The 69928-nt window shown below is 52.2% G+C and overlaps 1 protein-coding gene across 31 annotated transcripts; it reads left to right on the plus strand.

Moving 5' to 3' along the window:
* Positions 1 to 5124: 5124 nt before the first annotated feature.
* On the plus strand, positions 5125 to 45614 carry TNK2 (tyrosine kinase non receptor 2). Of its 31 annotated transcripts, XM_049710365.1 has the most exons (18): positions 19767 to 20415; positions 26195 to 26375; positions 27413 to 27483; positions 28898 to 29031; positions 29342 to 29563; positions 30682 to 30850; positions 31354 to 31631; positions 33089 to 33215; positions 33620 to 33766; positions 33848 to 33942; positions 38914 to 39108; positions 40505 to 40596; positions 41158 to 41202; positions 41932 to 42347; positions 42879 to 43277; positions 43379 to 43474; positions 43644 to 43771; positions 44810 to 45614. In XM_049710365.1, the coding sequence occupies exons 1-18, from the start codon at positions 20242 to 20244 to the stop codon at positions 44814 to 44816; spliced, it is 2976 nt and encodes a 991-aa protein (XP_049566322.1). In that variant the 5' UTR covers positions 19767 to 20241; the 3' UTR covers positions 44817 to 45614. The 31 variants fall into 31 exon arrangements, with proteins under 31 accessions (XP_049566313.1, XP_033259700.2, XP_033259698.2 ...); XM_049710356.1 differs by lacking the exon at positions 19767 to 20415 and adding an exon at positions 5125 to 5504 and having other exon boundaries at positions 41932 to 43277; XM_033403809.2 differs by lacking the exon at positions 19767 to 20415 and adding an exon at positions 6437 to 7170 and having other exon boundaries at positions 41932 to 43277.
* Positions 45615 to 69928: the final 24314 nt, after the last annotated feature.

The following is a 69928-nucleotide window of genomic DNA, read 5'->3' on the forward strand; positions in this document are numbered from 1 at the left end:
CACTTATATGTGGAATCTAAAAAATACAAAAAACGAATGAATAAAACAAAAAAGCAGACTTGCAGATGTAGAGAACAAACTAATACCAGTGAGGGGGAGGGTGTAGGGGTGGGGGAATGGGAGGTACAAACTACTGGCTGTAAGATAGGTTCAACGGTGTATTGTACAACATGGGGAATACAACCAATATTTTGTAATGACTGTAAATGGAAAGTAACCTTTAAAAACTGTATTAAAAGTTTAAAAAATAAATAAATAAAAGAGTACCTGGACACGGTAGTCTGTTGGTTACCAACTTCAACTCTAGGTGTCCACCAGAGGGCGTCAGAACCCAGGACTATGGCGTTTCATCCTCAATAGCCCATGTTGATCCAGGGCTTGTAATCTCTGGACTCATCTGGCTCTTTCTCTAGCAGGGCAGAGGGGGCAGGGTGTGGGAGCAGCTGGCAGCACCTCCTCCCACTGCCCTAGTAAGGTTTTGAAAATGTTTGAACTGCCTGGGGGCATGTGAGCCCAGCCCCCGGAGCAGCTCTGGGGAGCTCTGACTTGCTTGATAAGGTGAAGGCACAGGTCTGTTCTTGGTCCTGGGAGGATGTGACCTGGGTTAGCAGGTAGCCCCATGCCAAAGAATTCCTTCAGAAATCCCTCCCTTCACCTCCACTAAGGGGCAAATGGTCCATTGCTGACTAAGAAATCTCTTGCCCTTTGTCATACTGGATCGTTTGCTCAGACACCGGACCTGACCCCACACCTCACTTCCCTCCCACCTCAGCTCAGGCACTGGGGGTACTCCAGGGAACCAGCACCCACTGTTTCTGGTTGCACACTGGAATCACCAGGGGAGCTTTTAAAACCTATGGATGTGAGCCCCACCCCAGAGATTCCAACTGAATTGTTCTGGGGGGGGGACCTGGGCAGCAGTGTTTTGAAAAGCCTCCCATGTGATTCTTATGTACAGCATTATTGAGAATCTCTGGGTTCAAGGCCTTGCTAACCAAGTGTAGGAGCTTGACAGGAATGTAGCATCGCAGCATCCCCTTCCCAGCTTGCTGAATCAGAACCTGCCTTTCAACCAGATGCCTGGGTCATTCAGTGGCACACTGCAGTTTGAGAAGCACTGGTCTAGTCAGCACACTATTCTACTTCGTCCATGCTCATTCCCCGGACCTGAACCACAGCCTCCACAGCTTTCTCAAGTTGGAGCACTGGCCTTCAGAAGTCTTTGCCTCTGATCTGCAGAAAGAAACACATTTTATATCAAGATGTAGAGCACACCTGTGTATATATAACGAAACCATACCTTTACTATTGTTACCAAGCCAAACTTCAGTCCATTCACTCGGGCACAGTAAAGCCAATCTGCTGACACAGGGGTGTGGTGACGGAAAGCGCAGCGTTTATTGCAGGGCACCAAGCAAGGAGTCCAGGCTGCTAGTCCTCCAAAGACCCAACTCCCTGATGGCTTTCAGGGAAAGGTTGTTAAAGACAGGGTGAGAGAAAAGGGTGGATGATCAGCTCGTGGACATTCTTCTGATTGGTTGTTGGTGAGTAATTGGGAATCAGCATCATCAACCTCCTGATTCCAACTGGTCTGGGGTCTACGTGCTTGTGGGCAGCATGCAGTTAACTTCTTCCACTTCGTGGGGGTTTTAGTAGCTGTCAAACAGCTCAAAGGATATGATCCAGTATATTATCTATAGCCCTTGAGGAGGAACTAACAGTCCTTGACTTTGTTTAATGACTAAACTATTATTATTCTATCTTGCTTGGCTGTTTTCCTTTCTTTCTGCATTTTCTTACTTCTCTGATTAAATTTATTCTTTGGAAGTTGGGGAAGGCCTAGGAGGCTGAAGTTTTTCTACAGACAAGAGGGAGGCAGAGGACTTGGTGGGGGGTAGGGTCTGTCCTGGGAAGGCCCCATAGGGTCCTGCTTGGTTACACTATCTGTGATGCAATCTCACCCATTCAATAGATATTGCTGGCACCTACTGTATACTTGGCATTGTTCTAGGTGCCTGTGCCAGTCTTATCCCCAGACAAAACTTCCTGTTATTGTGGAATTTATGTTGGTGGGCGGAGGCCAGGGAGGGTTGTCAGAAAGGTAAAAGTAAATCATAAATATGAAGGACATGCTTGAAGATTATAGTTTCTTTTACAACTTACATTTGGGGGGACTTCCGGATCCTGATTATGGTGTTTCTTGATCTCGGTGCTGGGTGTATTCACTTTGTAAAATGCCCAAGTCTTTGCACTTCTCTGGATGCATGTTATACTTCAATGAAAAGTTCAGAAAATTATATTCTGATATTTTCTATTACTGTCCTCTTTCATTAAAAAAAAAAAAGCCAGGGCTTCCCTGATGGCGCAGTAGCTGAGTGTCCGCCTGCCAATGCAGGGGACATGGGTTCGTGCCCCGGTCTGGGAAGATCCCACATGCCGTGGAGTGGCTAGGCCCGTGAGCCATGGCCGCTGAGCCTGCGCGTCCGGAGCCTGTGCTCCACAGTGGAAGGGGCCACAGCAGTGACAGGCACGTGTACCGCAAAAAAAAAAAAAAAAAAGTCAGTTAAGGGACTTCCCTGGTGGCGCAGTGATAAAGAATCCACCTGCTAATGCAGGGGACATGGGTTAAAGCCCAGTCTGGGAAGATCCCACATGCCGCGGAGCAACTAAGCCCATGTGCCACAACTACTGAGCCTGTGCTCTAGAGCCCACAAGCCCATGTGCCACAACTACTGAAGCCCACGTGCCTAGAGCCCATGCTCTGCAACAAGAGAAGCCACCGCAAAGAGAAGCCCATTCACTGCAACTAGAGAAAGCCCGCATGCAGCAATGAAGACCCAACACAGCAAAAAAAAAAGCCAGTTAAAACTCACTAAATTCAGTGCACCTCCAGCTAATAGTTTGCAAGAGTAGTTTAAAAAACATTGCTCTATTTTAAAAAACAAAACAGAACCCAAAAAACCTTCAGCCCAACCACTCCACAGCATCAACACTCTTGGCCGAGCACCTGCTTACAGGTATGAGCCAGGCTGTCTTCATCACCTGCTGCGGCCTTCCTTGCTCTCCTGCTTACCCCAAACATGCAACCATTTCACAGTGGAGATTCTTCAAGGCACTGCCACAAGCCTCCCTCAAGCAGCTTGGGCTGCCTCTGCTTAGAACTAGACCTGACAAGCCCTTCTCCCTGCAGAATCACTCTCCTGTGGGCAGCTCTTTTCAAGTTTCAGATCTGGGAAGAGACTGGCACAGGCACATTGGAGGGTTGGGGTTATCCCCCCAGCCTCCTAAATCTCCTAAGCCTTGTGTTTCTAGCCTGTGTCTCATTTCCTCCATTGTGCTGTCAGTCCCCTTGGGAGAGAGCAGTCTCCTCAGCTACCAGTACCAGAGTCAAACACAATGAAGAGGAGGAGACATGCTCCAAGACAACTTCCATCACAGCCCCAGTGCTCAATGTGGTGGTGGGGACAGTCCAGGAGCTGAGATGGCAGGATGGGGGAAGGGAGCAGGAGACCTCTTTTCTGTGAGCCTAAAGCTCCAGATAACGCTGCACTAGGGATGTTGGAGGCATGGGTCTGGCTCTTGAGAGCAACTGGAAGGGAGACGGGAGAATGGGGAGCTGGGCTTCCCTAAGAGAATCACCCAGCAGAACAATCCAGCATGTAGGTGCTTTGACCCTTTGCCTTGTTTGATTTAGAGCTTGATTTACCAGCAGAGAAACTTGCTCCAAATCAGCTGTTTGCATCTATTGATCCCCAAAATCTGGTCAGACTGATGCCAAAAATCTCAGCTCTCTGTGCACCAATGCCAAACAGAAATACAGAGTTTTGGAGGAACAAGAAAAATGGCTTTAATCTTTGTCTGGCAAAGGGGAAAACACAGCAGGCTAGCACCTCAAGAACTGTACCCCCCCTTCCCGGGGAATCAGACAAGATCTTATAGGTGGGGCTCACAGTCCAGGGTATATGATAAGGATCAAAATTGTGAAGGTCTTGCATTCTTCTTGCATAATTTCAAAACAGTCACAGCTGGTGTCAGGCAGCTGGGTAACTGGGTCCAGCAGCCCAGTACTTGAGCCTGTTTGTCTCTGGTTTATCTTTTTTTCTGAAATGCAAAAGGCTACAAGGGGTGATTTGTTATAAGGGAGTGCAGGGTAGTAGGGCATGATGTAATTTACATAGAGTTAGGGGGTATTACCATGCAGGATGTAATTCACATAGTGTCAGGGAGTAATAGGTTAGCTTTGTGAAGGACAAATCTAGTTACAGACACTACAGATTAGCAACAGTTAAAATAAAGCTAGGAGTGATTAACCCTTTCCATCCCATTTGTTTCTTCTCTAGCCTGTTCACTGTTCCCTTTACTTTCCTTGTTCTCAGGAGAGGAACAACTTCATTTCTATTTTTGTTGCAACAAATTCCCCAGTGCTAGTTCATTCCGTCCATATTAATGGAGGAAGGGAAATGGGCGTCATTCTTGTCTGGCTGAGGACAAAACTTCAGTTTTGCTCCACTTGACAATCACCAGCTGTCCAGCCCAGGGGCCCATCTACTACTTTAAAACCTGATGCTTCCCAAAGCTCCTGGGTATGGTGTTGCTTCGTTGCCCCTTATTGGTTCAGAGCAGACTTGGGAGTCAGAAAAGTGGATTTGAATTCTGGCTTCACTACTACCAGCTGTTACTTAATCGTGTAGAGCCTCAGTTCTATCACCTGTGGAGTATTGCCTGCCCTAGACCCTGTCTCGGCCCAGGTGGGGTGCATTCAACTTCCTGCTCAGTGGCCCTGGCTGCATGGTGAAGGGCAACCCCCTTACACACACTGTTATCGAATGATTTAGTAGAAAGTTGCCCTGCTCACCTCACAGGGAAAGACGCCATGACCCAAATCCACCCAGTCCAGCCCCCCCATAGCTGTCTAGAACCCGCGCCCTTCTCATTGTCCTACTGTCCTCAGGCCAGAGCCCTTGGGCCCAATGCTGGAAAATAAGAGTGCAGGAGTCACCCTTACACAGTTCTCTGATGTCTGATCCCTGGGACAATTCTGTCTGGAGTTGTTTTATTATTAAACGCATCTTATAGATGAGGTACAGTCAGAAACGGCCAACTTGCCCTAGCTTTTGGGTTCTAAGCTTGGCAGCCCAAGGCCGCCTCCAGCTGTGCTAGGATCTGGGTCTGCAGGTTGCACTATCACTGGGAGAAGGAGCTCTGAATTTTCTCCTCCTTTCGGGGTACAGACCCAAGAGGGAGCAGTGCAAGAGGGAGGAAGACTCCCTTTGCCTGGGACTCTTTCTGCTTGTATTCCCAGCAGGAAGTGTCACAGGCCTGAGCCCGGCTCTCCCTTGGCCCCAGGGTAAAGGTGGAGGCAGCCCAGGTTCATAGGTCTCTGGGCTGTTGCTGATTAGGACTAGAGTCCCTCTCTGCAGTCAAACACTCACTGGATTGGGACCTTGGAAACTTTCCGGTCCAATCTCCTCTTCATTTTAGAAACGAAGCAACTGAGGCCAAAGGTAAGTGTTTTTTTTACACTCATAAGTCAGGAGCAGCTGAACTGCTACTTAGAATTCGAGACTCCTACTTCAGCGCTCCTCCATTGGGCCCTGTTGACTACACCGTCTCAGTAGGCACTCCCTACCTTCTGGTTCACCTCTTCTCCCTCTGGCTCCACAGGAAGGCGCAAGCGGGGCTTCTGGTGGGAGGAAGAAGGGGGAGCAGTAGGGGCTCTGAAGGAAGGAGAAGTAAGTGGGACATGGCCCCTTAAGGCCCCGCCCGGCCCCCAACCCGGCCAGGCTCCGCCCCCCTCGGGCAGCGCAGGCGCAGGCTGGCTCCAGGAACCCCCGGCGGGAGGGCGGGCGCTCTTGGTTCTCGGGCCGGGGCGTGGGGCCGCAGCACCTGCGGGGTCCTGCGCAGGGCGCGGCGCCCGGCGGGCGGACGTCGACGCCCAGGAGCGAGGGCTGGGAGCCGGGACCGGGACGTGTGGGCGGAGCGGGAGGGGACGCGACCCCGCAGCCCCCTCCCCTGGGGGACGGGGCGGAAGGAACCGGGTAGGGGGGTGTGAGCGGGCGGCGAGGGCAGCACCATCTGGAGGGGCGGGACCGCGCGGCCTCTGGTGGGCAGGAGAGTGCGTTGGGCAGTGCCGGCTGGGGGCCCTAGGCCGGGAGCGCAGGAGGAGCGCGGCGGGCTCTGCCCAGCGCTGCAGGAGCAGCATCCGCAGCGGATCGGGGTTCTCAGCTGGGGCCCGCAGCAGCTCCGCGGGCTGAAGCTCGGCGTGGAGGAGCAGGGGGGCGTGGGTCCGGCCGTGCAGGAGGAGGGCGGGGTGGGTCCGGGGGTGCAGGAGCGGGGCGGCCGGGGCCGCGAGCCTAGCCTGGGGGTGGTGTGGGGGCCTGCGGACAGCGCGGACTGGAGGCGCCCGCCGCCGTGGACGGGCTCCGCGGGCTGGCCTGTGGTGCAGGAGGAGGGGCTGGGCCCCCGCAAGCAGTACCAGGAGAAAGGGGGAGGCAGCCCCGCAGTGCAGGAACGGGGGGAGGCTCGCACCGGGGTGCAGGAGCAGGGGGAGGGGAGCCCACGCAGGCTGCTACAGCAGCCCGAGCAGCTGTCCGAGCTCGGGGACGGCCTCTGGGAGAGCAGAGACGAGCTCGAAAGTTCCGAGGAGCGGGGGGAGCAGTACTGGGAGAGCTGCGGGCACCTCAGAGGGGAGGCAGAGGTCCTGGGAGTGGCCCCGGCACGCCGCAAGAGACTCGAAGTGGTGGGGAGGGCCCGGCCAGTGGGGCCCCAGGGCCCTGAGGGAGAGGGGCGCCTGGGGGTGCAGGAAGCAAATTGGCTGCCCGGGGTGCAGGAAGGGCAGGTTGTGCGGGCTGTCCAGGAAACATACCTGGACGGGAAAGGGTCCCAGGAGGGAGACGGACCCCTGGAGGGACCCAGGATCCGGAGGCGCAGGCGGAGGAGGAGGTGGTAACTCACAGGCCGGCTGCTCAGCATCAGCATCGGGCCGAGCCAGGGCCGTGGTGAGAGCAGGATGTAGGGGTTTGGGGAGTGGGGGGCAGAAGAGCGCCGTGAACCTGGGAGCGTTGGAAACCACTGCCCAATAGCAGGCAGTGTCCTGCTGGGTCCTTTTCTGCCACCTCAGCCGGGACATCATAGAAGCTTTGTCAGCAGAGAGCCAGTGGAAGGCAGCAGGTAAGGAAGCCCAATTCTGTTCTCAGCTGGAATTGGTGTGTTTGGAAGGAGGGGGCTGCAGTTATCGCAGGAGAGCGTGGTCTCCAAACTGCCGTTTTTCATTCCCCTGTGTTTAAACCTGGAGAGGAATGAAGCAGTGCAGTGTTCAACAATGAGACAGGATCCCTCCCCCCAGTACTGTATATGCCAACTGGGGTGATGGGATATTTCCTTAGAGTCTAGACTGGCGGTGAGACTGTCTGGGTGGCTGCCAGGCCTGGGCAGAAGGGAGAGAGGGGTAGTCCCAGGCTGAGGTTGCAGAGGAAGTAGTCATCTCTCCACCCCTCCACCCCCGCTTCACCCGTTTACCGGTGGAGATAGGGGTGCCTCCATGCCATTGCTGGGTTGGTGCAATCAGCACACGCTGCTTCATGTCCTCAAAACACGTTCCAAAAAAGGGAAGGGGCAGCATTGCATTAACAGGACCTTATCTTGTAACCCTCTTGGCCACGTGAGCTGAGATGTCAGCGTGGCAGCCGGTAACTTGGGCACGAGCCTGGCCTGCTCCTGCCACACCTTCTTGTCACATTTGATTAATACTGAGGGCCCAGAGCCAAGGATAAATAGTGGGCAGAAGGGTGGAGAGCTGATGAGGACTTCTGTCTCCATGTGGGCTCTCAGGACCCCAACCTGAAAGTGTGGGATAGGAGAGGTTATCTGCACTGCTGGACTCCGGGCATCCTCGGTGGCCCAGATCTCAGCCCCACCCCATGGAGGTGGACAGATGGGCAGCTGTGGCATCATGGGTTCTGTACCAGCCAGGGCCAGCTCTCAGCCCAGCTTAGAGGTGGGGCTTGCAGAGGTGGGGGCTAGATTTGGCTTCCTGTTGACTTCCTCATGGCCTGGGTGCCAGGCCTATTCATTCCTGCCCCACAGGGGCTTGGTTGGCCACTTGTGGGCCTCATCTGCCTAGGGACGTTCACCTCTTACCTGGCGCTGTCTGGGTTCTTGCTTCTCTAGTCCTCGGGTTGGGGTGGGTACAGAGTTGCTGCCTGTCTCGGGGCCTTAGCCAAGACCCATCTCTGCCCTACCCCAAGGAGTGGCTCTGAGTCAGATGGCCCCCAGACCCCTGTCCCAACCGGACTGGGTGGAGATAGTCCTTTTCTGTTGGGGCAGGGGGAGTGGTGGTCACGTCCTAAGCAGGCAGCTGCTGGGACTCTGCTGGAGGAGCCAGTTAGCCTGCTCCCCATGCAGACCCAGACTTGACTGTCAACTTCGTCCCATGCCTGCCTGTCATCCTGCCACCCCAAACACTCATGCACCGGAAGTTCAGCTGCTGTGTCCAAGGTGTCTGGCTCCTCTGTGACGGCCAGACTGGTTCTTGCGCTCTGGCTTCAGTGGAGAGAACTGTTCTAAACACGCGCACGTAAGCATACACGTTCACCCTGTTTCAGGTTGATTCTTGAATTTGTGGTAGATGAAGAGAAAGAGGACTTTGGCAGATCTGGGTTTACTAGCTGTGTAACTAGTGTGTAACTAGGATAACATTTCTGGGCTTCAGTTCTTCGTCTGTGAGGCCGGCCCTGGTTTTCCCTACAGTGTCCTGAGTGCAGAGGGCTCAGACCCTTCTTTGCCAGCCTAGCATCCACCTTCCCAGGAGCCATGGCCAGTGGACATTAGGCAGGAGGGGTCAGTGCTACCAGACCTTTTCCTCTAGCCCCTGAGCTCACAATTATCCCCCTGCCCTGTGCTTTATCCTGGAAGATGAAGTGTTTGTTTTTAATAATAGCTTTATTGAGGTATAATGACGTATGGTAAATGACACGTATTTAAAACATAATTTAATAAGTTTTAACATATGTGTATACCTGTGAAACCACCACCACAATCAAGATAATGAACATACCCGTTATTCCCAGACTCCCGAAAGCTTTTTGTGCCCCTTTGTAATCCCTCCATCCCACCCCTCCTTTGCCATCCCCCTTCCCCAGGTAACAATAGTCTGCTTTCTGTCACTATACGTTAGTTCGCATTACCTAAAATTTATGTAAATAGAATCATACAGTATGTGCTCTTTTTTTTTTTTGCCTGGCTTTTTTCACTCAGCATAATTATTTTGAGATTCATCCATGTTTTTGTGGGTATCAATTGCTTATTCCTTTTTATTGCTGAGTAGTATACCACAGTCTGTTTATCCATTTATCTCCTGATGGGTTGTTTTCAGTTTTTGGTTATTACAAGTAAAACTGCTATGAACATATGTGTAAGTCTTTGTACGGACATATGCTTTTTTTTTTTCTTGGGTAAATCCTTAGGACTGGAATAGTTGGATCATATGGTAGGTATACATTTAATTTTTAACAAACCGCCAGACTGTTTTCCAAAGTGGTTGTACCATTTTATGTACCCACCAGCTGTGTATGAAAGTTCTAGTTTGTTCACTACTTTGTCAGCACTTGGTATGATCAGTCTCTTTAAATTTAGACATACTAATAGGTCTGTAATGGTATCTCATTTTGGTTTTAATTTACATTTCTCTAATGACGAATGTTGAGCATCTTTTCATATTATTTGCCATCTGTATATCTTTGGGGATGTGTCTGTTCAAATTGTTTACCCATTTATTAATTGTGTGGGGTTTTTTTTCGTACTAAGTTCTGGGAGTTTCTTTTATATTTCTGGATTCAAGCCTTTTATGGGATATGTGATTTGCAAGTATTTTCTTCCAGGCTCTAGCTTGCACTTTAATTCTCCTGCGGTTCGCGGGCCTCTCACTGCTGTGGCCTCTCCCGTTGCAGAGCACAGGCTCCGGACGCGCAGGCTCAGCGGCCATGGCTCACGGGCCTAGCCGCTCCGCGGCATGTGGGATCTTCCCAGACCGGGGCACGAACCCATGTCCCTTGTATCGGCAGGCGGACTCTCAACCACTGCGCCACCAGGGAAGCCCAGTTTTAACTTTTAATGAACTCCAGTTTACCAGCTTGTTCTTTTATGGATTGTGCTTTTGGTGTTTAAGAACTCTCTGCCTAACCCAAAACATGATGGTTTTCTCCTATAACTTTTATAGTTATGGGTTTTCCATTTAGGTCTACAATCTATTTGGGGTTAATTCTTAGGTTAGTATATGGTGCAAGGTATGAATGGAAGTTCAGTTTTTTGCATATGGGCATCCAATTGTTCAGCAAAATTTTTTTAATAGACTTGTTTCTCCATGGAGTTGCCTTTGAACCTTTATCAAAAATCAGTTGTTTGTATGTGTGTAGATCCAATTGTGGACTTTGTTTTGTTCCATTGATCTAACTTGTCTGTCTTTATCCCAGGACCACATTATCTTGATCACTGTAGATTTTATAGTAAGCCTTGAAACCAAGGAAAGATCTTAAACTTTGTTCTTCCTTTTCAAAATTGCTTTAGTTATTCTAGGTTTGTTGTACTTCCATATGCATTTTAGAACAATTTGTAAATTTCTACAAAATAGCCTGCTGGGATTGCATTGAATCTACAGATCAATTTGGGGAGAATTGCTGTCTTAGCAGTATTGAACCTGACTTATGAACAATGTGTATCTCTGTATTTATTTAGATTTTTAAGAATTTCACCAATGTTTTATAGTTTACAATGTACAGATCTTTTAAATCTTTTGTCAGATATATCCTTAAGTATTGCATATTTTTGATGCTATTGTAAATGGTATTTTTAATGGAATTCAGTTTTTTGTTAAAAAAATTTACCTACCTTAACTGTGGTAAAATATACACAACATAAAATTTACCATTTTAACCACTTTTAAGTGTATAGTTCAGTAGAGTTAGGTACTTCCACATTGTTGCACAACCATCACTATCATCCATCTCCAGAACTTTTCCTTATCTTGCAGAACTGAAACTCTTTTTTTTTTTTTTTTTTGCGGTACGCGGGCCTCTCACTGTTGTGGCCTCTTCCGCTGCGGAGCACAGGCTCCGGACGCGCAGGCTCAGCGGCCATGGCTCACAGGCCCAGCCGCTCCGTGGCACGTGGGATCTTCCCGGACCGGGGCACGAACCCGGGTCCCCTGCATCGGCAGGCGGACTCTCAACCACTGCGCCACCAGGGAAGCCTTTGGGTGGTTCTTTTCCCCAGCCTTGGGTAGTTCCCATACATTCATGTGACGATCAGTACTCAGCTTACTGCTCAAGGGGGACCTTTTGCAGACTTCTGTGGTGCTCTCTCTTCTCTGATGCTCTGTTCTGTGAATTCTGGCCACTTGAGTTTCCCCAGAGTCTCAGCTTCATCTCTTCAACTCAGAGAGTCCTTTGGGGTCCAACTGGTTCCCTTCCCTTTTCTGTAGCCTGGAAACCCAACCATAGGGCTGACCTCCTTTGTTTCCTATTTTCTAGGTATCACTGACCTTTGCATCTTGATGTCTGGTGTCTTCAAAACCATTTTGTATATTTTGTCCATTTTTCTGTGTTTCAGTCAGGAGGGTAAGTCTGATCCGTGTTATTCCATCTTGGCCAAAGATGAGGATTTTACTTTAATTCCCTCATTCCCACCCTCTACTCATCCCATCTTCCAGCCCATCCACTCTGGGCGTATCTCATGTTTTCTTCAATCTACTGTTCATTGTTTATATTGTTATGGTGTAATAAACTGTGACTTTTCCTTTCCTGGGCACCTTTTTGTTCTTCTTGGAGGTGCTTTTTTTGTTTGCTTAGTTTTCTATGTACTTTTCAATTAATTAAACTCTCCAGTAGCTGTATAAATTTCTCAGGGTGTCAATTCCATTAGGTATTCTATCAAATTCACCTCTCTAAAGAAGTCTCTTTCAGAGCCTTGTGCCCTAAAGCGGCATGGACTAATTGCTCTCTATCACTGATGCTTAGCTGTCCTCCTGGGATCTCCCTTTCAGCATCTTGGGCATTTCCTTCACTGCCTTTCTGTGCCTTTCTCTCCTGTTTCCTATCTTCCCCTTTGTTGGTTTATTCTCTAGTTTGGTAGAGTACATCCTTTAGTAGCTTCCTAAGAGAGGAGGGTGAAAGAGTGGTAGATTATTTTGAGACCCTGCCAGTCTGACACTCAGTCACTTAATTAGCTGAATATAGAGATCTAGGCTGGAAATTGCTTTCCTTTGGAAGCTTAAGGACATTGCTCTTAAGTTCCAGAGTTAACATTAATGTCTAAAATCATTCCCAATCCTTTTTGTGGAACTTGTGTTATACCATTGCCCAGGAGTTTATAGCATCTTTTCTTTATCTCCAGTATTCTTTAATTATGTAGCTTGGTGTGGGCTTTTGCTTTCCATTGTGGAAGATACTTTATCCTCCAACCCTTCTATTGTGATTTTAGCAATTTTAACAGCAGTAAATGTCTGCTGATATTATTTTATCCCATGGCATGGATGAGGTAGACACAAAACTACTAAATTCAAGTTAAGTTTTAACAGAAACATTGGAATAATGGATTAGGATTTTTGGCTAGGGAGATATCCACATTTCACTTTTAAAAATCCTTTATTTTTTTTAAAGGACTTGCTAAAGTTTTACGGTCCAGATTTTTTTTTAATTAGAAAAATTAAGATAAGTGTGTGAATCTAATAAGGAAAAAATTCTCTATGAATTTTTGGAAATTTAGTAGAATGATTTCTCCATCCACTGACATTAATGGGACTTAGCATTAAGAATTACCCTCTGGGGCTTCCCTGGTGGCGCAGTGGTTGAGAGTCCGCCTGCCGATGCAGGGGACACGGGTTCGTGCCCCGGTCCGGGAAGATCCCACATGCCGCGGAGCGGCTGGGCCCATGAGCCATGGCCGCTGAGCCTGCACGTCCGGAGCCTGTGCTCCGGCAACGGGAGAGGCCACAACAGTGAGAGGCCCACATACCACAAAAAAAAAAAAAAAAAAAAGAATTACCCTCTGTATAGTAAATAGTCCCATAAACTGATGCTCATGGCCGTGATGAGAAGGGCCTTCTGAAAGAGTGGTCAGTGTCAACAATGGGAAAGAATATTTGAAAACAGGACTGCTCTGGCTAGGACCAATGATTGGCACAGTTACAGGCTTTCTCCAGAGCAGCGGTTCTCGACCCCAGTATGGATTCATCTGCAGAGATTTCAAGATATGATGCCTGAGTCTCACCTAGACCAAGTTGATTAGAATCTCAGTGGGCGGGGCCCACACACCGTCACTTTCCTACCTCCCAGGTGATTTTAATGCACAGCCAGTGCAAAGAACCACTGCTCCAGGGTTTAGCAGAGACCCTTGCTTCTCAGAGTGTGGTCTAAGGACCAGCACATTATCACTGGGAGCTTGTTAGAAATGTAAAACTCAGGCCCACCCCCATATCTATGGAATCCGAATCTGCATTTTAACAAGATTCCCCCAGGTGATCTGCATGTGCATTAAAGTTCATGAAATACTGCCTCATTTATCCATTCAGCAGATATTTCTGAGCACCTGCTGTGGGCTAGACTTTGTTGGTTGGGGTGAGGATGGGTCTGTTGAATTTGTTATGTTTCCTGTCATATTTGTAATTTCTTATTCCCCCTATTAAAAAATAATAATATTCTCTTCTTGTTTTGTAGATACAACATCTTGTCTTTCTGAGGATATTAATGAGCATTTTCTGTGTGTTTTGCTCTTTCTTCCACGTTAGAGGCTTTCCTTGGGTGTCCAGTATTTCTTTGTCATCTACTCTTGACCACAAGCACTGGGTGGCCTTGTTGACCGAGCTTCTTTGTATGGTGACCTGGCTGCTCGGTTTGTGGAGAACTCCCAATGTTGGTTTCTTTATATCTTTCTTGGCCTGATCAGTTCCCAGAAAGGACACTCCTGTCTTCTGCCAGGAGGTGGAGGTCTGGCTCCATGTTCCTGGAGGGAGTCGAGAAGGGGACTGAGATCTCCACATGTATGTGTGCTTTCCTTGTTAGGTCCCTGGCACCCCGCTGTCAGCCAAGCCTGCTGCGCCAGTGCAGAGGCCTGCACTTTACCCCCGAAGGGAAATCCCGATCTTGCCGGGTGGTACCGGGGCAGCAACCCAGTGGCTTTGTACTGGAGAGGGAGTCCAGGGGGGTCTTACTGCTTCTCAAACAGCTTTTGACTAATCCTCTGTATTTTTAGCACCTGTTCTTCTTCTAGAGGTTTCTGGGGCTTCTAGTTCCCAGGGCTTTTGAGGATTCTGTGGGGTCAATCAGGTCCTTTTCACCTTGGGATTGGGGATTTTCTCAGGTCTGCTCTCCATAGTTACTGGCCATCTGCTTTCCAGCTTCCAAAGCTATGTTGTGGTTTTCTCTTCTACTATTCTTCCCGTCCTTAGGGACTTTTGCCATTCAGAAAATTTCTCTTTTGATCATTTTGGCTTTGGTGGGGTTTGGGGAAGGAGTGAAATTTTGTGCATTTGTGCAATCTGTCTTTTCCTGGAGCCTCTATTCCCTCCTTAAACTTCCTCGCAGAATCCATGAATTCATTCAGTATCTAGTATATATTTAACAAATAAGACTCCAGCTCTGCCCTCCATGAGCTCAAATCCTTGAACCAAGCAGTTTTGTGTCCAGTTGTATATGGACTGAATTCTGGTTCACCTGTGACTCTCCAGTAACAGGTGACCCTGGTCACCCCTCCAGAGCCTCAGTGTCCTCATCTGTAAAATGCGGATAATGTAGGGTAGTGGGGGGCAGGTTAATCAGGCAATGAAAGATAAAACTTTTAGTAAAGAACTTGCACACAGTGTCTTTCTGAGGATGTGAATCGTGACTTCTCCTCCTTCATAGTCCCCCAAACCTAGCACAGGGTGAGCACACAGTCAGTATGTGGTGAGTGACTAAAGAGGTGGGTGGGATGAGAGGTTTGGCCTGGGCCCTCCTTCAGCAGCTCTAGGTCCTGGGAGCCAAGGGCTTCTGCTGGATGTGAGAACTCTAGGTTCTTCCTGTCTCTGCCTGTCCCCTGGATGTTGTGTCTCCTCCTGAGGCAGGTTCTCCGCTCAGGCCCCTGACCTTTATTAGTCCCTGACCTTGGCAGGGCTGCCCCTCTATGGCCAGAGAGGAATCACCATTGCTCTGAACTGCTCCGCAGCTCCTAGGGATCCATTCCCTATGACAGCTTCTTAGGTGCCTCAGACCAGGCATGTCCCTTCCTTTTCAGGGTCTCAGTTTCTTTATCTCTAAAATGGGTGGGATTTAAGGTATCTTAAATATCTTGCAGTCCCTGACATCTCTCTCACTTCCAGGTTCAGACCCTTTCTCTCCCTGGCCCAGCAGCCCACCCTGCGCTGGATGTTCCTAGCTCCTGGGGTTCTGGTGTGGGCGCTGTCCCAAGGGAATGAGCAGTCCCTCTCACAGAGTAAATGCTCTCCAATTCACAGCTCTGGGCCCACCCCACCTCCAGGGCCCAACAATAGGCCCCTTCAGCTCTAGGCTCTTGCTGAGGGGGTTGGGGGAGTGGGGTGAGGCCTGAGCTGGTAGGCAGGGCGACCAGCTGGGCGGCCTCTGCCCAGCCCTGGAAGAGCCCTGGGAGTGGCTGGCTGCTGGGAGCCAGACTACATCCTTCCTCTCTTCCCGGGAGCCTCGGCTGCCGGGCCTTGGTGCCGGGAGGATGTTTGGGCCAGAGGATGGTGAGAGGCAGCTCTCTGCAGTACCCTGCATCCCAGCCCTGTCACTCGGGCGTGTGGGGTGCATGTGTGCAAGAGACCCAGGCAACTGCAGGAATTTACCCACTGTCACACTCGAGTGGTGTTTATGTGCGGGGGAGGGATGCTCCAGGAATGTATTAGGGCTCTCAGTGTCCTGTCTCTGGGTGTCAGGGTTGGCACACTGGTCTTTCGCTGGTGGAGCATGAAACAGCTAAAAAATACTTTCAAGGGCTTCCCTGGTGGGGCAGTGGTTGAGAGTCCGCCTGCCGATGCAGGGGACATGGGTTCGTGCCCCGGTCCGGGAAGATCCCACATGCCGCGGAGCGGCTGGGCCCATGAGCCATGGCCGCTGAGCCTGCACGTCCAGAGCCTGTGCTCTGCAACGGGAGAGGCTGCAACAGTGAGAGGCCTGTGTACCCCCCCCACAAAAAAAAAAAAAAAAACTTTCAAGACCAAGTTGGTAGATGTGCGGAGGTACTGGGTTCAGTGAGGGCCTGTGGTTGTGGTGTTTAGTCAGGTTCTTTCCTTTCCTCTCTGAAAGTTACACCTCCTTCTCTGTTGGAGTCAAAGGAGATGAGGCGTAGGAGGGTCCCTGTATCTGGTGTGTCTGCCCCTGCTTCTGTGCCCTGCCTTCCCACCCTCTGATCCCCCTGTCTCCCTCCTCTCTCTCTGCGAGGCTGGGATGCCTGACAAAAAAGACCTCCTGCCCATCGATCAACGCTGTGGTATCCCCAGCTCTCCCTCCGCAGTCTGATGAGAAGGCAGCCTTCAGTCAAAGCTGTCCCTCTGCCTTGAGGGACTGCTGTATTGTCCCCGGGGCTGAAATAGCTTTGTGGGAGCAAAGTGGTTCTGGGACAGGAGTAGCTGTAATGAGATTGGCTGCCCTCCTTCGCATGAAGGTGCTTGCTTTTCTGGTTTCGAAATAATGGGGGGAAGCAAAGCCAGGGCCAACAAGGGCAACCAGGCTTATTCCTGGTATTCACTGGACATAAGGTGGTACCAGCTCACTGGAAAAGAGACAGGCCTCCTTTCCCCAGTGTCTGTCACAAAGGCTTGAAGTCCCTTTCAGCAAACTCTTTTGACCAGGTGCCTTGCCAGATTCTTCTTTCAAGGTGACAGATATAAACAGATGGTTACAATGTACAAACCACAAGAGGTACGTACATAGGACTCCCTCAATAGAATTAGTACAGAGTGCTACAGAAATAGCACCCTTTAAGGATCAGAGCATGGTAGATAATTAAAATTTTTTTCATCCTTTTGGCTATTTTCCACGCGTAGTATTATGTGTTTATACCACTCTTGTTTTCAAACATACTTTAACAAAATAACATGGGAAGCAATGGCAAAAAGAACCGTTTGGGGATAGGAAATGGGAATTTACAAAGGAGATGACGTTTTATTTGGGTCTTCAGGGACCCAAATGTGTAGGAGTTCATCATGAAGAGAAAAGAGTATCACAAAGAATAGCTCAAAGACATTAAAATTAAAGAAGATGTTGTGTCTAGGGAAGGGCAAGTATTTGACTTGGTTGGAATATGGAGACGTTTTGAAGGAAATGATAAGAGTTGGAGGTGGACAGATAGGCGAGGGATGGATCCTGAAGGGCCTTGTATTTGGCTCAGTGAGGAATTACAGAGGACGTAAGCAGGGGAGGAACTTCGGATCCGTGTTCAGATGACAGTATAAGAATAGGCAACTACGTGCCAGATGCTGTGCTAAGTGTGCCGTTCGTGATCTCATTGAGTTTGCACTTTCTGAAGGATGTACTGTTTATTCCCATTTGCAGATAAGGAAATTGAGGCTTAGAGGTTAAGGCGTTTGCCCAGAAGTCGTCTGACTAGAGAGTGATACAGCCAAGATTTCAGCCCGGGTCTGTCTGACTCTTGTCCCAAAGGTATTGATGGGAGGAGTAATGAGGAGGCAGAAACAAGATTTTGTGGCCTGCCCAGTGGGGAAAGAAGGGAGTTATGGTTGGGGAGCCAGGGGTGAGGTGTCTAGCCTAGGTGGCTCGTGTTGGCTTGTGATGTTTTCAGTCAGGGTATGAGAGCACACATAAGCTAGGTTTAAGGCGGGGGTTGATGAGCTCAATTTGGACGTGGAGAATTTATGGTGCCTTGCGTCCTCCTGGTGGAGCTGGCTGTAAATGTCTAGAAGCATGGGTGTAGCGCTTCTAGAGCTCAGGAATGGAGACAGACAGCACATGGTGCTAATTGGAGCCCTGGGAGGAGAGGAGGTGACTCCCAGGGAGGGAAGAGAAGGAAGGGTGAGTTCCAAAGTCTTAGGAAATATCCACAGTTAAGGAGAAGGGTGAAGAGCCCTCAGGGTTAGACTCAGGGCCTGTGGGCTCAGCACTGCTGGCAAATATGCCTCAGGCTTGACTGTCCTCAGGGCCTCAGCTGCCAGGCTCCCCTGGAAGGGAGTGGGCCACTGTGGCCTGGAGATGGAGAGGGTGTGGACAGCCATGGTATGTGTCTGAATCACCCCCTTCTCTCCCTTGGCCTGTGGCCAGCCTCCTCCCCAGACCAGTGTGATTTCAGACCTGGGATGACCTGAAGGTGTGGGGTTACCTGGTACAGTTCTCTCTGGGATGAAGTCCCAAGGGGAACCAGCCTGGCCTTGGTCCAGAAGCTTGGGCGCTGCACACAGAGGGGTGAGTTGAGGTTGACTGGGCTTGGTGGGGCTGGCATGTGTAGGCAAGATAATCCTCTGGTTGGGAGAGGAGCCATAAGCCCCCCTCCTTCTCCTCCCCAATATGTTGTTTTCCCTCCAGGGCCTGGAGAAGAGGGAGGGCAGAGATACGAGAGAGCTGGCCTGGCATATATTCCTGAGAATACGGTAGATTGTTTTGGAAAAATCTTCTTGGCCGGAAATTACATGTCACGTCTGCTCCTCTGTGTGGATTTGTAACTTGACTGATGCTGTTGGAGAGCCTGGGGGAGGGGAGTGGACGGCAGAGGCAGGCTGGTTCCTGGGCCACTACCGGCTCCCTTTAGAGATAAGGGGGCAAGTTGTAGACCAGAGGGTATACATGTGGGGTGGATTCCCCAAATCCTAGAGGCAGTTTGGATCTTGTGGGTATCTTGTAATAGGATGGCTTTCGGAGGCAGGGGCCTTGTGGAGGGAGGAGGTAGGGAGAAAGCAGGATGGGGGAATGGTTTAGATCAGACTCTTTATCCAACCAGGAGAAGGAGGGATCTGTGGGCCTGGCATTTTCAGCCTCTCTTTCTCGACGGCCTCCTGAGTGTTCCTGCAGCTGCTCCCAAAACCAGTTTCTGCCATAGCTGCAGTAAGATGCAGAGGAGCTTCTGCCTAGAATAAACACCCTGCCTGGCAGGGTCATCCCCTATGCCAACGCGCTTCAGCTGGAGAAGGAGCTTTTGAAGAGAGTGAGCCTTATGGGAACTCACCTAGTGCCCACCCGGGGTCTCCTTCCTTAGTCTTGAGGTGGAGTGTGTGTGTGTGGGGAGGGGAGTGGGGAGTAGAGGTGTCTCAGCATTTCCCTCCTCCTCTGCCCCAAACACCCAAGGTGTGAGGGTGCCCTGAGCTCACCCCTAAATACCTGGTACTGAGGAGTCAGTGGATGCTTCAGGTGCCATTGGAATGAGAGGGTGTGCGTGTGGCACCTTGGGGCCTCTGCCGTGGGACTTCCTCCACTAGCAATGTCCTCATCCTGGCACTGGGTGACAGCCCTGCGTGGACACGTGTTGGAGCAGCTCCTGCGGGAGGGAGTGTGGGTACTCGCACTCTTCTGAGCCCAGAGAGGTCAGCCACAGTGCTCTGCCCGGGCCGAGCAGTCTTGGGGGCGGGGCGGGTGGAGGTGCAGGCGGGGAGAAGTCCAGGCTGGTGAGAAGAGGCGTGGGCTGCGGAGGGCTGAGGTCTCCCTCCCAGTGCGGATGCGGGGGGCGTGGCTTCCACTGCGGAGAGGAGTGGGCTGGGCAGGTTCCCCGGGCCTGAGTGGAGTGCGGAATGGCAGCGCACCAGGGAGCCTGGCAGGTGGGCGCATGCTTGGAGCTAGGTGGAAGCTGGGCTGGTGGAAGGAGAGGGGTCTAGAGGGAGGGGTCTCAGGTCGAGTTAGGATGGGGGCTTCTCTTCTGTGAGCTTCTTGGACGGACCCCCCCCTTGTCATGGAGTATGGGGGCCCTTGAGTCCCCAGGACCTGATCGGTGGCTGTGGCTCTCTGGGGTCCTGGAGGCGGCCAGGGGCCGAGGGGAGCTGTGGCTCCGTGGTCAGTGAAGGTGCAGCCTCGCACCTGGCTCTCTGGGGGGGCAGCCTACGCTGCGGAGAGGCGGCTCCTTGGAATGGAGCCTGTGCACGGGATTGGGGGAGGGGCAGCCGCAGGCCCAGCGGGAGAGACCGCTACCACCAGGCTCTGCTCCCTCGCTCTGGCTGCAGGTGGCAGATACGGGGCTGTGGGGTGCGTGCGGGCCCGGGGACTGGGCCTTCCCTTGGCTGAGGTGCTTTAGCGGCCCCGGCCCTCCTTGTTGAGGATGCTCGAGGCCCGGCCCCTCAGGACGCAGGGCAGTGACGCTGCCGGTGCGCTGGAGGGGCGGGGACTGCGGGAGGGCTCTGCTCCCCTCCCGGGCCCTAAAGCCCGGAGTTTGGGTTCCAAGGGTGAGAGATTTGCATATCTGCGCCTAACTGGGGCCGAGGAGGGACAGCAGGTAATAGGGGAAACCTGGGGGATAGCCAGGTAGCCGGGCCCTAGACCGCATCGTCTGCTGGTGAGCTGAGGGGAGCCTTTCAGGAGTGAGGGGTATCTGTGATCCTGGCCCCAGGACAGATCCTGGGGGCTGGGATGCTGGGTAAAGAAGGGTGATGTGTTTGTGTGTGGGGTGGGGCGGGGCGAGATGTTGCTGACATCTGCTTCAGTATCTCTGAGTCCTTGGGACTTAGGACCCAATTAAGCTGGGACCCAATTAAGCTGCCCTTTGGGCTTGTTTCATCGCTGCAGGGGAGCCCCGAAAGCACTGCCAGGATGTGGGTTTAGTCCTTTATGGACACTGAGTCCCTGTGCCCTGGACATTCCCTCTTATTGGCTTTATGAATCTGCGTATTAAGCCAAATGTCCCTGTTTGCTTTGGAAAACATGATCATGGTATTTATGGGTCGGCTTCCCTTCCCCTTGGAGATCAAGCACTTTCTCTCTTGACCAGTAGAGGGCAGTCACTGACAGGACGAAGCGGGGTGGGGGTGGCGGTGCAGAAAGGTGGCTGTTTTCTGGGGCTGGGAGAAGAGGTCTAGGAGCTGGCCTGACCTCTGACCCCTGACCATGCTTTGCTTTTCTCCACAGCCTCCCACAGCTGTATTGCTGAGCAAGCTACTGAGGCTTGTTCTTACCTGATGTGCAAGGGAACAGGCAGGCATGGGGTTCCGGTGGATTTGGGGCACATCTTTCAGGGGGTGGCTATAATTTTCAGTCTGGCCATTCCAATCCAGCAGTCCCCCAACTTGCGGTAGAGGGAATAATCCTGCTTAAATTGTCCCTTGAAGTCAGGTCCCTGGATCTCCTTCAGAATGGTGCTTTGTGGGAAATAAGCAATAGGCTTCTCTGTGCTGTGGGCATTGTGAGCCAGCGTTTGCGGGAAAGTCAGCTCCAGTGTGACCTTGACCCGACTTCATCTTGTCCATTAGCTCTGACTCCATTCTCAGGATGGTGATTCACTGGCACTGAAGGGAGGCTGCACCTGGCTGGCCTCACAAGCTTTGGGTGGTGGTGGATGACATGACAGGGGGATGGGAAAGAGGACTGATTGCTGGGGGTGTCCCATTTCCCCCCTCCCTGAGTCAGATCTGGAAACGGCTGCCCCTGCAGGCACCTCCCCGCCAGGGAGGTCAAGCACTGAGAGAGAGGCCCTGGAAAGAGCCTGGGATGCTGACTCCCCAAAACTCAACCCCAGCTGCCTACTCCACCAGCCAGCTGGGACTCCCAGAGCTGGTGGCCAGCTGGATAGGGACAAGAGAGCAGTGTGCAAGAAACAGGGGCTCCCTGGGCACGGCTGGGAGGGGGGTGCTGAGGGAGCCTGAGAGGACTTCCTGCAGCTGTCAGGTGTGTCTGGGGGCTGTAGCGAGGGGGGTGTAAGAGCAGCTGGCGCCCTTGAGGAGGGCCAGAGGGATCACTTGTCAGCTCTAGGAATGTGTAGGTTCCACGGGGGCTTCATGGGGTGACTGCAGTTCCCTCTAGCTGGGGCTGTTGTCTGTGTGTGTAGGTGCTATTCAGGAGACATCCTATGGCCCGGAATCCTCTAGCTTTGGCTGGGGGCATCGCAGGGTTTAGGGGCATATTTGTGTGTTTTGAGGGGGCTTTGGATCTTGGCCAGCTGGACTGGGAGATTCTTCCCCCCACCCCGGCTCTTGGCTGGACTGCCCCGCTCTGGCAGGCTGCCGGACTCCTATTTCCGTCGGGCACCAGGGTAACAGGGCCACATTAGGGCCTGAGCCAGGAGACGCCCAGCCAAGGCTGGGACTGGGAGATGGGGGAGGGTCTCCGAAGGGTCTGCCTGCAAGGTCCAGGACCGACTCTCTGGTGTCCAAGCCCCCAGCTCAGGCTGTGCACTAAGCCCTCACAGCCCCAGACAAGCGCGACGGGGGCCTCTTTGTATATTGCTGCCTGATTGACCTGGCCCCCACCCTAAAATCCCAGGGGTTGTCTGCAGCTCTGGGGGCTGGGGTGGAAGCCAGAGACAGGGGCCTTGTGTGCGGGGAGGAGGTGGGGGCAGCGCGGGTGGCTGGGAGGAAGAGTCCCCCCATTCCCGCCGCCCTCTTGGCAGTGATTCAGAAAGGTCCTTTTTCAGCCAGTGTCAGAGCTGCTCAGCTGCGGAGGGAGGGGGGAGGGAGGCGGGCTGTCGGGGGAGCCAGGGAGTAGGGCTGGAGCCGTGACCACTGCACTGGAGAGAAGACAGAGAAACAGGACCGAGGACCCAGGCTGCAGTCAACTGAGAGAAGAACTAACTCTCTCCTGCCAGGGTAGCCAGCTGTGGAAACAGCTGTAGAGCAGAGAAAAGGGGACCACCCTATTCTTCTGCTCCATTTCCCACCCCTGGTGTGGGATTTGGGGGGTCTCTGGGGCAGACCTCTGGCCACCTTCACTTCTGGGCAGAACCTGAAATTCAGGAGCTGAGACCACTGCCCACCCCACCTCCCTCGGGCCAGAGCCCCGGTGACCTGGTCAGGGGGTCCAGCTCCGTGGAGATGCCAGCAGCTCGTCGGTTCCCTGGCCTAGAGCTCTCCTTCCCTCTTCTGGCCAGACTCCGGCGGAGACTCTACACAGTGAGTGGGGGGTTGCGGGCGGGAGCTGGACAGACTGAGAGGCAGCCCTGCGCTGAGGGCCAGAGAGCAGGACCGGGCTGCTTGACAGGGGTCCAGGGCCTCCCTGCTCCAGCGGCTGCATTCTTGGTGGTGAGTGCGTCAGGAGAGCGTGTGTGGGAAGTGTGCGTGCCGGCCATGAGAGCCACACGTGTCAGACACAGGTGTGTGGACGGGGCTGTGCTGGGGGCAGCCGCAGCAGTGCTCTGTGCTTCACCGACAAAGACACGGGCTAGAGAGGGAGGGAGGGGAGGGAGGGGACATGTCCAGGGTCACCCTGGGTGGGGTGGTGGAGACCGGACAGGGACCCTGGCTGCTTTCTTCTCACCCAGATCCCAGTGTTCTCTCTAGTCTTCCCCCACACACACGCACACCCCCACCCCACGCAGAGCAGCCCTGTTCCTGGGGTTGGGGAGCAGGGAGAGGAGGACCCAGCTGAGCAGGGAGATTTGTTAGCTGGTGTTTCATGGGTAAAGGAACAGGGCAGACTGTGCTTTCTAAGCAGCTTCTTCAGGGGAGTGGCCTCTGGGTCTCTCCCAGCCCGGACCACACAGGGCAGGGCTTGGAGCTGTTCTCAGGAGTGGCTGCCTCCTACCCCCAGGAGGGTAGGAATGAGTGGCCTGGAGCCCTGGGATTCGGGGACTGGGGAGGAAGCAGTGGGGATCTTCAGACCACTTGCCCTGGTGGCCAGCCTCTTCTTGGGCTGAGCCGTGTAGGGGGTGGGATCCTTTTGCTCCAGGGATGGAATAGTGATGGCGGAAGTGCTGGCTGGCCTCTCCTGGTCACGCCACAGAGAGACGGGGCCTAGGTTAGTGATTTTCACAGGGCACCTTTGGGGCTTTCTTCTGGAAAGCAGTGGTGCCCTGCCCTCTTAAGTCCACACCCCCTTGTTTGTAACAGATGGCTTTGCTGTGGATAAGTGAGTTAATACAGCTAAGTGCTCAGAACTGTGCCCAGCATGTAGTTAACTGTAGTTGAAGTGTTAGAGTTTTTATTTTTCTTAACTAAAATTAAGAGAAATACAACCTGTTTACTCTGTGTGTGTGTGGTCAGTCAACTTAATGCCTCCTGTAATATAAAGGAGAACCAAAAGGAAATCGATTGTAGCATTTCGTGTATTCTAATACGTCAGTACAATCTGACATTACCAAGCAGTCAGATGCTAAGACCTCAGGTAGAACCAGCACGGCAACATCTACACAAGTGCTGACTGAGAGGAGAGTTTTGAAATAGTAGGATGGGCTGCCTTCAGTGATATTTTTCTGAACGGTGGACAACTTCTGCTAAGTTCCAAACAAAGCAAAAGGCCAGTTTTCCCTCAGTTTACACAGTAGCTCCATTCCAGGAAAATTCAGTCTGTATTAACACTGTAAAAATACTTTCTTGTTCATATGTAAAATGGGATTTGATTTATAATCAGATGATTGTAAACAAATTTCTCACCTGCATGAATTAAGTTGTATGGGATTTGGGACAGTGTGTGAGTCCCCCAGCCACCCACTCAGTGCCACTAATGGTCCCCCAACACTGTGACAGCCAAAAATGCCCCCTAGGGGGCTGTATGGCCCTCATGAGAACCATCTGAGTGAAGGGTTAGGGCTTAAAGTTTGGAAACCCCCTTCTGGCCCAGCCACTTTGGTAGAGGAGCCAGGGTTTGAACTGAGGGCTTCTCTTTCCCAGTGGTGGCTCTGAGCTGCCTGGGAGAGTCTGAGCTCCTGGCACTGGGTTGGCAGCACCGCTGGGAACTGTGAGAGCAGGAGGCTCATGCTGGTCCCAGGCTGTGAGCACCTGCTCTCTTAGTGCGACCTGTGATGAGCGCTGGGGGACAAGGCCACCTCCAAGTCGGGAGGAGGGGGTCTTGGGGCAGCTGGCCTTTTCCCTCATCCCTGTCTTCTCCCGTGGGGATTGAACACGGGTCAGGGGCTGGCCAAGCCCTCAGCTCTGACGGGCCTTACTCGGACAAGGATGGGTTTAGTGTAGGGCTGCCTAGCTTTGAGGGTGCCACTGGCTTCTTTCTCTGGGCCCCAGAGGGTGTAACAGGTCTGGTGGCCCCTTGGCTGATTGAGGCCTGCATGTAATTTTGTTTGACCAGCACAGCATACACGTGTGCTTGCGTGTGTGTATTTCAAACTTGAATTAGTTGACATAGTTCAAAAGTCAGGAGAAAGATCTAATGTCAAGTGTAAACAAGGAACAGAATGGTGTGGGTAATGGGTGAGTATTTGTGTGGGGAAAAAACAAGTCTGGAAGAATGCGTAAAAGTCATGAATGGCAGCCGACTTTGGGGGTGGGGCCGAGGTGGCCGTGCGGCAAGAGAGGGAGGAGACTTTACGGCTCTCGTGTGCCTTTTGAATATCTTACGTGTGCGTATAGTACCTTTTCAAAAACAATTTTAATAGCGAGATTTTACACGTCGATTCAGATTTCTGGTATTTCTTGAAAAAGTTGAAAGCTTTGACCACACTGGGCCAGAGTCTGTTGTGACAGCCGTTGACAGCAGTCTGAAAGCCCGCCCCAGCCTCTGCCGCTCCTTCCCTCTGACCCTCCTGTGGTCCTGGAGGTGTTTGTGTGCTGGCCTGCGGAGGGGTCTTTGGACCTGGGGGGAGGCTCATGCGATGTCAGGCACTGAGAGGAAAGTAGCTAGAGCTCATCTAGTCCCTGGGGGGTCCATCAGGTCTGGGGAGCTCATGGATGGGTCTCAAGGGGCACTGCACCCCCAAAAGTTTTGTAATTAAAACGTTATGAATAAGGATGCATCTGTTTTCCTGGAGACACACTCGATAGTTTTCATCAGATTCTCAAAGGCCTTGTGACAACAGGAGCGTTGAAGAGCCAGTGGGGAACCGGAGAACAGAGTTTGATCTCAGTTCACTCGGCCATGGATGGCAGATTTGGGGAGTAAGACCCTAACTCCAGGGCCTGGGCTGTGTCCCAACTGCCTTGATTCTACCCTTGTTGCCATAGGAGGAGAACAGGTGGCTACAGGCTCTTCTGTACAGCTGTTTTGGGGAGCAAGAAGGTGGTGTGAGTCCTTCCCCACAGCACATAGTAGGATGTGGGTGAGCCCAAGGCAGAGGCGGGGTCGCCGGTTACCTGCCTGCATCCCGTGGTCCCTGAGCCATTCTTCTCTCCCCGCAGAGGCTGGGGAGCAGCAGCATGCAGCCGGAGGAGGGCACAGGCTGGCTGCTGGAGCTGCTGTCCGAGGTGCAGCTGCAGCAGTATTTCCTGCGGCTCCGCGACGACCTCAACGTTACCCGCCTGTCCCACTTTGAGTATGTCAAGAATGAGGACCTGGAGAAGATTGGCATGGGCCGGCCTGGTAGGTGGGGGCATTGGCCTTGCCTGTCGTCGCCCCACTGACCATTTACCTCCTCTGTCCTCAGGATCGGCAACCGCATGGAAGAGCCCTCCCCCCTTTATTCCGTGGGGTGGCAGAGCTGAGAACTCTCACTGCCTGTCCAAGAGCCCCCGCGGTGGGGCAGAGGGGCATCAGTAGATGCTGCACACAGTGAGTGCATGAGAGCAGTTTGCAGTCGTGAAGGTGAATTGGAGTTTGAGGAATCTTACTTAAATTTCCGGCTACTCAGGATTAACTACACACTCTGTTTTGTTTGTGCAGACATTTCTAGGGTGTATTTCTTCCATCTCCTCCTCTTTTATAAATGTAGAATTGAGTCTGTTCTGAACACCAGGGGGGTTAGTGTCCAGAGGTCTGTGGAGAAGGGAAGATAAAATCCTTCAGATGTTGGTTTGCTGCTTTTCTCCCCATCTCTCCCTTTCTCTGTCTCTCCTACAAAGATCTATTCTATAAGTTGAACTCTTTTTTTTTTTCCTATGTGTTTATCCTGAAAGTAGTGACTGTAGCTTCTAGAAGTCACGGTGTTCCTTGTAGAACATTAGAAACTTTTGAGTGCATTCAGCCTGAAATAGCTAAATAAGTAATGGTGTGCTAATTTAGACACTGACTTACGCTGCTTTTAGCCTAGAGAGTTGATATCTGATGCCAGTAACATAATAAAATTTTATGGGAGAAAAACTCAAAATTGGGGAAATTCTGTCCGTTACCTTGATTTATTTATTTTTTCTTGAGAGTTGGCATAAGAGCACTACTGTTCAATTTTGGTGGTTAAATACCTCCATCCGGTTCGAGAAGAATTGCCTAGAAGTGGAATGCAGTGACCATCTGGTTAATGGCAGCCCCTGGTTGGTGGGGATGGCTTGTTTCCTTGGTGTCATCGTGCTGGGCAGTGTCTAGTGGTGGACTCCCCCCAGGGTGACCGAGGAAGCCTGCGATGGGCAGCAGCCTCTTGGGGGTGTGAGCGCCTTAACAGCACGGGTTCCCCTTCCTCCCCGCAGGCCAGCGGCGGCTGTGGGAGGCTGTGAAGAGGAGGAAGGCCATGTGCAAACGCAAGTCCTGGATGAGCAAGGTGGGTGGACAGGGAGGGACGTGGGAGGGGTAGCTCACTGGGGCCTCCTCTGGTGTCGTCCTGAGAGCCTTCCCCCACTCCCTGCAGTATAATCTCGCAGTTTGTACAGACCTTCCACCTCCGGGGTCTTATCGGGCAGGGTGCTTGTAGAGCTGCCTGGCTAAGCGTCTGTCTCCGCTGGAGACGGCACTGAGTGGCCTGTGTGTAGCCTTGGCTTCACGTCCCCTCCCGCCAGGCAGTGGTGCCGGGCATGGAACAGGCGCTTGTTGACAAGTGCGCTGTAACTTGAGCCCTCGCTTTGCCTAAGTGTTGGGGCCGGTGTCCAGTGTGGGGCGGTGGGACCGTCTGGACCCAGGACGTCTTTGCTTCCCTCATCCCGCACCTCCCTCGTCTGTGGAAGGTTTCTCTGGTCACCGGGCCCCACTGACAGCTTCCTTCCCTAAGGCCCGCCCCCACCCCGTTGCCCTAATTTGGGTCTCTGGAGTGGTGAGTCCCAGGTCTGACTCAGGGGAACTTTGCCCATTGTCTGGAAGACAATGTGAGAGGAAGTGAACCAGCCGGGCCTTCCCCCCACTTCTGGCCTCAGGGCTGGGGAGAGGGGCAGGCAGTGCAGAACAGCTGGATCTGGGATTGGGCCGCAGAGATTTCCTGGCTGTGATCTGGCAAGGGGCTGTCTCTTGGGATCCTGTGGCCTTTTCTGGGGACACTGTCCTGGTCCCTTGCCCAGGTTTTAGGGGAGGATGGGTGTGTTGGGGCGGGCGAAGGCAGGAGGGAAGAGCCACGCGGTGTGCAGGATGCAGGGGGCCTTGGAGCTACCACCGACTCACGGGATGTCCCCGGGCCAGTCGGTTGACCGCTCCAGACTTGAGGCATGTGGCCAGTAAGGCAGTGCCAGCCGCACTTGCCCAGCTCACCTCACGGGGCCTTGGGGAGGGTCCCTTGAGAAAAAGGCTGTGAAGGACCTTGTCAGCTGAACACTGCTTGCAAATGGAAGGGATGCCAGTTGCTGGGAGGAAGGACGGAGCAGCGGCCAGAAGAGGCCCTCAGACTGGAGACCCCTTCACCCCACACAGACAAGGCTCTGCCGACCTTGGGGGCAGGGACCAACTGGGCAGAGGGTACCGCCTGAAGCCGAGGCTTTGCATGCCCCGGTAGGGTGGCCAAGTCAAACTGACAGGGCCACTCTGACCCTCAGGGCTTCCCTCCTGTCCCCTGACCTTTGGCCCCTTCCCTCTCCAGCCCACGCTGCAGAGTCCTCTCCAACCTTCCTTCTTTCTGAGCCCTCAGCTCTAGGCCTCCCTCCAGAAGCCCAGCTGTCTTCCCAGGCCCTTCCCCGGCAAGGCCTTGCTTCATCTGCACCCCCATACACACTCACGGTCCAGCCTCAGGCTCAAATTATCCTCTCCCCAGGCAGGATGAAGAGCAGCCGACTCCCTGGGGAGGGTGGAGACAGACAGCGCCAAATGGGCAACCCAGAGACGGGGCCAGGGCTAAAAATGGACAGGAGGTGTTTGCAAGGGCCCCTAGGGCTCCTGCCCATCTGCTCGGGTGAGGGGCTGGAGTCTGTGCTGGGTAGGGGTACAGAGCAGGGAGGGGGCCAGAGGTGGTGCCGGGCTTTGGGCTATCCCTGACCCCACAGCTGGGGGTGGGACTGCAGCCCGAGGCCACACCGAGGCCGTGGGTGCCCGTTTGGAGGTGTGGGCAAGAGGGGGCGTGGGCCTCCAGCCAGGCCGCCCCCCAGAAGTTTGGCAAAGCCACGACCTGTCTGGCGGCCTCGCCAAGGACCCAGTGGGGCAGGGCTGAATGACTGGCTCTGGGGCCTCAGGGTTCCATCTGGCCCCTGGCTGCCTTCAAACAGGTGTTCAGTGGAAAGCGGCTGGAGGCTGAGTTCCCCCCTCATCACTCTCAGAGCACCTTCCGGAAGACCTCACCCACCCCCGGAGGCCCAGCAGCAGAGGGGTCCCTGCAGAGCCTCACCTGCCTCATTGGGGAGAAGGACCTGCATCTCTTTGAGAAGCTGGGAGATGGCTCCTTTGGCGTGGTGCGCAGGGGCGAGTGGGACGCCCCCTCGGGGAAGACGGTGAGCTCTCTGGGTCCTGTGGGGCGTGGCAGGCCCTGCTCTGCTCTCTGAGGCGGATCTGTCCCCTCTGCTGGGATGTGAAGGGGGCTGGGGACAGGTCCAAAGTGGCTCACCCTGGAGTCCGTGCTCAGGGTTAACTAGACACATGTTCCTTTTTTCAGTTATAAAACTAATGATCATAAAAGTTTGGAGACTTAAAAATAAGAAAAACAAAAAAAAGCCTGTAACCCACCACTCAGAGGAAGCAGAGTTAGCACTTACACCTTTTTTCCCCTTCAGACATTTTGTTGAATTTCTTTAAGATACAAATTTTAGATACAACTTTTTAACGCTTGCCCTTTCATCTTAGTATTGTATTTAAAAAATTTTCCCCGGAGGGAAAGATAGCGTGTGTGCAGTAAAGCATACAGTTCTTGAGTGTACGGCTCAGTGACTTTTCACATATGCATGGGCCCGTGTGACCACTGCCCAGATTGTGATGTAGAACAGGGGTCCCCAGCCCCCGGGCCGTGGACCGGGACCGGTCCACAGCCTGTTAGGAACCGGGCCGCACAGCAGGAGGTGAGTGGTGGGCAATTGAGCGAGCTTCATCTGCCGTTCCCCATCGCTCGCGTTAGCGCCTGAACCCTCATATCCAGCCCCGCCCCATCCCAGTCTGTGGAAAAACCGTCTTCCACGAACCCGTCCCTGGGGCCAAAAAGGTTGGAGACCACTGGTGTGGAACATCTCTGTCATCCGAGAAGGCTCCCTCATGCCTCTTCCACTGAGTATCACCTCCCTTCAAGGGAAGCCACTCTTTTGATTTCTGTCACCACAGATTAGTTTTATGGCATTATATTTAAAGCATTTTCCTTCTACACCAAAAACATTTCTTATCATAACATTTTAATATTCCGTCATTGCACCGGTCATCTCTTACCTTGCGGTTGCCACTTAACTTGGGCACTCCCGCAGGAAGGGGAGGCCCGGCTCATGGCTGTTGGGGTAAGCTGCCCTCCCCCTGCCAGGCCACAGGCCCCTGGGACACGCTCACTCACCCGATGAGCAGGTCTGAGGCTGGAGTGGGGAGCAGGCTAGCCCGGAGTGTGGAGGCTGGGGCCTGTCCTGACTCTCTGCAGTCCCCACTCTGGCCAGGTGAGTGTGGCTGTGAAGTGCCTGAAGCCTGATGTGCTGAGCCAGCCAGAGGCCATGGATGACTTCATCCGGGAGGTCAATGCCATGCACTCGCTTGACCACCGAAACCTCATTCGCCTCTATGGTGTGGTGCTCACGCCGCCCATGAAGATGGTGAGTGCTGTGGGCAGAAGGGGGATGGCGGCAGGGAAGACCCTGTGCCCCTCACCTCCTGCCTGTGCTGTGGTTACTCCCTCCATCCTGACGAAGGTCAGAGGTCCTCCAGATCCTGCTTTGGTCCCCCACCTGATGTGGCAAGGGGGCTCACAGGCCTGCCCCAGTACAGACCGACCCTGGTGTCCGCTGGAGCTCACTTCCGTCTCTCTGGGTTTGGCTTGTGTTCACTGGCAGAGCGTTGCACCCACGGGAGGGGCCGGTCCCAGAGTTTAGTGTTTGGCATTTGCTAACCTGAGCCTCTTTGGGTTGCTCTTCTGGGCCTCGGTTTCCCATGTTCCCTAGTGGGGAGAGGCTTGGGAAGCTGTAGGATTCCTAGAGGTCCCTGGAGGACAGGCCAGGGAGGAGCATGGAGCACGGCTCTGGCAGGCCTTGAGGGGAGGAGCTGAGGGAGGAGCAGGGCTCAGCCGTGCTTATTCCTCCTTCCTCCTCCGTGGCCTCAGGTGACAGAGCTGGCACCTCTGGGATCGTTGTTGGACCGGCTGCGCAAGCACCAGGGCCACTTCCTCCTGGGTACCCTGAGCCGCTACGCTGTGCAGGTGGCTGAGGGCATGGGCTACCTGGAGTCCAAGCGCTTTATTCACCGTGACCTGGCCGCCCGCAATCTGCTGTTGGCCACCCGTGACCTGGTCAAGATCGGGGACTTCGGGCTGATGCGAGCACTACCCCAGAATGACGACCACTACGTCATGCAGGAGCACCGCAAGGTGCCCTTTGCCTGGTGAGGGGCAGGCGCTGCCGGCTCGTGGGGCCTGGACCACCCCCCCACACCCGGTCCCTACACACCCAGGCTTCAGAGCTTCCAGGGCCTTCCATACACCCACCAGCCCTTGTCTCTTCTGGGCCTGGGGTGCCCTTGTTGTGTGCCCATCCATTCACTTATCCATCCAGTAATTCTCAGGGGCCCACGTGCCAGGTGCTAGGGTGCACAGGGATAAGTGCTGTGGGACACATTAAGGCTTCCTGGAAGACGCAGTTTTAAGCTCCTGAAATACCAGGAGAAGTTAGCCAGGCAGAGACTGGCTGCTAAGCGTGTCCCAGGTAGAGCTGGGGGCAGGCAGGGCCTTGTAGACTGACGAGGGATGTTCACCTGCACACTGGGGTGGTACCTGACCCTGCCCTGGCCCCTGTGTGAGCTTATCGTGTGCTGAGACCATCATGATCCTCTGCTGTCAGAGGCTCCTGAAGGAGTGTCATCTCCTTGCTTTGGGGTGGGAGGAGTCGGTCCAGTTCTGGTTGCCAGAAAACCCTCTAATCCAGGATGTACGGTCACCCCTAATTAATTACTAACTTAATATCTAGGATGATCACACATCCTGGATCATGCCTGATGTCCTGGAGTAATTAATAGCACCTCCTTTCATACTCAGGCGTCCTGGTTTGAATGGTAAATTATAAGGTCACCTTTTTTTATGCAGCCCTCTTAAAACAATCCTGTGAAGTGAGCAGATTATTGTTATTCCCATTTCACAGATGAGGAACGTGGGGCTTAGAGCTCTTGGGTAACTTTCCCTGGGTCCCACGCCCTTTGAGTGGCAGGGCCAGCTCTCCAGTCCCATGAGGTATCTCTGATTCTCCATCGAGGGCGGCTTCCTCCTCACTCCCCGTGCCTCAGTCCACCGTGGAATGAATACCCTTTGTTAGCTTCCCTGCAGTGCCATTTTTCTTCCTTACCCAAGAGGGAGCTCCAGAGAGTGTGTGGGATGAGGAAAGCGACTGTGACTGTTCCCACCCATTTTGGTTCTTCCCCAGGCCCTATCCAGATTTCCCACCCACACCTTCCTGCTGAAATGACCTAAATCCTAGGATCCTGCCCCAAATCTGGAAATTGTCATCCTCCCACCACAATTAGAAAACAGCCTGAGATCTTATCCCACCCCACTTTTTGCCCCTTCTGGAGCTGCTGACCTTCTTCCTTTCCCTGACATGGGAACATCCTCCTCTCCCCACCCCAGGCCGCGTGTGGAAAAAAGACCTGAGCAGAGACAATCTTGTCCAAGTCTGTGCACCCCGTAGTTAAGAAGTCCTTAACTTCATACTGCGCCCCCAGTACCTACTGTGAACCTGGGCACGCGGGGCAACGGCACACTTGTGCATGAGCATTTGGGGTCCACTGGCGCTGATGCAGGGGGTGGGGGTGCTCTGAGAGGCCTTCTGCTTGACCCCTGCCTCTGCCAGGTGTGCCCCTGAGAGCCTGAAGACTCGCACCTTCTCCCATGCCAGCGACACCTGGATGTTTGGGGTCACGCTGTGGGAGATGTTCACCTATGGCCAGGAGCCCTGGATTGGCCTCAATGGCAGTCAGGTGAGGGGGCTGGGGCTATGCTCCCCACAGCGTGGCTGGGGGTTGATTTAATCCTTGTCTCCCAACCTGGCCCTGTTGGAACTGGCTCCTACCTGTTGGAATCCCTGTCTCCCTTGCCCTGTGTCTGCCTGACACCCTCAGGTAAGCTGAGCAAAGAGCACGGCCCCCAGTGGTCAGGAACAGGCCGGCCTGGGCTTTTTCGCAGTCCTCCTTTGCCACGGCCCCCTGTTCAGAGGCCCCAGACCTAGGCGTAAGGGTCAGAGGCCCAGGGCACAGGCAGAGCTCTTCTTTGGGGTACAGGCATGGCGGCCAGCAGTTCCAGCTGTTCCGTGGGCTGGGGGGAAGATGAGCGGTGAAGAGCCGGGTGCTCTGCTTGTCCTCAAACTGCACCTCCCCACCACCAGATCCTGCATAAGATTGACAAGGAGGGGGAGCGTCTGCCCCGGCCCGAGGACTGCCCCCAGGACATCTACAATGTCATGGTTCAGTGCTGGGCTCACAAGCCAGAGGACAGACCCACCTTTGTGGCCCTGAGAGACTTCCTGCTGGAGGTGAGGGCAGATCTGCCGCCGGGGCAGGGGTATCGAGCAGGTGTCAGCCTGAGGTGGTTAGTGACCTGTCTCTGCTCCCAGGCCCAGCCCACTGACATGCGGGCCCTTCAGGACTTTGAGGAACCAGACAAGCTGCACATCCAGATGAACGATGTCATCACCGTCATTGAGGGGAGGTAGGGAGCGCGGGGGCTGTGCCTGCACCGCTGTGAAGGGCGCAGACTGGTTGGGCCTGGGGCCCAGAGCCGTTCTGCCTCTCAGGTCCCCATGGCAACAGCCCCTCTCAGGGCTCCTGCAGCAAGAGGGGAGGGCAGGCCTGGGTCCTCCTGAGTGCTTGGGGTTAAGTATGCAGGTGCGGTGGCTCGCAGGGGGGTTTCCCTGCCTAGCGTCTCCTCTGTCACCCTTTTCCCACCAGGCTCCAGTGCTGGCTCTGTGGGTTGGGGCCTCACTGCCGTAATGGTGGGGTATAGGAAGTGGAGCAGCCTGGCCTCGGGGCCCAGCTGGGACTCCTGGACATTCCTCCTCTTATCCTCCCCTGCCCCACCTCTTCCCTCTCCTCCCAGGATAAGGACTCTGGACTCCCACCTGGGTGCCCTTCAGTAGCCCCAAGCAGCCCTGCCTCTTCCTGGCAGCCTCTGCCTTCCCAGGGCTCTCCTCCGTCCTCTGCTGGGCCTCCCACCTGGCCATTTTGTCCCCGGGCTGCCCTCACAGGGTCTCTATTCCTGCCCCCTCAATCCCCCTCACACCTGGCAACAAGTGTCTGCCTGCAGGCAGCCTCTCCTGAGTCAGGTCTCCCACCTGGAGCCCCCAAAGTTCAAGCCTGCCTGCTGTGGAGGCCCCCCTACCGCTCAGGCCACCCTCTGTTATCTCATCCCCAGGGTGTCTGAGAAGCTGATTGCGGTGGGGCAGGCTAGAGGTGCCTTTGGGGTAGGGGGTGAGCACGGAGGACCCGGAAGAGGAGCGAGGCAGAGGAAATCCCCCGCACTCCCAGCCCCTCTGACTCAGAGCCAGGCAGGGACTTCCCACGGAGCCCTTCCTACCTGGACTTCAGGTTGGGGGGTCTGGGACCTTTGGATAAACCTTGTGCCTCATGGGGGGTTGTTGAGAGGGAGTGTTTCTGGGTCTGAGTCAGACTGACAGGGTAGGCCCTGGAGCCCGGGCTGGCTGTGGGGGAGCATGGCCTGCACGCGCTGTGGCCCCAGCATCTCCTCCTCAGGCTGGGGCTCCCCTCACGTTCGGGCCCAGTATCTGTGAATTAAGAATGACATCCTAGCAAGTTGGGTGGGGGGAGGTATGGTTGGGGAGTTAGTGGTGATGGACAGAAAGCTGGAAAGCTGCTAGGAGAGAAGCCTGGAGGACAGGAAGGAATACGTAGTCTGTGGTTTGGAGCTAAGGGGCCAGGGAAGGGAATGCAGGCGTGGCAGTCTGGGGAGCATTCTGGAAATAGAAAGATTAGGCTGGGGTCCCTTCTGGAGGTACATGGCAGGACCTTCAGCTAGAATCTGAGCCTACAGCCATTCCCACCTCCAGGAGCCAGAGGGCCCTGGACCTGAGCCCTCTTGTGCCCTGTAGTCCCCAGGTCTTTACTTCCCTCATCCCTTGCTCTCAGTAGGGGTGACTCAGGGGCTTTGTGTGTTTCTGGGGCGTTTGTCTCTGGAGCTGGCAACCTGGGTCACCACTGGGGTGAGGCGGGGAACAGGAGGGGAGAGGGGAGCCGCTCCTCCTGGGACGCCACCGTGGGCGGGCCCTGCCCCGCCCTTTCATCACAGGCTTGGGTTGGCCCATCTGCTGGCTCCACCGCCACTGCCTGCCAGTGTGGGCTTGCTGGGTTCTTCCTCCAGGGCCACCGGCCGACTTGGACCACAGTGCCTGCCGCAGGTCCCTGGAGCTACTCAGGAGGTGGGAGGTGAGGGGCAGGAGGCATGACAGCCGGTGGGGCTTTGGGAGTGGGCCTGTGTGTCGGTGGCACCAGAGCTTTAAATGCCCCCTTGTTTCCTTGGTGCCCCAAGTGTGTGTGTTTGTCTGGCTCTGTCTCCGTGTCTCCGGGTGGGTGGGCTCTGTTCGTGGGTGTCCCTTTGGGTCTGGGTTTGTACGTGTGGGTCTAGGTCTGTTTCTCCATCTTCCTTTAGCAGCCTGGCTCTCAGCTGTCTCGTATCTGTGCTCTTCTGTTAGACTGGGATTTCTTCTTGCAGAAGCTGTCTCCTAGCCAGAGTCTGGAGCACCCTTGCCCCTGGCTCTGACGGATTCTTTAGACTCAGGGCTTCTCAGGGTACCAGGCGGCGGGCAGAGAGAGGACACCAGATGTCCCGTGAGCCAAGCTTGCGAGGCTCTATCTAGACTGTGAGGGACAGGTGATGACCACTCTTTTCCAGGGGGTCTTCTTTGGAGGCTGGGATGGCTGACAGAACTTTGATGTTCTGTTTTCACAAACCAGAGAAGGGGGACAGAGAGTTTGAAATCCATGTGTAGGTCCTTGGCCTGGCCTGGTCCCTGGAGCCTTTGCTTCCTGTGGTGGGTGGGAGAGGGGGAAGCAAAGGGGGTGTGTTGTCCCTCAGGGCCAGGGGCTGCCGGGGACACCTGGAGAGAAGTGCGTGGGGTGGTGTTTTGAGCAGAATGTTTAAGCCACATTTGTCAGCCATTTCTGGGCTGCCTAAGCCAGAACTGGGCTAATGGGCTGAGGTTTCCAGAGGCTGGTCCCCAGGAGAGCTGGGGCAGCCTTCGGTGTTTCCCAGGTGCTGCTTCACATCTTGCCTGTCCCAGGATGCTGTCAGGCAGCCTGCTGGAGGTGCCTGTCTTTGCTGCGGGGACTGTGCCCTCCACTTGCCATGGAGACTCTGGGCTGTTCTTGGAAGGGGAAGGGAGGTGTGGCCAGAGCAGGCTGGGTGGGAAGGGCTGGTCTGGTCCTCTCTGGGCTGCTGGTATCTCCGCCCCACTGAGCCTTGGAGGGGGACCAGTGGGCAGCGTGACGTAACGTTGGCCATCTCGGAAGTTATAATTGACCCTCGTTGGGAGGAAGCTGCTTCCGTGCTTGGGATGTCATTCCCAAGGGGGTCTTTCTTATACACACTCTGCACTCCCCACTCTCCTTCCCCAGTAGCAAGGGCTGTCGTGCCTCCTGCCCCTCACCTCCCACCTCCTTTTTTGAGACTTGATGTGAGGACTCCCAGCAGTGATAAAGGGAGCCCTTCCTTCTGGGCCTGGCTCTAGCCTTGGCCATACCTGTAACAGAGAGGTAGGCTTGGCTCTGCTCTTGCTCTCAGAAGTGGGTCCAGAGGAGGCTTCCGAGTGAGGGTCTGTTAGCAAAAGGAAGGGAGCAGAGGGAGTGACCTCCTACCCATCTGGTCTTGCTCAGGATCCACTGGGAGGGTGTGGTCACGGCATAAACCTGGCCTTGGACGCGAGTCTGTTCCACTCTGCACTGCTTCTCCACCTCAGTTAACGAGCATCTCTGAAGAGGTGTGGAGAGCAGAGTCTAGCGTCCAGCCATGGGCTTGGTGTCTGAGCCTGTTCCGTGGAGGGGCATGTGGGACCCAGGGGGCCCCTGGGTGTTGGGTGAGAGCAGCATCGGGGTCTGGGGGCCAGGGGCTCCCCACCCTGCCTCCTTGGCCTCAGCCGGCCTGGGGGTGTGGGTGGGGGGAGACGTTTCTCTCTTTGGAATGGCCCTGCTATTTTTGGATGGGCTTTGTCCCTTCCGGGTGTTGTCCTCCCTTCTTCCTTCCTTTCCTGCCCTTCCCACCCAGGGGGGCTGGTGGTAATCACAGGGCTGCTGTGTCTGTGGTGGCTGGTCAGCAGCCTTGCTGACAAGGAGGCTAGGCACTCATCCCTCCCCCTCCACGCCTCTTGGCTCCCCAAGGATTGCAGTGTTTGTGGGGTTCGACGTTAGGTCTCTGGGACAGGCTCTTTGGGGGTCACACTGGCCCAGTGGCCACATCACCTCGCGGAGGGGGGTCCAGGTGTTCGGGCCTCACTGCCTCCTTCCAGCCTCCACCTCCCCCAACCCCTCTGGTCTGGCTGCAGCTTGGAGGAAGCCTTTCTTTGTGCTCCCGCTGTGGACAGGCGATGTACAGGTGGGGGGCTGACAGTGAGCGGACGCAGCTTGGCGCCACACACGTCGGCTGCAGCAGCAGCATGAGGCTGTCACCACCCCTGCCTTAGCCCAGCTTCTGTGCCTGTCCTCAGGTGTGCGTGATCCCAGCAGATGCAGGAGCCTCGTGGCCTGCTGGATTTGGGGCATTGGAAGCGTCCAGGAGGGCACTCTGTTCTTTCTTGCCCACCTGGCCCGGCTCCCACCCCCACCCCAGGCCTGGACTTAGGCTGTGCCAACAGATTCTGTGTCTGAGGTCAGAGCGAGGGGCTGGTGGTCCCATAGTCCAGCCACGCTGGGAGGCTGGGTTCCCTTCTGGACCCCTTGCTGAAGACAAGAGTGGAGCTCTCCTCCCAAGGAGGTGGATGGGGGCCAGAGTGGGGGTCCCACGGTCCTGGCAGGAGGTGGTGGAAGGCACTGGAGATGTGTAAACTGGTGATGTGATGGCGTGGGTTGCCCCAGGTGCTTCCAAAACTTGGAGGGCTGACTGCAGGAGATGGGATTGTGGTAGGAGGGCTTGGCCCCAAGCCCAGTCCTAAGGCCATGGTTCTCCCTTGGGCCGTTGTAGCTCAGAACTCCTGGAACTGGGTTGAAGAGTGAAATCGGGTGGCTAGGAGAGGACTAGGGCTTAGGCCTTGCCAGGGGAGGAGGGAGGCAAGGTGGTATTGTGAGAAGGGCGCTGGCTTCACGGATTAACAACTGGGTTTGAATCCTGGATCTGCTGTACTCTTTCTGGTAACTGTAGGCAAGTCATGTCACTTGTTTGAACCTGTTTCCGTATTTGTAAACTGTAGGAAAATCTGTCTGACCCACCTAGGGCACTTAGGGTAAGGCTGCGTGCAAATACCAGGCCCTGTACTGGGTGAGTGGCAGGTCCTGGGGGGCTGCTGGGAGGAGGTGGGCTGGTGGCAGGCTACTCTGATCCTGGGCCCTTAGCCCTTGTGCTCCCTTCTGCCAAGGTGGTCAGATACCACGGCTAAAGAGAGCTTGGTTTAAAAAGGGTCCCAGTCCTTGGGACTGTCCCACCACTCCTGGTGTTCACCATGTCACCTCTGTTGCACAGGGCTGAGAATTACTGGTGGCGTGGGCAGAACACACGGACGCTGTGCGTGGGGCCCTTCCCTCGCAATGTGGTAACCTCTGTGGCCGGCCTGTCAGCCCAGGACATCAGCCAGCCCCTGCAGAACAGCTTCATTCACACAGGGCATGGTGACAGTGACCCCCGGCACTGCTGGGGCTTCCCTGACAGGATCGATGAGTGAGTACTGGCAGGGTCCCGCCCGGGGGCTCCAGGGCCAGCAGCCCCTCTCTGGGCATGCAGGCTCTCCGGGCCTCCAAGGTCCCAGTTACAGCCGTGGGCCAAGGGTCTCTTGTTCAGCAGCTTTTCCTTGTCGGCAGAACTGGGGTTGGAGCTTCAAAGGATAAATGGCCTCCAGGGTGCACACCTTAAGCCCCCCTGGCAAACTGGCTTTAGGAGAATGGACTTGGGAACAGCCTTTGGAAGCAGTTCAGTAGGAAAGCTGCTCATGATCCCCAGCACGTGGGTGGCAGTTTCCCTTCTCCTGCTGGTAGGACCTGAGTCCTGGAGATGGGAGCTGCTGGCTCAGGCCCAGGGGTGCAAGGTGCAGAAAAAGCTCCCTACGGGGAAACTTCAGAGTGCCCACCTGCCTGCTCACTCTGTACCTGGGAGGGGGGTTCAGCCTCCTTTAAGTGAAAAGACGAGGTCATGGGGTGGGGGGCATCTGGGGAGGATACACAGGAGAATTAGTCACTTCCTGGGGGCCCCGCCCGAGGGTGCCACTTGGAGCTCCTCCTGCTGGGCCTCCGAGCCTCTGTGCTGGCAGCACGGGGCTTCCGGGCAGCGCTCTCCCCTCTGACTTCTGACAGGCTTCTGCCCCGGGGGCGTGGCGCAGCAGGCCCTTCACCCCCTGCCCTGCACACCAGAACGCTGAGCCCTGGGAGGGTGCCCGTCTCTTGCCTCACAGGAGCCAGGCGAGGGCCTGAGAGAGCTGGGGCCGGAGAAGGCAGACACCTTCCAGAAGGCGGCCCGGCACCCTCTGCCCTGCTCCTGGCGTGCCATGGCCAGCCCAGCCCCATTCCTCTGGGCTTTAATCAGCCCCAGTGACTACGTCCCAGATGCTGAGAGTTGGCACAGGGGTTGCAGGTGAATTGGGAGCGTGGCAGTAGCCCGGCCCATACCCTACCTCCTGGCAGTGGGGCAGAAGGATGCCTCCTGTCCACCCTGGCTGGGGCAGTGTGGCCCAGACGCCTCAGGGCCTGGCAGGAGAGAAGAGAGTGTGCCAGCAGGTGGCTGCTGGGCATGGGTTGGGGCGCCTTGGGGTTACAGAGGGCCAGCTCTGCCCTTTTGGGGTGTCCTTGGAGCTCCTACAGTCCTAGGTTTTTCAGCCTACAGTCAGGAGTTCTTTCTCTGCCCCCTCTCCACTGTACCCTCCCCTGGTTCCTGCTAGATCTACAGAAGGGAGCTACCAGGGTCAGAAGTCCTGGGCTCCAGGCCTGCGTCTGCAAGGGGCTTGGATGACGTGGTTCTGTCCTCTGCCTGACCCCAGGGGACAGGCCCAGCACCTCCTCCAGGGTGCCCTCACTGCCGCCGCCCCACACCCTTACCCATCTCTGACCTGCGTCTCTCCCCACAGACTGTATCTGGGAAACCCCATGGACCCTCCCGACCTGCTGAGTGTGGAACTGAGCACCTCCAGACCCACCCAGCATCTGGGCAGGGTGAAAAGTAAGGGCCCCCAAGCCCTGGTCCCCTAGTTCATCAGCGGCCCGGGAAGGGATGCTGTCTCCTCAGGCCACCCCGAGCTGGCTGGGTCAGGGCAGCATGGGGACAGCTGTGTCCCTGGCTCCGGCTGGGCGTGGGGCGGACGGCAAGAGGCAGCTGTATCCGCCGAGGTGGGCATCCTTGGTCTGGCGCGCACTGGCCTGCCTGCTCAGCTTCCCTCCTCCCTCCTCCTTCCCGCCGTGCTCAGATCCTGGCTCTCCTCACTCGCCCTAATCCTGCTCTCCTCTCCTGCCAAAACCACCCCATGGGCTCCATCTTGGCCAGGAGCCTCATCCATGTCCCGGATCCAGGGCCTGTCGCTCCGGAACATAGTTTTCCCATCCTGCCGCCCCATTGCTTCCCATTGCTGCTGGGTCTGTACATTCACTTGCCCCTTTTCACATCTCTCTCTCTCTCTCTCCCTCCCCCCCTCCCCCCTCCACACTCTGCCCTCTTGTCTGACTCTGTCTCCCCTCCCTTGTCCTTGCTCTGCCCCCTCTACTCTCCGCATGACCTTTCTCGCAGGGGAACCTCCACCTCGCCCTCCTCAGCCTGCCATCTTCACTCAGAGTAAGTGGGGCTGCTCTTGGTGCCTTGGCCCCCGCCCCCGCCCCCTCTCTCCTCTCATTTCTCTCCTCCTGGAAGGTACAGAGCCCCAGCTGGCTGGGGTGGGAGGGGAAGTGGGTGTGTGCTGTGAGCTTTTGCCGCTGACCTGGCCCGGTATGCCTGCCTCTCCCCCAACCCCCAAAAGCCTGGGCTTCGGGAACAAGAGTGTGGTCCTGGCACCCACTCTGCCACCGTCCGCCGTTGCCTGGCCCTGCCTCACTTCCTTTGGGACCTGCAGAGGCCGTGTCTGGGCTTTATGCCAGTTGATCAGAAGCTCTGTCCTCTCTAAGGATAGCTCCTATTGCCCTTGATGGTGGGAGATGGCCCATAGCCCCCTGCCTGCACTAATGGTGTGCTGTAATGGGGTAGGGATTACTAACCAGGGCTCAGGAGCCGGGGTATATGGGATCTTGTGTTGATGTAGGGGTGTCAGGCAGGCAGGTGTGGGGTGTTCTTGCTCTAGCTGAAATGGAGGGAGGGGCTCGCCAGGCCCCATAGAGGGCTGCCAACCACCGGCGCAGGTTCTGCCCTCCTGTTGAATGGGGTCTGGGTGTGCAGAGAATTCTGGCGGCTGAGGGCTGACCTCTGGGGGAATTGGGAGTGGGGAGTTGGTGGGCTGTCTTCCCCACACCCCACCTTTCCCATCGGCCTGCCTGACGCCGCCTCCCTGTTGGGGTCTACCTTCCATCGCAGAACCAACCTACGACCCTGTGAGTGAGGACCAAGACCCCCTGTCCAGCGACTTCAAGAGGCTGGGCCTGCGGAAGCCAGGACTGCCCCGTGGGCTGTGGCTCACGAAGCCCTCTGCCCGGGTGCCGGGCACCAAAGCGGGCCACGGGAGCAGTGAGGTCACACTCATCGACTTCGGTGAGGAGCCCGTGGTCCCGGCCCCACGGCCCTGTGCGCCCTCACTGGCGCAGCTGGCCATGGATGCCTGCTCCTTGCTGGACAAGACCCCGCCGCAGAGCCCCTCGCGGGCCCTGCCCCGGCCCCTGCATCCCACGCCGGTGGTGGACTGGGATGCGCGCCCGCTGCCCCCGCCTCCTGCCTACGATGATGTGGCCCAGGATGAGGATGACTTTGAGGTCTGCTCCATCAACAGCACCCTCGTGAGTGCAGGGCTCTCTGCTGGGCCCAGTCAGGGCGAGACCAATTATGCCTTTGTGCCTGAGCCGGTGCGGCTCTTCCCTGCCCTGGAGGACAACCTGTTCCTCCCGCCTCAGGGTGGGGGCAAGCCGCCCAACTCAGCCCAGACCGCAGAGATCTTCCAGGCGCTGCAGCAGGAGTGCATGCGACAGCTACAGGTCCCAGCCGGCTCTCTGGTCCCCTCGCCAAGCCCGGTGGGCGACGACAAGCCCCAGGTGCCCCCCCGTGTGCCCATCCCCCCGAGGCCCACACGCCCACGTGGGGAGCTGTCTCCAGCCCCCTCGGGCGAGGAGGAGATGGGGCGGTGGCCTGGACCTGCCTCCCCTCCCCGGGTACCACCCCGGGAGCCCCTGTCCCCACAAGGCTCCAGGACCCCCAGCCCCTTGGTGCCACGCGGCAGCTCCCCGCTGCCACCCCGGCTCTCCAGCTCACCTGGGAAGACCATGCCCACCACCCAGAGCTTCGCCTCAGACCCCAAGTATGCCACACCCCAGGTGATCCAGGCACCTGGCCCCCGGGCTGGCCCCTGCATCTTACCCATCGTCCGTGACGGCAAGAAGGTCAGCAGTACCCACTACTACCTGCTGCCTGAGTGCCCACCCTACCTGGAGCGCTACCAGCGCTTCCTGCGTGAGACCCGGAGCCCCGAAGAGCCGACCCCCATGCCTGTGCCCCTGCTGCTGCCCCCTCCCGGCATCTCAGCTCCTGCTGCCCCCACTGCCACCGTTCGACCAATGCCTCAGGCTGCCCCAGACCCCAAGGCTAACTTCTCCACCAACACCAGCAACTCAGGGGCCCAGCTGCCAGCCCTGAGGGCCACTGCTCGGCTGCCACAGAGGGGCTGCCCCGGGGACGGGCCAGAGGCTGGACGGCCAGCAGAGAAGATCCAGATGGTGAGTAGTGGGCCAGGCTAACAGGGTGAGGAGGGGCAGGGGCCCGAGGGACCCAGAGGAAGGGGCCCGAGTGGTGCTGACGGGTGGGTGGGTGTGCCCAGCTGCAGGCCATGGTGCATGGGGTGACCACAGAGGAGTGCCAGGCGGCCCTGCAGAGCCACAGCTGGAGCGTGCAGAGGGCTGCCCAGTATCTGAAGGTACCACCACCTCCTGCCCACTCTGGCTTTCAGGGACCCTGAAGACTGGTTCTGCGGCTCTCCTCCAACCCTCCCGCTCCCTGCCCCCACCCTCACTCTCCTCTGTCCCGCCCTGGTCCAGCACCCCTTGGCCCCAGTGTGTCCCACGGCACCACCCTCTGCTCCTCAGGTGGAGCAGCTCTTTGGTTTGGGTCTGCGGCCGCGAGGCGAGTGCCACAAAGTGCTGGAGATGTTCGACTGGAACTTGGAGCAGGCTGGCTGCCACCTGCTGGGCTCCTGCGGCCCAGCCCACCACAAGTGAGCAGACCTTGCCCCAGCCACCTTCCTGTCCCCGGGGTGTCCTGGAGCAGTCACTCTGGGAAAAGCCAACAGCTCACAGCCACACACGGCCAGACACAGGGCTCCAGGCGGGAGGAGGGAAAGGGATCCCGATCCCAGGACACAGCCAGTTCTCGGAGAAAACAGCTTCTCCTAAGCACGTTTATCTAGACTTCACAGGCGCTTTGTTCAAACGAGCTAATGAGTAAAAGGAATTGGAGCCTCTCTGGTTGCAGGGGGCTTGCTTCCTGACCGGGCTCCAGTGAGCAGCAGCTTAGGATCCAGTGGTTTAAACAAATCTCTCTCACCTCTTCATTTCCTATTTCAGTTTAAAGTAACAAAGATTTAATGCCTTTTTAAAGGAATGTCTAATCAAAAAAAAAATCCATTACTTTCCTATAAAAAATATGTACGTGTATATATAACACAATATATAGATATATAAATAACATACTTGATGTAGAGTATAAATACATACAAATGAAAGTTTTATCAAGTCAAAAAGTGAAATCCTTCCCTGGGGGGCGCTGGCGGGGTGGGTGTGTCGGATTCCTCTGGCGGCAGACAGCTGGAGCTGGAGCCCAGCCTTCTGATCCCACGTGGCGTCCGCTTATGCTCCTTCCCTGACCTCTCAGGGTCCTCATCTGTAAAACGTGTGTAAATGATAGTGCCTACCTCGTAGAACTGGTTAGGAGAATTAATGAGGGATGCACTGCACAGCAAGTGTCTGGCCCGTGGGACGCCATCGCTGAACGTTGGCCATTACCTCGTGGTTATTCTTACTGATTTGCATCAGTTACTCTAAAACACGATACTGCTGGTGTCTTATTCTTAGTTTATTAAAGAAGTCATCCCAGGATGCTAAATTCCAAAATTAGTGCCTAGAACCACCAGTTTTCAACCGATTTGGCTGACCCTGAGAGGCCCCTCTCGCACCCGCCCACACTGGACATTCCGTACTCTGTTGCAGCGACCCCTTTTGATGGAAGGGCTTTCTGGTGGTTTCCCATCCTTTAGGCGCTGAGATGTCTGGAGACCCAGAGGATCTGCCCCGAAGGAATCATTTGAGCCTGTCCATCTGACGAGGGTGGGGAGACGCCCTGCCGGGCCTGGAGGACCTGCTGCACCTGCTGCCCCCAGTGGCAGAGCGAGGCCAAGGCAGCAGGAGGCTGGGAGCCCCGCCTTGCCTGTCCCTCCCTCACCCAGCGCTGTCCCTGCAACTTCGGAGCTCTCAGTGCACCCAGCCGAGGTGCAGGAGGGAGCCTCTTGTAGGCAGGCCTGGGGGTGGCCTCAGAAGGCCCTGTGGCTGACCTGCCTCTGGCTTCAGTCCCTGGTGGGGCCTGTAGCTGAAATGTGTTGCCAGGCCCTGCCGGCGGGGAAGCCAGGCTTGACCCCGGGCAGGGAGGATGTGTTGGCCATGCAGAAAGGTGGACCAGCACCCAGGGCGGGGGGCGGGGGCCCTCCCCAGGGAGCCCCTGGCGGCAGTTGGGGTGTCGGACGGAATGTGACTTGTGGCCTCACCATGGACGTGTTATGGGACTTGGCTGGTGTTAGGATCTTGTGCCTGGAAATAGCCTGAGGTGGCTCAGGTAGCAGAGCTAGGGTGCCAGATCGTTCTCTGGCAGGGACCAGGGCCCAAGGCCCCAGGGTTGGAAGGAGACCAAGGGGGCAGCTGCCCTGGAGGGACACCAGTGCTTCCTCTGACCCAGCTCTTCCCCTGTGCTGTTCTTTGTTTTCCCACCAGCCTCTTGCCAAAGTTTCTGCCCCGGCTATGAATATCTGCTTCTTCCAGAGAAATAAAGTTAGTTTCTATTTTATGTTACTAATTTGTGTCTGCCTGCTTCTTTGCCTCTTGGTCAGCACCCCGAGGCTCCTGGGCTCCCCAAGCCACTGCCATCTGTCCCAGGCCACAGGCCCTGTAGCACCACCTGTTGACGGAGTGGGGGAAGTGCAGGCCTGGTTGACCCTAACAGGTCTCTCCCTTTCCGGGGCTGGCAGTGGGCAGAGCCCCACCTGACTCAGAGCCCCTAGGTTTTATCTCTGATGTTCCATGAGGCAGGATATACCGCAGGACAGAGTACAGTAACTCAATTAGTGGGAGCTAAGCCAGAAACTTTCATAACATGGAAGGACTCAATATGTATAAGTATTTTAAGTTTCTTTTTCTGAATAGCTAATAATTCACATGGTTCAAAATTCAGAAGGTACTAAAGAGTATACAGTGAAATTCCCCAGCCAGCTGCCACCTCTCCTCTCCAGAGGCTGCCTTTAACATCAGTTTCCCGTGTGTTTCTAATTTTCTTCACTATTTTGAAGAGCTCCATGGCCTTACTGAAAGAACTCTTGTTTAGGGTTGCATGGATATGGTTTTACGATAATCTATCTAACCAGGCCCCTTTTGATGGAGGGATATTTGGTTGTTTCCAGTCCTTTGCAGTTATAGCCATTGCAGCAATAAATGGTGAATGCGGGTTATTCCTTACTTGCAAGGCAATCTGAAGGATGAGTTCCCAGAAGCAGCGCTCCTCAGTTAGGGTGTGTGTGGCTAATGAGGGATCCTGCCAGTTGGGAAAGTTTTCTCCCCACAGAGGAGGCTCTTCCCGATGTTACAGCCACCAGTGTGTGAGAGCTTTCCATGTGGTACCAAAGCTTTCTGATTTTTGACAGTATGACACGTGGAAAATGGTGTCTTGATAGTTTTAATTGCATTCCTCTAATGAATGAATAAACATTTAAAACATAAGTTGGGCCATTTATATTTCCTTTTCTATAAGCTACCTATTAATAGCTTCTGTGGAGCCCTACATCAAGGGCACAGGACAAAAATTCTGGAATTAACCAAACCCCCATGGCAACTGTTGCCATGGGCTCTCCTAGTCTAAACCGGGCAGCCCCCCAGCTCCGTATTAGGCAAAATGATCACCATGTCATAACCTTGTAGCATCCTGACCAATCACCTAATGCCATCCTGCCAGCAGGAATTTCTTTGTCTTGAGGCTATAAAAGTTGGCTACTAGCCCACAAAGGGGGTCGGCTCTCCCTGGTCTATCGGGAAGTTGGCCCGCTGTATTGGCAGCGCCCCTCACTAACTCGGTTCTGCTCTTTGTTCTCAATAAACTCACCGTTTTCTAAAATATTTCGTGTCTGGAAATTCTTCCTCCAACCTGCGCTCGGACCACGACATTTTGGTGGCCCATACGGGGACATCTCTTGGGGGATCTCCTCCCCAGCCTCCTCCCCTCATTTCTTGGGACCCTCTGTGAACAGGCAAGCTGCGGGGGAAGCAGCAGAGGAACTCTGGCCAGGGCCACGCCCTGGTGTGTTCTGAAGGCTCCACGGCTCACTTTGCCCCAGTGACTGCCGCCCAGAATGGGTGAGGTTCCCTCTGTCTTCTTTCTGACTAAGGACTAGGCCGATTGGTACTGTGCTGGCTCGGGTCAGGCATTTAAAAGCCATTAGGGTGCCTGCTGCTTGAAGACTCCCGTGAAAGGACAGGGGGGTCACGGAACAGCCAAGGCTGTTACAGCTTCTGCCCCCCCCAGTAAGACAACTTCCGTGCACCATGGGGTACATATTGATTCAAGCAAAACACTGAGCCCCCTCCCCTTGGCCGCTGCCTTCCTGGCAGGACTACAAGGCAGATTCCTCAGCCTGTCTTCTCTGTTAACTTTCCCCTTTTTCTCAGTCCAGGTTGACTTACAGGGGCCTAGGTGTTGCCTCTGAGCCATCCCAGGAGTGCCTTTTCACGTTTCAGGGAATTGCCAAACAGTGGGTCCTGGGAATCTCTCTTTTCTTTCTTTCCCTGCCTGAGTCGCACGCTCAGGGGTCACCTCTCATAGTCGGACACGATTGTTGGGATGGCCGGCCCATTTTGTGCCTTCGTCGCACGAAGAGATCACTGGCACAAAGGGGACGCTTTCTGTCAGCTGGTGACTCTCAGTACCCCCATTCTACGGCATACAGGCTAAGAATGGGTTCTGGTACGTCTTGGGAGCCTCCCTCAGACTCATCCCTCGGCTGTATCCTCAGGAACTGGAAAAATTTGACCCTGAAAAATCTCAAAAAGAAGAGGCTCATTTTCTTTTGTAACACGGCTTGGCCTCAGTGTAAACTGGGGGACCGAGAACAATGGCCTCTTAATGGCACACTAAATTATAACACGATCCTCCAACTTGATCTCTTTTGCCAGAAACAAGGAAAGGACTCAGAGGTTCCTCATGTCCAGACCTTTATGGCCCTTAGTCAGAATCATGCACATGCCGCATGTGCCTTTCTGTTGCCGCCTTATCCTCCCGACCCCCTCTGTCTCCCTCTCCATCAGATCTCCTAGGCGACCCTCTACTCGACCTTTCCTGTCCCCCACCCCATCAACCCCCTTTGCTTCAGCCCCCGCCCCTGCCTCAACCCACAGCTCCCCAACAGGCACCTCCTTATCAGGGCGAAAGCCCCCTCTCCCCTCCCCACAAAAGGTGGAGGACTGCCCAACGCCAGGAAACAGATTCTAATATGCTTCCCTTAAGGGAAGTAGCAAATGGAGACATGAACACTCTTAGAGTCCATGTCCCCTTTCCCATGTCTGACATTTCCCAAATTCAAAACAAGTTAGGTTCCTTCAGTCAGGATGGCTACAATATTCTTTAGACTCCGGAGAAAACTGGTTAAAATAAAACTTTTCTTGAAATTGCAAAAGGGGTTCTTTTTGCATGTGCAGTTAGAAAAGCTAGCCTGTTGAAATATTTTTTTCAGAATCCTGACCCTGAGAGAACAAAAATATCCCTAGGAAAAAGTTTGAAGCTAACTCTTATCATGTCCTTGAGCTACAAACACAGCCCACTTTGCCTGAGACTTCAGCCTTGGGTTAATGAGTAGAACTTCAAGCCAAGAAAAAAAAAAAAGAGGCAAAGAGACATTTTAAATCTCAAGTGGAAACAATGAGATCTCTGACTGTCTGGATATATGTGTATGTCTCAGCATGTGTCTTTGTCTTTGGATAATATTGCTGAGGTTAATTTGTAAGTGAGCTCTATTTAATTGGCTTAAAAGAAAGGTAAGCGCTTACAAATCAAACAATTCTAAAACAAGAAAAATTAAGCTAAATAAATTTCAGGTTCATGTGAACTGGGAAATATTCAATATTAAATTAATACCTGGTGTTAAGGTTTATGTTTGTTGATCTAATTAATATAGACATGTCTTTCGAGCCATCAACATTAAGTATAATACTTTTATTGTGCCTAGGTTTAATATAAACTAAATAAGATCTTATTTCATTGCTGCAAATTTGTCAGCAATGAAAATAATTCAAGATGAAGAAAATTTACGGAAAGAAAATACAAATGAGAAAGAGCTTTGGGTGAACTTTTTAGGAATAATTATGTTTTAGGAATGTCTACTTAAGAATAATCTCTCCAGATGGTCGACAACTTAAAACATTGAGTTGTGCTAAATTAAGTTAAAGGATGGAAGTTTATTAAATACCTAGTCCATTTCCAAATAAAATAAGATACTGAAACATTAATTACTGAACACTGGCTTCCTTTTACAGAGAAACAAAAGGTTTGGAACTATTAAAAAATGTGTTGGTGCCACACTGAGATATTTACTATAAGAAAGCACATTCTTCAAAAATTATTCTTTGGATGTATGTTTACCAATCTACAGAGTGATGATATAAAGGACAGTTCATGGTTGCTTAAGGAAAGTAGGATGTATGTTTTTAGTAAAAAAGGTATGAAGAATGGAATTGCATTTTATTAAGGAAAAAGGAAGTAGGACTGACTTACAGGTAGCTGTTTTTGAATGGGAAAATAAAGTGATGGATACAGAAAGTGATAAAAAAAGTTTTGTGGAAAGTGGACCCCGAGAAAAGAGTTTTATACATGGTACAATTTTCTTAAGATGTTGAACTGCCTTTGCAAAAATACTGCCTCTTCAAGATTTATAGAAAGGACTTTCTAAGATTGAATTAAAATTAATTAAGTAAATTTTGTTATTAACAGTCAGCTGGTACCAGACTGGAATTTGGTTCTCTCTCTCTGTTAAGAGAACGAAGTTTTCTTGGAATGCTGCCTTTGATAACAGACCGTGTGAATTACCTTGCATTTAAGTGATTTATATTTGCTTTTAAAATCCTTTTGTTACTTTGGTTGAGTAAATAAGTAGTATTTCACAATGATCTATGAAGATTATGGCGGATGTAGATAAAGTTCATTCTGGTTCTACAAAAATTAACCCCTCATTGCCAAACTTTTGCCATCCTGATGCCCTTAAAACATGGCAACAGTCTACTCCTAAATCAGGGAATTTAAAATGGGTAAACAATAGCTGTCAATCAAACAGTCAGGGCTATGGGAAATCCAAGACAGCGGCTTGGTTTTTTCCGGCTCCCTGACAAACCTCATTTATTTGATGGGATAAAGCCTTCCCTGGCTGCAGGGTTAATGCCCTTACAATGGGGGGGGAAAAATTACGTTTCACTGAGTATTAAATTCTAGTTTTGTTAATTAAGGTCTGTGTTACCAAGACTCACTTCCCAGATAGTTCCTTGCTGTTATGTTATATTGCTAAAAAGTTTAATTGAATTATTAAAGGACACTCTAAGTTTGTTTCTAAAGCTCTCTCAGGAATCTATTTTTGGATGAAGATCAGATGCCCTACGACCTACAATCGGGGGATTGTGCATACTGGAAAAGACATAATTTAAAGGACTATCTCCAACCTGGATGGATGGGGACCCATTGGGGGCTGGCTAAATGACTCTCTTTGTATCTACACCCTCAATTTTAATCAGACTAGCCTGGAGTGGAATCCCTGGTCAGAGGAGGATGCTTATGATGTATGTGAAGATAATTTCACTTTGTGTTGGGAAAATTCAAGGAAAAATGCGACTAAGAAATATATTAATGAAGACCATATCCGCATAAACAGCTTGGCCCTGGGTACTAAATATGTGGGGATTGGTGTGACCACCAGACACTTAGTTTAACCTCCCGACAAGACTGTCCTCCGAAATATAACATAATTCAACTAACATTCAGAAATTTGTTATGCCAATCCCCCCATCGCACTCATAATCAGTCAGAGCCCGGATTCTCCCCTTTGTGTAGATGATTACTTCCTCAGAGTTTGTCCTTCCCAATATAATCCTAGGCCATGGGAGCCCAGTCTATTTCCAGAGGAAAACTCCCAAAAGGTCAGGGCCTGGATCTGGGGACCCATAGCGGGGTATCCTTGAGGGGCCCCGGACTTTCATTTCTATGTGGTAACGGGGTCTATCTGGATCTTCCCACACTTTGGGGGCTCCTGCACAATTATTGCTGTGGTCCCAGAGGCGACCATTATGACTACAAAGGATTTAGGTTCCTCGGGAGGCATTCCCAACCTTGGGTCCTTCCTCAAGGAGGCCTTAAGACCTGTCCCAGAGAGACAAAAACGAACCACTGATTGGGGGGGACATGGTTATGATACCCCAATTCTTGATCGGCCCGAAATAATACATTGTGTCTTTAGAGGATTCTTTTGGTTTGCAGGCATACCCCTCTTAGAGAGGAGCGTTCTCCATCTCACCATCATGGTCCAGGAGTCTTGGAAGACTATGGTAGCAGCCACTGAGGAACAGCAGTCAGCCCTAAGCTCTCTGGCCAAGGTGGTTTTACAAAACAGGAGGGCCCTTAATGTTATATAACAGCTGTGGCGGGGGGGGCGGGGGCGGTGTCTGTGCCCTACTAAATGAGACAGGCTGCTTCTATGTTCATACCTCTGGCCAGGTTGAAGAAGACCTTCAGAGTCTAAAGAAAAACATCAAATTAATAGAAGATTTAAAAGAGAGAGCAGGAAAGGGCCCCCAGCTGGCTTTCCAGCCTCCTCTCCTCTATGGGGATCCAGATATGGACGTGGCTATTGCCCTTGCTGGGACCATTAATCCTGATGGCCTTTGTTTTGTTGTTTGGCCCCTGCATTATCAACACATTATCTAAGTTCATCTCCTGACAGGTTCAAAAGATTCAATTCCAGATGGTGATACAACAAGGATACCAGCCAGTTGGCACATGAACTACATTGGAACAAGCCGCCTTATCATTCTGCGGGCTCTCATCTCCCTCCGTAAATACACCCTGACGGAGAGCGGGCATTGGGACCCAGGGCCCCACGAGGCCCCTGTCCAGCAGGAAGAAGCTAGGAAAGGTCATCGCCTCTTTCCCCAGTACCCTGGGTTCCTATGGCCCCAGATGAGGATAGGCAGATAGTTAGTCATGAGCGGAGTGTTAAGGGGCCAAAGATTTGGCCCATAAATAAGAAGAGGGGGGAATGTGGAGCCCGACATCAAGGACAACCTACATCAAGGACACAGAACAAAAATTCTGGAATTAAGCAAACCCGCCTATCAACTGTTGTCATGGGCTCTCCTAGTCTAAACCAGGCAGCCCCCCAACTCCATATTAGGCAAAATGATCACCAGGTCATAACCTTGTAGCATCCTGACCAATCACCTAATGCCATCCTGCCAGCAGGAATTTCTTTGTCTTGAGGCTATAAAAGTTGGCTACTAGCCCACAAAGGGGGTCGGCTTTCCCTGGTCTATCAGGAAGTTGGCCCGCTGTATTGGCAGAGCCCCTCACTAACTCGGCTCTGCTCTCTGTTCTCAATAAATTCATTCTTTTCCGAAAATACTTTGTGTCTGGAAATTCTTCTTCCAACCTGTGCTCGGACCACAACAGCTTTGACCCATTAAGGATTAGGTTATTAATCTGGTTCTTACTGTTTCTAAGGAATTTACTGGAAGAAGAAATTTAGCCTTTTGAGCTTCACCATATTATCCTCTGAACTTTAGGAAAAGAGATAAATCATAACAAAGCAAGCTGGTGGTTTGGGTTTATTAAAAACAAAGGCCATTCAGGGTGAGTCTGAGCCACTCTCCTTAGTGTCTGGGGCTCCAGGATGGCTTGTGTGGTGGGCCCTGAGGCCTGGGAGGTCTTTAGCCTTCAGATCCGAATGTGTTCTGTGTATCCTATTCACTAATGCAGGAATTAAATTATATTTAGTTGCAATTTTTAAAAATTAGTCAAATAGGGGCTTCCCTGGTGGCGCAGTGGTTGAGAGTCTGCCTGCTGATGCAGGGGACACGGGTTCGTGCCCCGGTCCGGGAAGATCCCACATGCCGTGGAGCGGCTGGGCCCGTGAGCCATGGCCACTGAGCCTGCGTGTCCGGAGCCTGTGCTCCGCAACGGGAGAGGCCACAACAGTGAGAGGCCTGCGTACCGCCAAAAAAAAAAAAAAAAAAAAAATTAGTCAAATATGATATCATAGAAGGGAAAAAGTATTGTTACCTTTGGGCATCACTGCTAGACCTGGATTTCATTCTCAGCTGTTGGATCTTGGTAAAATTTCTTAACCTTTCTGAACCTGTAAACTGGGGGAGAGTAATTCCTGCTTTATAGAATGGTCGTGAGGATTAAATGAGGTCACATAGGTAAAACATTTTGCTAAGTGTGTGGGCCATGGTAAGTACCCAATAAACTATAATCATAATACATTTTATTTCTTCATGTTCCTGCCTGTCCCTACCAATCAATAGCTTACATTATACACTGAACAACTCTAAGTGTACAATTGTCTTCTTTTCCCATCCCGCACCCCCGTTTTTTGGAAACAGTTTGTTTTTTTGCTGCAAAGCTGCCCCTATTTATAGAGCATGGGCACTTTGGACTCCATTGAAAAATGTCATTTTTTGATAAACAATGGCAGAGCTAATACACTTCAGAAATATTTTTTGTAAGGGGCATGCCAAAGCGTCTGGGGTTTCCTCAGGGGGTCAGGAGAACCAACATATTGAATACTTTTCTTGCCAGACACACAGTTCCCTAAACTCTAGGGTTTCCTGCTGTTTTTCTCACTTCTGATCAGCCTGCCAGCTTCTGCCAGCATCTCTTGGGTTTATTTTGAAGATCTTAAGGAAAGACATTGAAAAAGCTGACCCAGGTTTGTTTGCCAACATGGAGAATCGATAAATCAGTGAGGATTCATTGGGCACCTTCTCTGTGTCAAGCCCTGAAGAGGGGATACAAGTTGAACAGACATACTCTGTGCCCCAGGGGACTGTGACATTGCAAGGTGATGAGTGCTCTCAGATCATGATGCACCAGGTGCCTTGGGATCAGAGGAAGTAGCTCCCCAGAGGAGGTGACATTGTCTGACGTGATAGGGAGGAGCAGGCCTATGCCAGGAAGGTGAGATGGCATGAAAGCATTGTAGGTGTGGGGAACTGCACGTGTAACGGTATGGAGATGCCAACTGGCCTGTCCTGAGAACTGAAGTTGGCAAGTTTAGCACCCATCCTTTTGTTAAGTTTCTGGGGTGGGTTGGAAGTGGCTTTCGTGTGATCCTAGCTAGTAAGGCAGGCCTGGATCATGAAAACGTTGGTGTGAAATGCTGAGTTCTCTGACTCTGACTTTGTAGACAAAGGGAGATGGCAGAGAAGCAGCAGCAGAGGAACAATGTGGTCGGACCTGTGTTTTTAAGAGAGATGGGGGTTTGGGGTTAGCAGATGCAAACTATTATATGTAGAATGGATAAACAACAGAGTCCTACTGTATAGCACAGGGAACTATATTCAATATCCTGTGATGAGCCATAATGGAAAAGAATACATGTATAACTGAGTCATGTATAACTGTACATGTATAACTGAGTCACTTTGCTGTACAGCAGAAATGAAACACAACATTGTAAATCAACTATAGTTCAATAACATTTTTTAAAAGGAGAGATGGCTCTGCTTTAAAGTGGCTCGCTCCTCCACTGCGGCCACGAGTGGAGGAAAGATCTAGCATATTTGTCTCGCTGCACAATGGGAAAATAAATGTGTTCTTAATTTGAAGCAAATTGATTTTTACAGAAATTTGAACTTGGGGAATGAAGAGGCCACAAATTCCTGGAATCCTTGGGGAGAACAGGGGTCCTGAGGGCCAGTCCAAGGCCAGTGCTGGCCTAGGGTCAAGTTTTCACTGGCCTGAGGTGACATGTTAAGAATAAGAAGCAAGCAACTGAGTTTTTCCTAAAATGAAATGTGCTCAATTGCAGGGATTGCCTTTACTCTGAGATTTTTGTCTTCCTGCATTTTTGGTATTAAAATGGCTATTCTTGTGTGGTGATGGCAGTGGTAGGGGGTAAATTTGTCCCCTCACCCTTACGTAGCAATGCTATATCAGCACACCCTCTCAAGCAATTATTAGTTTAAATCATGATCCCTGAAATCTATCTTCAGAACTCCCAGGCAAGAGTGCTTTTGTGTTAGGCAGCACCACCTATTGGCTACATGGGACATTGCAGTCTCTTGGGCTAAATGTCAATTAGGGGGAGGGATAAGATTGTGTAAAGTCATTGCCCAATAATCAAGTCCAAAAGCTCCGGGCCCAGGCCCATGGGTACTTAAAGCGACTCATTCCAGAGAAGCTGCGAGGAAAGGAACAGGTTCGCCCATCATCTGGAGCCAAAGAGGGGCCAGCTAGGATTTAATGCCAGGAAGAGGGACTGAGTGGGGGGCTTTGAAGGAGCCCACCCCTAACCTAGGAAAGAAACTCTGGGCTACCTGGGAGGAAGTTGTGGGCTAAGGGAAAAGTCCTGGGAGGACAAAAGTGCCCTTTGGGACCCCCACACACCCACTCTATTTTTTAAATTTATTTTTTAATTGAAGTATAGTTGATTTACAATATGTATTAATTTCTGCTATACAGCAAAGTGACTCAGTTATACACATATGCCCATTCTTTTTTATATTCTTTTCTATTATGGTTTATCCCAAGATATTGAATAGAGTTCCCTGTGCTATACAGTAGGACCTTTTTGTTTATTCATTCTAAATGTAGTTTGCCTCTGCTAACCCCAAACTCCCAGTCCATCCCTCCCCCATGCCCCCAACCCTGCCCCCGGCAACCACAAGTCTCTTCTCTGTGTCTGTGAGTCTCTTTCTGTTTTGCAGGTAAGTTCATTTGTGTCATATTTTAGATTCCACATATAAGTGATATCATATGGTATTTGTCTTTCTCTTTCTGACTTCACTTAGTATGATAATCTCTAGTTGCATCTATGTTGCTACAAATGGCATTATTTTGTTCTTTTTTATGGCTGAGTAGTATTCCATCATATATATGTACCACATCTTCTTTATTCATTCATCTGTTGATGGACATTTAGGTTGTTTCCATGTCTTGGCTATTGTGAATAGTGCTGCTATGAACATAGGGGTGAATGTATCTTTTTGAATTATAGTTTTGTCTGGATATATGTCCAGGAGTGGGATTGCTGGATCATATGGTAATTCTATTTTTGGTTTTCTGAGGAACCTCCATACTGTTTTCCACAGTGGCTGCACCAACTCACATTCCCACCAACAGTGTAGGAGGGTTCCCTTTTCTCCACACCCTCTCCAACATTTGCTATTTGTAGACTTCTTAATGATGGCCATTCTGACAGACGTAAGGTGATACTTCATTGTAGTTTTGATTTGCATTTCCCTAATAATTAGTGATGTTGAGCATCTTTTCCTGTGCCTATTGGCCATCTGCATATCTTCTTTGGAGAAATGTTTATTTAGGTCTTCTGCCCATTTTTTTTTAAGATTTTTTTATGTGGACCATTTTTAAAGCCTTTATTGAATTTGTTACAATATTGTTTCTGTTTTTATGTTTTGGTTTTTTGGCCGAGAGTCACGTGGGATCTTAGCTCCCCAACCAGGGATCGAACCTACACCCCTTGCATTGGAAGGCGAAGTCTTAACCACTGGACCTCCAGGGAAGTCCCTTCTGTCCGTTTTTCGACTGGGTTGTTTTGTTGTTGTTGTTGAGTTATATGAGCTGTTTGTATATTTTGGAAATTAATCCCTTGTCAGTCACATCGTTTGCAAGTATTTTCTCCCATTCTGTACGTTGTCTTTTTGTTTTGTTTATGGTTCCCTTTGCTGGCAAAAGCTTGTGAGTTTGGGGCTTCCCTGGTGGCGTGGTGGTTGAGAGTCTGCCTGATGATGCAGGGGACACGGGTTCATGCCCCGGTCCGGGGAGATCGCACATGCCGCGGAGCGGCTAGGCCCGTGAGCCATGGCTGCTGAGCCTGCTCGTCCGGAGCCTGTGCTCTGCAACAGGAGAGGCCACAACAGTGAGAGGCCCGCGTACTGCAATAAAAAAAAAAAAAAGCTTGTAAGTTTGATTAAGTCCCATTTGTTTGTTTTTACTTCTATTGCTGCAGGAGACTGACCTAAGAAAACATTGGTACGATTTATGTCACAGAATGTTTTGCCTCTGATCTCTTCCACCACTGTATTTTTTAAATTCTTTTTTGTGTATTCTTTAGTATTCCATTGTATATATATACCACATCTTCTTTATCCATTCATAAGTCGATGGGCATTTAGTTTGTTTCCATGTCTTAGCTATTGTGAATTGTGCTATGAACATAGGGGTGCATGTATCTTTTTGAATTATAGAAACAAAACCTATATGTTTTTAAAGACAGGATTTATATTTTGGAGCCATGTTTAAGAACATTTCTGAATGAAGTGATCTGTTGAGAATAGTCCAGATGGTTGAAGGAAATGGGCCACGAGTTGATAAATGTCGAAGCTGGTGATGGGATGTGATGGCTTATTCTACTTAAGGGGGTGAATAAACTGTTCCATGATAAAAAGCTAAACGAAAATACACGCACTTTCCAGGTGGGGACATTCTCACTGGTCCAGCTGTCTTCTCTGAAACTGTCCCTTTGGAGGTTTCTGACTTTGTTTCTGCTACACCTCCAGGATGGCCCCCAGAATGCATGGCTTCTCCCTTTACAGCTATGGCATCAGGTGGACAGAATCCCCTTCTCTTGCTGGCCTTTGTGAGGTAGAGACAAGGTGGAGTTTTACACACCACTGGGCCAAATTCTGAGGGAAACATCTCCAGTCCTGTTATCACAGGCTGCATCCTGTGTTCATCTTTTATGCTAAGGGTATCCTCATCCTTATCCTTGCTACTTAACGGGTGGCATGAGGTAGGTCCAGAGGTGTCAGCATCACCTGGGAACCTGCTAGAAATGCAGAACCCAGGCCCCACCCTGGACCTACTGAATTGGAATCTCCATTCTACCAAGATTCCCAGGGGATCCTCGGACACACTTAATTGTGTAAAGTCTTGAAGTAAGGCAGCTCTGCTCTAATCCCAGAGAGCTGGTGGGCCTTGGGTGGCCCTGCTGGCTCCCAGGACCCCTGGTCCTCTCCCAGCAGGGGCTGTGCTCCCTGCCCTGCCCTCTCCGATGACTCATCACCCATTCTAACGCTCCCCCCCTTTTTTGAATAAACAATTCGTTTAAATATATATATACAAGGAATTTAATCACAACACTGTGTATAACAGTAAACAATTGGAAACCATCAAAATGTCTGATAATGGGGGATTGGTTGAACATACTTTATTTCATCCACAGAATGGGATACGACACAGCATATCAAACCATCCTTAAAAGAATATTCAATTGATATTCAATTAATATTAAAATCGATTATTTCTTAGTGATGGGATTGTGGCTGGTTTTTCAAAAAAACAAAAAAAATAAAATAAAACTTCTCTTCTATTGGAAAATGACTTTCTGTTATACTTTTTTTTCCCAATTTTTTTTCTTTTTTTCTTTTGGCCGAGCCAGGCAACTTGTGGGATCTTAGTTCCCCAACCAGGGACTGAACCCGGGCACTCAACAGTGAGAGCGTGGAATCCTAACCACTGGACCGCCAGGGAATTCCCCCCACCCCGCCCAGTTTTGTTTTGTGGTAAAATACACATTACAAAATTTATTTTATTTACTTATTTATTTTTTAAAATAGCAGCTATCCTAATGAGTACAAGGTGGTTTTGATTTGCATTTTCCTAACGATCAGTAATGTTGAGCATGTTTTCTTGTGTTTCTTGGTCATCTGTCTTCCATTTTTTAACTGGTTCGTTGGTTTTTTGTTGTCCTAACTGCCCTCTTGCTTGACCCCATGACCTGGAGCCTCCTCTCTCGCCATCTAGTTTCACTGGCCTTAGGAATCCTGCTTTTCTCCTGTCTCCATGCATGTGAGGTGGGCCCAGCTCTCCCTACACACACGCCAGCACCTTCTGTCCTGACTGTTCCTTTCTTCAGGGTTTTTATCAGCCGGTTCTTGGAGGAGCAGCACCTCGCATGTGGCCCTTGCCATCCCCGCCAGGCTGGCTGCGCCCCTGTGCAGAGACGTCTCGCAGTCCTGCTGACGGCAGCCGTCCAGTAAGTGCCGGCTCTCACTCGGCCTTCCCAGCCCCTCCAGCCCAGGCTGCCTCTTCCGCGTGCCCGTGGCCGCAGCCCCTCCCCTACGGTTCATTCGGTTCATTCGCAGGCGTCCTGTCTAGGTGAGCTGCCCTCTCGCGCGGTCACGAGGCTCTTACGGGCCCCAGTGAATGAAGGGAGACGGCCACACACAGATCCTTATACGACGCCGAGCCAAGAGTTCTGATGGGACACACAGGGACGAGGGGCCCTGGCAGCACCACTGGAGAAATGTGTGAAGCTAGATGGACGAGCGCTTGCCAGGCACAGAAAGCGGAAGTTAGAAGAAACAAAGATCTGGAATCACAGAAGCACTCGTGTGGTAGGAAACGGTGGCTGGACAGGGGTGCGGGGAGGTAGGGGAGAGCCCAGAGGAAGCGCTGGACAGGTGGCCTCAGGGGATGGTTTTGTCTCCGTGACCAGGTCTGAAGTTCTAGAGAGCAGACCTGTATCTTGCTCCTCCTCATGTGCGCCAGCCAAGTGTTGCTTTCCTCGTTTTCCAGGCCAGTGTTTCCCTCCCCGTTATAACTGAGTGGCTACTGTTGGGTGCTTGGAATACATTAACTCTGTTTCTGTAAGATGCACACAGTGTCTATGATGGCAAGTCACTGCCCCCCCAGTCCCATCCTTCCCTGCCAGAACAAGAGAGGCCACTCGGGGCACGGAGCGTCCCTGGGTGCGGGGCAGGCCTCCAGAAGGACTCAGCCTGGAGCGAAGGCGCCCAGGTCTCCTCTCGGCCTGCCCACCCCTCTCACTTACTTGCTTCCCTTCAGAACCTCAGGGTTGACCTTGGCTGTGGAGGTGAAGGACAGCTGGTCAGAGAAGGATGGTAGAGGTGCAGAAAAACATCAGGCCCATGTTTTGGAGGAGTGTTTTGGCTGCTGAAAGCCTTGGGACTGTGAGGACTCTGTCATGTCTGATAGTCATTCTCTGTTTAACCACAGCCGAATTCACAGGTGAAAAGCCTAACAGCTTCCTCTAATATGCAAAAATTTCTCTTTGTCTCATTTACAGAGTTCCCATTTGGAATCATTCTTATTTTTAACTCCTTTGTTTCTCTACCAGATGTTTTTAAATTTCAAGTATTAAATATTTCCAAATATGTCATCTATCTATCCATCCATTCATTTACTCATCAACAAATATTTCCTGCCCTCCTACCGTATGCCTGGCACTGTGCTAGGAGCTAGAGGTATAGTCACGAGCAAAATAGAAATGGGTTACCAGGCATGGAGGTTGCTTAAAGTCAGATCAGCTATTGTTCCATCTATTGTCCTCCCACTAAAAGAAAAGAGTGGCTTCCCGCCACCCCTGAATAAAACATTTTCCTTCTTTACTAAAAGAACATTCTCATTACAGAATTTCTGGAACATAGGAAAATAGAATCTTCAGCTCATTTGTAGCCTGACACTTGAATACAACCACTGCTTAGCATCTTGGTATTTGTCTTGTCTTCGTTTTTGTTTGGTTTTTACTGTATTCACTTCATCATAGATTCATAAGCATAGTCCATTGAGTACATGTGCCAAATATTCTTAACCATTGCCCTTTGGTTGAGTATTGAAGCAGTTCCTACTTTCCTTCTATAATTCTTATTGCCAAAGCTAATTGTGCTAAGTATATTACTATTTAACCAGCTCCTCTCAGTGCTTTGCATTTAATCTGGTGCATTCCTTTAAAAAATAGTAATTACTTGTCACGCTACTTTAGCAAATTATTTATTAAGGATATCTAAATATAAGAACCTTTTTTCTTGAACTGTGCACATTTTGGTAAAAATGAAATCCTTAATGAAACTTGTAGAAGCCTTATAGTACTGAATTCTCCAGAAATATAGAAAGTTCAGGAAAACAGGTATTTCTGCCACTGGTTGTATGACCTTAGGCAAGTCCCGGTCCTTCCCTGGTCCTGAGTTTCACAGACTGTAAAGAAGGGGGTTGGAGGAGGGTCCTTATCCCCTGCCTCTATTAGTCTGTGTTCTGTCCCTGGGAGAAGACGGATGCTTTAACTGTGCCCGCAGCTGCCATCTGTGCTCCCCTCCCTTGTCCCTCTTGTCTTCTCTGTCTAATGAGCCCAGGGTTATAAGCAGAAGCCCTAGTTTGAATCCCAGCTCTGCTACTCACATTCAACTTCATCCCTGTCTTTTAATCTCTCAGGAACATCAGTCCCTTCCTCTTGAAATGAGAGTGAGCAATTGTGAGGGAGTGGACATGTCAGGGCTTCCAGGTGTGAGATCTAATTAGCAGTTCACGCCCCCCACCCCACCCCCGGTGTTTACTTTTGCTCCTTCCCCCAGAGCCCCAGTTGGAGGTGAGTACTCCTTCTGTACCTCCTGCTGTGTGCAGAGGGAAAACTACCAGTCCCTCCCAGTAGGCAGCTTATACATGGAGGGGCTCATCAAGGAGTTGGTTAGAAAAGACAGTGGTGGGCTGGAGGGTAAGCACAGCCCGGTTCTGAGTCGGGGGCTAGGGTGGCTGGTCTAGGAAGGGCTGGGCAGATTTAGCCACATGTAGACCTCAGGGCAGCAGCATTAAGTGTTCTGGGGCCAAAGCCACTCGGTTGGGTGCTGGCTTTACTGCCCTACCCTCCACACCTCGTCTTTTAAACCCCAAGGAGCCCTTGGGCTGCCAGTGGCCCATTCTAGGGTGGTACCCATCCAATGAATTTTTTGTTTTGGTTAAATAATTATGTTGTGAGACTCTAGTCTCGCTTAAAGCCTATGGAGAATGTTGGTTTTGTTTGTTTGTTTTAGCAGGCAATTGATTTACAATTACAAGTTCCTACTTGCCTGTGAGCTGCAGTTCCAATGTCAGTTCAATTTTCAAGTCTTTGCTAGTGCGTTGTAATGCTATTTGGATCTGTCCATGTGTGCATCACCCAGTGGGCAAATTGGGACCTGGGTGGCTGACTGTCTCTTTCCTTTGGTATACTGTTTAGGGAAAGACCAGGCATGTGTAGTGTGGGCATGAGCCCAGGAGTTCCTCTAAAATTTTATAGAGTCGATTTCTGGAGCCTCCTCCTCCTCACAATCTCCTTGGCACTTTCTGGTTCCCAGGGGCCTCCCTTCCAGGTTCTCTGGCTTGAAAGCCAGGGCTTTGGGACTTCCCTGGTGGCGCAGTGGTTAAGAATCCGCCTGCCCATGCAGGGAACACAGGTTCGAGCCCTGGTCCGGGAAGATCCCACATGCCGCGGAGCAACTAAGCCTGTGCGCCACAACTACTGAGACCACATGCTGCAACTACTGAAGCCCACGCGCCTAGAGCCCGTGCTCCACAACAAGAGAAGCCACTGCAATGAGAAGCCCGTGCACCGCAACAGAGTAGCCCCCGCTCACCGCAACTAGAGAAAGCCCGTGTGCAGCAGCGAAGACCCAACGCAGCCAAAAATAAAATAAAATAAATAAATTTATTTAAAAAAAAAAAGAAAGCCAGGGCTTTAGTTTCCCTGCTCTACCCCACACTTCCCATGATGGCAACTGCCTCTGACCACACAAAAGGAGAGGAGAATAAAGAGAGAGAAGAAAAAGCAGTGTGGTTCCCCCCATACTTTGGGGGCTACAGATTCTCTGGTCAGAGAGAAGAGTTCTCTCCCTTGGAGCTTTAGGTGCCTGTCCAGCTGTTGCCAGTGCCGCTGTAGGTTTGCCGGGAAACTGAGGTGGAAGAGAATGAAAAAACAGCAGAAAATGTAGGAGATTCCCTCCACTCACTCTAACCCATGAGCCCCCCCTTTCTGCTCCTTTGACCAGAAGTAGAGAGCTTCTTCGGAGCTCTTTCTGACCAGAGCTCCAGGTCAGCTGTCCTAGTCTAGGTCTGCTGTCTAGGACAGCTAGTCTAGGTCTGGAGAGGCCAGAGGGGAAAAAAGGAAAATCCCCTGCTGGTCTGATGTAACTTCAGGTTCTAGTTTTCTTCCCCATCCACCTGCCACCATTTACTTCTCAGAGTCTCCAATAGCGGACCTCAGACTAGGACGGGCACCTGCCTCCCAGGCTAGTGCTCCCGAGGGTACTCCTGCAGAAGAAAGCCACAGGCCAATCAGGATTTACCCCGCTGGAGAAAACTTACATTGGCCTTGACGCTTAATTAACATCATCACCCTGACGACCCCGTCCCACCCACATACCGACCCCACCTCGAAGGTAAACACTATCTTTACGGAGCACCTACTAAGCAGTCGGCCCTTTCGCAGACCTTATATAATATGGTAACCCCACAAGCTGGAATTTGTTGTCCCATTTTACAGACAAGGAAACTGAGGCTCAGAAAGGTTTGGTAATTTTCCCAAAGGCACAGAGAGAGATGGCACTGGAATCCATAGCTGCTGGCTGCATAAACAACCAGTGTGGCTACCAAGCTGGGTCCTGGGAACCCAGCCATAAGGAGAGTCAGTCACCTGAAGAAACCACACGATGGCTCGGAATATCACTCGCTGCCCAGAACTCACCTGAGGGGTGAGCTTGTGCATTTTGGCCACTCTGCGCAATCTCCTTAGAAAGCACTTTTGCCATCCTCCATCTGCCCTGAGCAGGGTGACCATCCCTCCCCATTTTCTCTAGCGCATCCCTGTTTATGCCCATTGCTTCTGTGTATTGCTAATAGCAACCCTTTTCACACTCAAAGGTGTGCCAGTACGGACCCGGACCCTAGATTATAGTAGCGTCAGCCTGCCCCTGGGGGATGCTCAGTCATGCCTCTGACCATACGCTGAGCCTTGTTCTTGGGACAGGACAGGCACTAGCTCCTCCGATTAAACCTCCACATTGACTAGAAAATGTTTCCTGAATCTTCCGTCAGCCTCTTCTCCGGCCTGGAGAGTCCCCAGAGGGCTTCTGGCAGGCTGCATGCTGCTGTGCAAAGGGCGTGAGCTCTGGAATCCAGAATTCTGGGTTCTCTACTGGCCACCCCTGGTGAAATATTTAATCTATTTGAACCTTAGTTTCTTCATCCATAAAGTGGGCATGATAAAACATAAATTTTAAGGTGGTTGTAAGGATGTGATGAAAAAAAGTGTAAAGCACTTGGCACAAATGGCTGTTTCTCCTTTTTCAGATTGGAGAAGCTGGAGAATAGGGATGCAGAAGAGGGTGTCGGGAGGGGGACTCTCTCTCCTAGTTGGAGGCTAGGATGAGGCTGCTGTGGAGGGACCACCGAGGCCTCCTGCTCAGGACACACCCCGCCCCTCCCCTCCTTGACCCAGAGACTCCTGGGCCCCAGTCTGTGCACATCTCTCCCAGGAAGGAGTCAGTGAGGGTCTGGGTGCTGAGAGACACGGTGGAGGGGGGCCACAGAGGGAAAGAGGCCCAGAGTGCGTTCAGGCACTCAGTGAGAATGTAATGAATATATGAATGAGTGAATGAATGCATTAAAGGATGACCCAAATCCTTCAGAGTCAGAGCAGAAGCCCAGGGCCCTGTGTCAACGTGAGACATCTTTGAAAGGCCATCCAGACCTCGAGCTCCCTGAGGGGTCCTTCTATGACTGCCTCACAGCTCAGCTCCCTCTGCCTTTCCCACCCCTCACAGGGGTTTCCAACACGCCTCAGGCAACCACCTGCACGGAAATATCCCTCTCAGGGTGTTTCCTGGGACACTCAACCTAAGACGATGCTCTAACTGTCATACAAAGGAGGAGGTGGAATCTATCATTCATAATGAAGCATGTCATGGCTCAGGTGTGACTGCACCAGGACCTTGTAGCATTGGCCTCTCCTGGGGCCTTGTGAGAAACGCCGGTCTCAGTTCCCCACCTCAGACCTGCTGGAATCCCAACCTGCACCTGAGTACGGTCCCCAGGGGATGAATGTGCACTGAGTTAGAACACATCACTGAGACATCACAAGGGTCAGGTGTGATTACGAACGTGCACTGACACACAGGTATCTCATGGCCGCTCAGAGACCACAAGTAGCAGTGCTGTCAGTGATGAGATTTTCTAAATCAGTGAACAAGTGTTGGTAAAGTGCCAAACAAAACACATAAAATTCCCTCAATTCATCCAGTAGTTGCATTCCTGGAAAATTCAGTGTCTCTTAATATCATGCAAAAAACCCTCCTTTGCCACATGTAGAACAGAGGGCGTTTCCTCACTCTGCATAACTGCTCCATGTAAGGCAGAAGATCCCTGGCCTTTTATTTGGGTGGGCCAAAAGTTTCGTTCAGTTTTTTCTGTAAGATGGCTCTAGTAGCACCTAGTTGTCTTTAACTCCATTCGAAACAATTTTGTTAGATGGTATGCGACAGCTGTCATATCAGCGTGCATTTTAAAAAAGACGTATCAAAATTGGTGAATTTTTGTGCAGCCATTTTAATATTGAAATGGAAGAAAAAAAGCAACAATGTTGGCATCTTATGCTTTATTATTTCAAGAAAGGCGAAAACGCAAAAAAAGATTTGTGTGGTGTATGGAGAAGGTGCTGTGACTGATCGAACGTGTCAAAAGTGGTTTGTGAAGTTTCGTGCTGGAGATTTCTCACTGGACGACGCTCCACAGTTGGGTAGATTAGGTGAAGTTGGTAACGATCAAATTGAGACATTAATTGAGAACAGTCAACGTTATACCACGTGGGAGATAGCCGACATACTCAAAATATCTAAATCAAGCACTGAAAATCATTTGCACCAGCTTGGTTATGTTCATCGCTTTGATGTTTGGGTTCCACATAAGTTAAGCAAAAAAACCTTCTTGACTGTATTTCCAAATGCGATTCTCTACTTAAACGTTATGAAAACGTTCCATTTTTAAAACAAATTGTGAGTGGCGATGAAAAGTGGATACAGTTACAATAACGTGGAACGAAAGAGGTGGTGGGGCAAGCGAAATGAACCACCACCAACCACGCCAAAGGCTGGTCTTCATTCAAAGAAGGTGATGTTGTGTATATGGTGGGGTTGGAAGGGAATCCTCTATTATGAGCTCCTTCCGCAAAACCAAACGATTAATTCCAACAAGTACTGCTCCCAGTTAGACCAACTCAAAGCAGCACTCGATGAAAAGCATTTGGAATTAGTCAACAGAAAATGCATAATCTTCCATCAGGATAACTAACGCAAGACCTCATGTTTCTTTAATGACCAGGCAAAAACTGTTACAGCTTGGCTGGGAAGTTCTGATTCATCCAATATATTCACTAGACATTGCGCCTTTGGATTTCCATTTATTTCGGTCTTTAAAAAATTCTCTTAATGGAAAAAATTTCAACTCCCTGGAAGACTGTAAAAGACACCTGGAACTTCTTTGCTCGAAAAGATAAAAAGCTTTGGGAAGATGGAATTATGAAGTTACCTGAAAAATGGCAGAAGGTAGTGGAACAAAAGGGTGAATACATTTTCAATAAAGTTCTTTTTTGTTTGTTTGTTTGTTTTTAATTACATTTATTTTCTCTAGTTTCCCAAACCCATTGCTGGTCAGTGTTTCTACAAATTCTGTTTCTCTACACATTTAATTCATATGCACATAAATATATATAGGGCATTTAAAAACTTTCATATGTGGAAGAAGATTGGAAACATTTTTATAACAGTCCAGTTAACTCTGGATAATCGGAGGGCAAATATTTATCACTTAATTTATCTTTTTTTTAAACATCTTTATTGGAGTATAATTGCTTTACAGTGGTGTGTTAGTTTCTGCTGTATAACAAAGTGAATCAGCTATACATATACATAGATCCCCATATCTCCTCCCTCTTGCGTCTCCCTCCCACCCTCCCTATCCCACCCCTCTAGGTGGTCAAATAAAGTTCTTGAAAATGAAAAATGTGTCTTTTATTTTTACTTAAAAACCAAAGGCACTTTTTGACCAACCCAGTACATCAGTAGCCTCTGGCACAGTGACAACTGAAAACACCCCAGCACTTCCCAAACTGTCCCCTAGGGGTCATTACTGTCCCTTTGAGAACTGCTGATCCCCTAGAGAAAACCCTGGGCTTAGAAATTTACATGTTATTCATCCACTCCTCCCAATAAGTTTAGGAGGTAAGTATTATTATTCCGTCTCCTGAGCTAAGAAAATCAAGCTCAGAGACGTTAAGCAATTTGTCCACTTTCACACAGCTAGTAATTGGGGAGTAGGCAAGATTGAACCCAAGTCTGCTTGTCACCAAAGCCCATGTTTCCCTCTATGGGTTGCTTTGCAGGTGTTTAGTTTATCAAGGGTTGTGTAGTCACCAGGGCATGGCCAGGTTTGTTTACAACAGAAAAGAATAAACCTTCCTTAGGGACTAAAGAGGGCAACTGTAGGAGCCTGAGGCTGAGAGCAGCTGGGCATCCCTGGGGAATCCCCACCTGCACTGCCCTGTGCCCTCAGAGCCTGGGTGGGCAGATGGAACCATGGCCCCAGGACCCCTTCCTCAGGTGGCATGCCAAGTGGTCGTCTACCCCACACACCACAGACAGACCCCTAGAGACACCGGCAGGCCCAGATGGGGGAGGTGCCAGTGACATGGTCTCTGTGGGTCCCTCCCACCCTCCACACCTGTGTCTCAGATGAGCGGGGAGAGCTCCAGTATCCAGCTGGGATGCCATGCCCTTCACCTGGAATTAACTTGACCCCGAGTGAGGCTTCGAAGGACAGCTAAGTTTGGCAGGTGCACGGGGGAGCTGACAAAATCAGGAAGGGGCCAAGACGGGAGTGAGCTCTCCTCAAGCCGGCCTGGCGGAGGAGGAGGAGGGCTGAGGGGTCTTGCTCTGCGTGCACCTACGCTCCTTGCTGGTAGAATCATGCTCATCTTCCTCAGCGAGCTGGGTTCAGCTGCAGCTGAGGTTGTGTGAAAAAATGCGCAGCCCGACTGCATTAGTCCCGGTTCCTCCAAGAAGCCGTCACCAAGGGTTGGGATCAAATACCCAAGGTCTTTATTTGGGGGAGTGATTGTGTGAGAGAAATAAGGAAGGGGCTGGAGGCGCTGGGAGAGCCTCCAGGCCTCCGTGCAAGTCTGCACCTGAGTGAAGGAGAGAGAGAGAGAACGTGAAGTGGGGTGTCGTAAACCGCCTCCCGCCCCACCACGGAGTAGTCTGTAGAAGTTTCGACAGAGCCGTCAGGGAATCCTGGAGCCTGTATCTCTTGGGAATGGGTTGATATCCCTGCCACAGTCAGTCACTGTCTGGGAGTTGGGGGCATTTCTGCTCTGACCCTAAGGTCCCACCTACCCACCACACACACACAGGCACACCCGCTGGGTTTCCTAGGCCCTTCCATCAATCCAGGGTCTTGGCTCTGCCAGATTTTCCTCCTCCTGGAGTTGGTGAGGAGACTTCAGGAGTGTGAAGGAGGAAGAAAAGATGAAGGAAAACGGCCCTCCGTGTCCAGCCTCAGAAAAGCACATCCACAAGACCAGCAAACCTTTCTTTTGTCAGTGTTGACGGCCTTACCACGTTGGTGCACTGCAGGTATCGTGCTAAGACCATCTCTATTTTGCTCCCTCCATCTTCCTAAAGAGCCCCTCCCAGGAAGAGTGCGGGTGGGATGAGCATGGTCGTCTGTCCCGCTGTTCATGCGTTAGTAGGAGAAACGTCTGGGAAGGTGTGACTTTGGTCAACCCCAGAGGCGGGGCAGCGTGCTGTGAGGGCTGTTCAGCAGCAGTGGGCGCCCACCGAGGGGGGCCATGCAGACGGGCATGGGGAGCCTGGGCGGGTGATTAGGGAGGAGGGCCCTGCATGGCTCCAGGGAGCAGGTGAGAGGCGCCGGGACCATGGTGCCGAGCAGGAAGTATGTTGATTTGTGACAGACTTGAAGGGGAGGGGAGAGTCAGCGCCGGACGGAACACCCCCCGGCAGCCGGTACTTCTCTCCTCTGGCTGAGGAGGAGAGCATTATGGGACCCCACATGCAGCTCCGGCCTCAGCGAAGCCCACTGTGGTCTCTGCTTTCTCTCCAGGACAGCCTGGCCTTGGTCATTCCAGAGCAGCCCAGGGGCAGTGAGACCCCGAGCTGAGTCCTTGCTCCACCTACTTCCTCCTGTCCTCCTCATGACCCCAGCCTCTCTGCCATCCTGTGCTCTCTAAGCCAAGTGATTAATGCACAGAAACCTCCCCAGGAAGAAACAAGATCAGGCTGGCCTCCAAAATGGAAACCAAGCCCAAAGGGGTGTGGTTTGCAACCTGGGCAGCCCCTTGTCATAGCTCATGGGTGCCAGGAGAGAGATCTGAGGAAGAGGAAGGAGCGTGAGAAGAAGGGCAGGAGGAGGGAGTGGGTGAGGAGGGATGGGAAGAGATTTCCTGCTGGATTGGGAGATCCGTGAAGGCAGGAGCCAGGTTTGCCTCATGTCCCAGGGCCGGCAAGCAACTGGCATGTAGTAAGCACTCAATGAACGTTTGTTGATTGATTGATCGATCGATCAATTGATTGATTTTGAACAAGTTCATCTAGAGAGGCTGTGCAAAGGATGGTGAAAATGCTTTTTTTTTTAAATTAATTATTTTTTGGCTGTGTTGGGTCTTCGTTGCTGCACGCAGGCTTTCTCTAGTTGTGGCGAGCGGCGGCTACTCTTCACTGTGGTGCGTGGGCTTCTCATTGCGGTGGCTTCTCTTGCGGTGGTCTCTTCTCTTTCACCTCTGGGTGAAAATGGCAGGAGTCTTTTTGTAGAATAGCTGTCCTTTAGAGAAGTCTAAGCAGGGGCATGGAGGGGACCTAGAATGGGCACTTCAGGGAGAGACCTCCAACTGATCTGTGAGTCAGTCAGTCACCAATGTCCCATTGAGCATTCAAGGAGGAAAGACAACAGGATGTGAAGGGTGCTTCTCTGGGATGTGCTGTGTAGTTATTTCCTGCTGTGTCCTTGCCATGCACATATTCTTCAAAAAGGACACCTGCAGGGCTTCCCTGGTGGTGCAGTGGTTGAG

The sequence above is a fragment of the Orcinus orca genome, chromosome 5 (genome assembly GCF_937001465.1).
Source record: "Orcinus orca chromosome 5, mOrcOrc1.1, whole genome shotgun sequence".
NCBI classification, from domain to species: Eukaryota; Metazoa; Chordata; class Mammalia; order Artiodactyla; family Delphinidae; genus Orcinus; species Orcinus orca.

Bases quoted from the DNA above. Each gene is read 5' to 3' on its own strand.
- TNK2 (XM_049710351.1), top strand. From the start codon at position 20,242: ATGCTCGAGGCCCGGCCCCTCAGGACGCAGGGCAGTGACGCTGCCGGT. The intron at 30,851-31,353 runs GTGAGTGCTGTG...CCGTGGCCTCAG, and splicing joins TCACGCCGCCCATGAAGATG to GTGACAGAGCTGGCACCTCT. The intron at 31,632-33,088 runs GTGAGGGGCAGG...TGCCTCTGCCAG, and splicing joins CGCAAGGTGCCCTTTGCCTG to GTGTGCCCCTGAGAGCCTGA.